This window comes from Myodes glareolus, chromosome 25, assembly GCF_982192425.1.
Source record: "Myodes glareolus chromosome 25, mMyoGla1.1, whole genome shotgun sequence".
In the NCBI taxonomy this organism is placed as follows: Eukaryota; Metazoa; Chordata; class Mammalia; order Rodentia; family Cricetidae; genus Myodes; species Myodes glareolus.
The window spans coordinates 32,414,695-32,486,398 of NC_142050.1; the positions used below are offsets into that span (position 1 = coordinate 32,414,695).

Here is a 71,704-nt window from a genome sequence, read left to right on the forward strand (position 1 = left end):
TTTTCTGCGTAACAGTCCTAGCTGTCCTGGAACTTGCTTCTGTAGACCAGGCTGGTCTCGAACTCACAGAGATCCAACTGCCTCTGCCTCCTGAGTGCTAGGATTAAAGGCATGCAGCACTACCGCCCAGTTAGTCCTCTCATGGGCTGTAAAGGAACTTGCACACATATGCATGGACACACACAAAAGTTAAAAAAATAAAATGATTTGTTATATTTACAAAGTTTGTTTTATGATGTTAATTTTTGTTCTTCTCTCATACATTACATCAAGACTGCTGTTTTTTCTCCTTTCATTTTTCCCAGCCATCCCTTCTACTTCTTCTCTCTCCAGGTCTACCCCTCCTTCTCTATTTCCCTTCAAAAAAAAAAGAGCAGGCCTCTGAGGCATATCAACCAAACACAGCCTAACAATTTACAATAAGCCTAGGCACAAACCCTCCTATCAAGGCTGGATGAGGCAACTCAGTAGGAAGAAAGGGGCACCAAGAACAGACAAAAGAGTCGGAGACACCCCCACTCCCACTGCTAGGAGTCCAATAAGAACACTAGCTACACAGCTGCATCTCCGCAGAGGGTCTGGCTCAGACTGATGCAAGCTCCATTATCCCCTATGAGTCTTACTTAGTTGATTCTGGGGGCTATGCTTTTATGGTGTCTTTGACCCCTTGGGCTCCTGCAATCCTCATATCGCTCAACCTCTCAGCCCTCGAATCTGTAGGATTCTCCTGGTTCTGTCTATTGTTTGGCTGTGAGTCTCTGCATCTGTTCCCATCAGGTGCTGGAGGAAGCCTCACTAATGGCGACTGGGCAAGGCACTGAACTCTGAGTATAGCAGAATAGCATTAGGAATCATTTCACAGACGTTTGTCCTAGTTGTATTTGGTTCTATCCTGGGTCTCTGGGTTGTTCAGTTTCTGGTGTCTGGCCATACAGGCAATGTCAGGCACGGGCTCCCTCTTGTGGTGTGGGCTTCAAGTTGGACAAGTCATGGGTTGGCCACTTCTACAAATTCTGTGCTACCATTACCTCAGCATAAATTGGAGGAAGGACAGATTGTAGGTCAAAGGTTTTCTGTCTGGTTTGAGGTTCCAGAACCTCGCCTGGTTAGAGAAGATGACCAGTTCAGGTCCCATACCCCCCATTATAGGAGTCGTTGCTAGGGTCACCCTCTGATATTTCTAAGATTTCAACTGCACTAGACTTCCACATCGACCCCCAAAGTCCACCAGTTTCACTCATCTCTCCCAGTACGCTCTCTTCCCATCACTTCCCACCCCAACAGGCCTGATCTCTCCTGTTCTCATCCACACCCACCCCCAGAACACCCACAAAATATATTCTATTTCTCCTTCCCAGGAAGAGCTATGTACCTCTCCTTGGGTCCTCCCTGTTACTTATCCTCTCTGGCCATGATTATCCCGTGCTTAGCAGCTAATGTCCACTTATAACTGAGTACATACCATGTTTGTCTTTCAGGGTCTGAGTTACCTCACTCAGGATGATTTTTTTTTCTAGTTCCATCCATTTGCCTGCAAATTTTATGTCATTCTTTTGAATAGCAAAGAAATAGCTCCTTGAGTAAATGTATCACAATTTCCTTATCCTCTCTTCAGTTGAGGCACACCTAGGTTGTTTCCAGTTTCTGGCTGTTATGAATCAAGCTGCAATGAACATAAGTGAGCAAGAGTCCTTGTGGTAGGATGGAGCATCCTTTGGATATATGCTGAATATGGTATAGATGGGTATTGAGGTACTTCATGCCCCAATTTTTGCTTACAGAAATTCTTGCTAAACAATCTAGCAGAATTACATGAATACAAATTAAATTACTGGAATTTGCAGATCCACAGCCTGGCACAAAGGCTCACCATGACCTCACATTTAAAAACGAAACAAAACAAAACAAAACAAAACTCCAGGAGGTCATATGCTAGTTTATCCCAGAATAGACCTCCCCCTTTTCGTCACTCTGTAGCAAACCACAGTTGTTTCAAAGCAGCTGCTGTAAGATGTCTCAGTTTGCCTTGACATTCTCCCGTGTCTCAGATGCTTGAACACCGACTCCGTTCATAGAGCCCTAGCCTCTCCCCTGGCAGTGTCTCTTCCCAAATAATCTTACCGATTCATCTTGGAGGACTTTCACCCATTTTATTTAGCTCATAAACCTCCCTGTACAGCAGGGAGACTTTACACTGTGCAGAGTTTAATCTTGTTCACCATAATCGGTTCTACAACAGATCGGAATGAACATCCTGTTGAGAGCCCCACCCCTTGGCTATGGCTGCCTTCCAAGGCAGTAAGAGCCCGCCCCCTTACCCAGGAAATAAAAACTTCACCAGACTCCTTTCAGAAGAAGCAGGCGTTCATCCGCTCTCAGAAAGTCTGTAGCAACCATGGCCACCTTCGTGGAGCTCAGTACCAAAGCCAAGATGCCCATCGTGGGCCTGGGCACCTGGAAGGTGAGTGTGCAATCTTGGGCCTCCTGCTTCCCTTGAGGGGGGACCTTGGCATTTTTCCTCCATTGTACAGCACCTGTGTTGGGTTTGGAAGCCCAGAGCTGTCCCCCAATGTCCTTTCATTTGGGGCTTTTTTGGGCTGCGGAAAACTAAGATGAGCCTTTCCCAGAAATGAGGAAAGTTTCCCTAGCAAGTTGGTACTATACTTCGGGAAGAAAACAGTTTTCAGTGTAGTTATTTTCTTAACAAGAGTCTCCTTGAGACTCAGAGGCTCTCCTTTGGTTGGTTACTGGCTGAGTGACACAGAGAGGAGAGAGTTCTGAAGGACCAGGCTCCCCTGCCTGCTCACGATGCAAAACTCCTTGCAGGCATCCAAGTGGCCTTGTAAGGCATGTAAGGCAAGGTCTCAGACCCCAGCCCAGGTTACGGAACTGGCACCTGCCCTTCACCAAGACTCCACGTGGTTTCCTGACAGTAAAGTAAACTCTGATGTCCCGAGGACTGCAGAGCCCGGACTGGAAGGCAGCTCAGACTCTGTCCTGCTGTGTTAATCTCTCCTGCCAAGTTGTTCCACGGTTCCACTGCGCTCCATGAAGCCAATTTCCCAGGCTCTCCTCAGACAAGTCTGAAATTATTCCATCTTGAATCTCTGCCATCTTTGCCTTTCCCCTCAGCGACAACATGACAATAGCCAGCTTGTTCACAGGAGCTGTTTTTAGTTTAGAGTTTGATTTCTTGAGACAGGGTCTCACTCTAAAACCTAAACTGGCATTGACCGAACTGGGAGCAGCCCTCCTGCCTCAGCTTCTTGAACGCTGACATTACAGTGTAGACCTTCATTTCTGGATCAGGAGCTGCTTTGGAACCCTTCTCTCCTGTCTGAGAGACTCCTCTCCAGGCTTCCTCCTCTGTTCCTTTGTTCCTCTTTGCACAGAGGGTCGGATCCCTCTTTGTGTGGGTGCTGCACTGAAATCTTTCTAGAACAACGAGACTTTAACCAAATTAGAAATTTCACATTCCATCAAGGTAACAAATAATCACAGATCTCCAGGGATAAATTTAGAAGAGATGCACACTCAGAATTTCAAAAGCAGTTGTAAATATTGTAAAGGAGTTGTTTTCAAGGTTAAGGAATGGTGCTGTGGAGCAATCCTTCTGTACCCTGTGAAGATGTGTTGCTCTCATGGTTAATAAAAAGCTGATTGGCTGATGGCTAGACAGGATCTTTGGGGGCAGAGAGAATGCTGGGAGGAAGAATAGAAATGGGTTAATTTAAGTTGTGAGAGCTGTCTGGAGATGAACCTAAGCTATCAGCTGAGAATTTATAATTGATTATAAGTTTTTGTGTGGTTCTTTGGGAGCAGCTGGTGGACAGAAACTTCTGCCTACACTTTGGGGCTGCTGTAGAGACTCTGCGCTTATCAGTGGGCATGCAGGAGGGTGGGGCTTTGGGTCTGGCCCCCGGTGCTTCTGAGTTTCTGGCAATTCCTTGTCCCCATAATGGTAAGGCTGCCCATCTCTGCTTTATGTGCAATCCTTTAGCAAGGCTTGATACTTAAAAAAGAACTTGTAGAATTTTATTGTTTGAGAGAGTCTCGTGTAGCCCAGATTGGCCTATGATTCCTTATATGGCTGAGACTGGCTTTGAATTCCTTATTCTCCTACAACTTCTCTCCCAAATGCTAAGGTTACAGATGCGGGCCTCCACATCTGGCAGGATTTTGTTTTCTCTTGAATGAGGTGGTAATGTGCTGCAGGCTGGCCTCAAAGTCACGACCCTCCTGCCTTGAGCCTTTGAGAGTGGGATTGGAGGTGTGCAGCTCTCTGCTCTGCAGGGAGATGACTGCAGAGTGTTATTTCCCTACACCAATGTCAGGCTCGGCTAGGTTAGATCAGAAGGTGATATTTCAAATGTTCTTTTCTCTTCGTTTGTTTTCTTTTGCTTATAGGCAGGGGAACAATCAGTTGCTACAGTTTCTTATTTATTCCTTTCCTGAAACCGTGATTAAATACTGGTTGCATCCACCCAGCCTTACTAAGTGCCAGGGAATGTGCTAAAACCTTCACAATATTGTGGCAAACAAGCAACACAAAGGCCTCATGAGGCAGGGCCCATTGCTGTTGCTATACTTCATTGTCAAGGTTTAGAGAAATTGGGGAATCCCTCAGCCTCATAAGGCACCATAGCAGAGCAGGTTAGATTGTTATGACCGTTTTGAGACCCTTCTTTCTGGAGTCTGAAAATTCCTCTCGGACATCTCAGAATCCAGTTTTCAGACTGGCCTTCAGCAAGTTGCAATGGGAGCCGTCTGTCACTCTCGGAACCTGGAGGCATTTCAGATCAACCTGGATCAGAGGACAACTGGTTACTGACTAGAACAGGGCATGGTTTGATGATCACTACAGTGACATGCGTTTTAAGATGCCATGATAAAACACATCAATTCTTCGACCTAAAATTTGAAGGAAATAAAAAAATATTAATCCGCATTATCTTTGAAAAGCTCCCCAATTATGTACTTACTACTGGAAGTAAGGCTTCAGCAAGACGAGGCTTTTGAGACTATGGTCTATGTGAAACCTTTAAGAGGGGCCTTGGGGGTGTCTAGCTGTCTTTCTGTTGCCTTTCAGTCTCCACCGGGCAAAGTCAAGGAAGCTGTGAAGGCCGCCATTGATGCTGGGTATCGCCACATTGACTGTGCCTATGCCTATCAGAATGAGAATGAAGTGGGGGAAGCCATCCAGGAGAAGATCAAGGAGAAGGCCGTGAAGCGGGAGGACCTCTTCATTGTCAGCAAGGTAGAGTGGCCCACTTGGTGGACGTGACTTCAGGCAGGTGGAAGTATCTGGGTATGCCTGGCTTCAAGAGCTTATCAGCTATCTCTATGTGCCTGCCTGTCTGCCAGCCCTTTTCCCCTGCCCCCATTTCATCTCTAGACAGATTTCTACACACAAAATCACCAAAGGTTGGAGTGACCACACCTATATGTACTCATAGTCATTCATCATGGACTTGATTGGCCTGGGGATAAGGAAGTGCTAAAAGGGCTGTTCCTAATGGCACCCTAATGTCTGAGCTTTAAGTACCACCACCGACTCCTGCCCTCTGAGAAATGAGAGCCAAAAATGAATAACATAGGAATATAAAAGTTTAATCAGCGACCAACTCTGTTAAATGACCAAAGAAACAAAGGAATACCAAGACCATAGAACACTTAGGAAATGACCTTGATCTGATGAGAGCTGATGTTATTACTTGTTAAGTGTCAAACCCTGGATAAACAGCCAAGGTGTTTGATATTAATATATAAAAGTGGACCTGGTGTCCAGATTCTCCCAGCATCTCACAGTCCTTACCTGTTACAGGGTATAGTTGGCAGACCCTGCCCTCTGCCCTGAACTCTCCAGCCCAGGGGCTGGGCTGCCCTTCCCCCAGAGGCTCTTCCCTACATTACCCAGACACTTTGGTTACCTGCCCCTTTGTACTTTTGCACCTCATTTCCCCCTCTTACTCACCCAATCCCATAGTCCACCTCAGTCCGGTCATGTCCATTCTGGACTCTCCCAGATGTCTCTGCCTCTGGACATGCTCTCCCTTTTGTCTGCAGTAAACTTTCTCCTCCACCATGCCTGGGAGCCTAAATGTCCTTTCCTCTCCTTTCCTTTTTCTTTGTTTCCATTCACTACTGGGCTGCATTTCTTAACTGTTTTATTATTATTATTATTATTATTATTATTATTATTATTATTATTATTATTATGAATGGCCTGGCCAGGTTTTATAAATCTCAAAGTCGGGAGGGTGGCTGTGGTATGGGCCTTCCTCTCCTTAGCCCTAAAGCCCTCATCTCACATCTGCAGCTGTGGCCCACCTTCTTCGAGAAAAGCCTGGTGAAGAAATGCTTTCAGAAAACCCTCTCGGATCTGAAGCTGGACTACCTGGACCTGTATCTGGTTCATTGGCCACAGGGATTCCAGGTTTGAGCTGCTCGTTGCCTGGTCTCTACTTTCTGTGAGATAGCCCAAAATGGTGACCATAGCAAGATGTGGCACTGGGGAGGAATGAAGCAGAAGGTCTGTTTTAATTTTCCTTTAATTCTTTGCATATGGGTGTTTCAGTTACATGTCTGTATGTGCACCATGTCCATGCTCAGTGTCTGTGACTATCAGAAGGGTGCATGGGATCCCTGGGACCTGGAGTCACGCATGGTTGTGAACAAACACATGGGTGGTGGGAACCAAACCCAGATCCTCTGCCAAGAGCAGTAAGTGCTCTTATCTGCTGAGCCATCTCTCTAGTCCCTAGAAGATCACATACAGTTTATATAAAACCGTATAAAAGAGCCTAGAGTGGAGTGGAAGTTGAGGCAACAGGTGGTACCTGGGGAGCCTCAGGCTTGGTTTGATGCAGCCATGTTTGAAAGAAACAGTCATTTCTGCCAGCTCAGATAAGCTGCCACTGGGCAGTCACTTTTCCTGTCACATCCAATCCGCAAGTGCCCTGGGTAGGACGTCTTGGGATGATCTTGCATAAGTCCCTATAAATCAAAGTATGCCAGGGAGTGACTTCCAAATATGGTCATATTGACAGCTAGCCAGTCCAACCTGAAGAGCTGCTCTGTGGTGTCTGGGGCTCTCTCTACTCCCAGGAACTGGCGGGATGTGAGTTCTCTTTCTGTTGCCCTCATGAACAGCGATGGTGACGGTGCCAACATTCAAGCCTTCTGAAGGTGGCAAAATCAGAAGCTGGCTCCTTCTTCCCCAGATAACCATCCTCTTTTGGTAGAGCCTTTGTCTAGTGACCTTGACATTAAAATTCCTCCAAGTCTGTATTGGTTAATTTCCAGGATGGTAATGATGGCTTCATTGATATACCGATGGATCTGGAGCCATTCGGCATTGCCGTGGCAGACTGATGCAGAAATGTGATCGAGAGCTACTGTTTTTATATGAACGCTCCAGAGTCTGACCAAATGCCGTGCAGGCATGGGCATTGCTTATTGCGCCATCCTGAGATATCTCCCCATAGGGACCAGGTATCTAAATGCAGATTCCAGTGACATTTTTTTTTATTTATTTACAGGCTGGGAATGAGATTTTCCCCACAGATAAAAATGGCAAACTTCTCATGAGTAAATCCACATTCTTGGATGCCTGGGAGGTAGGTTGAAACTTGTTTCAAGGGTGCTCAGAGTTAAAGCCTTGTGTCAGGCCCCCTTGAGGCTCCGCCCTGGTATGAAATGCTCTGTATATAACTTCAGGACTGTTCTTCTCCCTCTCCCCTTTAACGTGGTGTATATGGAGGTGCTTGTGAAGGTCAGAGGACGGAAGGAGATTAAATTCTTCTTCCAGGCAGCTTCCAGGGATAAAGTGAGATTGTCAAACTTGGCACAAAGGACCTTTCCCCAATGAGACATTTCCCTGGTCCCATAAAGCACCTGAAGGAGAAGAAAATATCTTGCTGCAACCCAGGCTCTCCTAGAATCCCTGAGTATGTCAATAATGTGACAATTCTCTGGGCCCACAACAAACCTAATCTAAACCTCAAGGAACAGAATTCGAAAGAGGGAAAGAGAAATGAGTGTAAGGAGGGCAAGATGGATCATATCGCCTACCCAAGATGGATCATCCGCCCCAGGACGCAGAACATTCACCGTATCTCACTGCCCACTGGACTTCCCCCCCCCCTTTTTAAGATTTATTTATTATGTATACAATGTTCTGCCCGCATATATGTCTGTATACCAGAAGAGGGTACCAGAACTCATTGTAGATGGTTGTGCGCCACCATGTGGGTGCTGGGAATTGAACTCAAGACCTCTGGAAGAGCAGCCAGTGCTCTTAACCTCTGAACCATCTCTCCAGCCCCTCATTGGACTTTCTTGTCTCATCAAAGCTCAGCTACTCTGCCTAGTAAAATCCGCCCTCATCCATGCTGTGGTTTTCAGCTTTGTATACTAAATCTCCAGAGCAGTTCAGAACATCCTGATGCCCATGTTGCATTCTAGAAAAATCCTCAGAAGCCAGGGTATGGAACCTAGACATCCATTTCTTTTAGCACTTTCAGAGTGTTCTAAGTTGTAGCCAAAGATGAGACACCATGTGTAAGCTGAACACACCCTGCTTGTCCCTGCCTCTAAGCCCTTGCTCCTCCTTCCCCCCAACCTGTTCATGATTTTACCACCTTTCTTTATGTTTTATTTTGTTTTCAGGCACAATTTAAACTCTCTCCCTAATGTCTTCCCTGGGATCAGATGATTTCTTCCTTATCTTCCTCATCCCTATGTTATTTGAATTGTCAAAATTCAAAGCACAAAGCACATACGTTGTATAGGTTTTCATTCTGGAAACAGACTAAAAACAGGAAATTAGAAAGAATGAATTACAAATTCGTGTCCAATGTATGGCTGCACATATCTGCTGGATAATCCTCTTTGGTACCTTTAGAACAAGCTCATTGTATTTAAGTTATAAATAAAGAAACCCAAGATCCTTAGGTTGATACAATTTGGGTTGGACAAAGGCTGATGAGACAGATGTCAGGCCACACAAATCTAGGCTGGGGGCCCTGCCAGAGCCCATCTATCTGTAAGACATTCCTACTGCACACTTACAATCACAACTATGTTAGAGGTTGAGGCAGGAAGATCAAATCCTGCCTGGACTGTAGAGTAAGTTCAAGGCCAACCTGTCTAACTTAAAGAGATGTTATCTCAGAACTGAAAACTAGAAAGGGGGTGGAAACTAGAGACATGGCTCAATGGGAGATTGCCTGTGTAGCAGAGGAGAAGCCATAGACACAATCCCTAATGCCATTAAAAAAAATGTCACTCTGTTTGGGGTACTCTGACCTAAGAGCAGACAGCAAATAAAACCTTCACTTTTCCTTCTTGGTTACAGCGGAACTGTGGAGGGGTAGAAGGGCTGGAACCAGCCATGCAGACACCACAGTCTAGCTGGAGATTCCCTTTAGTGCTTCACTTGACCTTGTCACACGGGAGCCATTCCTCCTATCTAAGAACGAGGCCACCCCAGCATCCCTGTATCTTCCTGCAGCCATCTAACTGGTGTTCTTCACTGTGACAGGGCATGGAGGAACTGGTGGATCAGGGGCTGGTGAAAGCCCTGGGCATCTCCAACTTCAACCACTTGCAGATTGAGAGGCTCCTGAACAAGCCTGGCCTGAAACATAAGCCAGTGACCAATCAGGTAAATTCTCTTCGGTGAAGGGCCCTGCTCTGGGACTGCTTCAACACTGGGAGGCAATTTCCACACTAGCTACCGAGTCTCATCTCTGAGGTCTGGGTTCAGGATGCTCACGGATCTGGGAGGCAGATCTCTGGGTTAGGTCTGGAGCACATCTATCAATGATTTGCATTTGGTCTTTGTTTGTGTGTCTGTTCTCATGTGGAGAAGTCTTTCTGAACCGCTCAGGAAGTGGCTAGTGGCCTAGTCCCCTAGTGATGGAGATGTTTTCTCTTGCAGATTGAGTGCCACCCATATCTGACCCAGGAGAAACTGATCCAGTACTGTCACTCCAAGGGCATTGGCATCACGGCCTACAGTCCCCTGGGCTCGCCAGACAGACCTCAGTAAGGCTTTAGAGTGGTGTCTCTTCTATTACTCTTACAGTTGGGATTCCATAATTTGTTAATATTAGTAGGTAATTTCCAAGGCACAAGGAGAAATGTATCAATGGCAATGTGCTTGACACCCCAACTGGGATTGCCAGGGTAAAATGTTTTTAAAATGGTAGCAAGTCTGATCCCATGAAATACCCCATTTTTGCCATCCAGTACTAGGACAGTTTTCTTAAATTGCTAAAGCATTGGACCTATATATGAACCCAGGGGAAAGACACAGAATTTTCAGATCACCCCACCTGCCTTGTAGAAGCAAAAGGCCCAATGCTCAGCCTTGACCCTGACCAGGGAGTGTTGCTCACTGGAACGTAGCCACAGTGGTTTTTCACGCCAGCCATCTCTCTTCCCCTAGTGCCAAGCCAGAAGACCCTGTAGTACTGGAGATTCCCGCGATTAAGGAGATTGCTGCAAAGCACAAGAAAACCCCAGCCCAGGTAAAATAGAGCGCTTTTTCCCTTTTCAGAAGCAATCCATTCTTATAGTCACGTATTTACCCGTATTGCTTTTTTTCTCTCTTAAATCTCTTGGAGAGTGACAAATGGAATTGTAAACCCATGGGATGTTTCAGAAAATTAAGCCGGTATCAGGGAAGGAAGGACTGCCTCTGTCCATCAGCTTCCTGCCACATCCGCAGGTTTTGGGTTCAGGTGCCAATTATATAGGGTCTCAGCCTTATGATCACAGGCTATCCTCCTCATTCCTGACTAGGAAGATTGTAGTGTTGTTTCCTGGAACAAGGGACCTAGCAAGGGAACTGGCGAGTGCCACTAATAGTGAAGTGCCTTCTTAATGTTAATTGTTGTTAAGCCATAGGGAACCACTTAGATATTCTCACAAGCAGGAGGAGTTCTTGTAGATAACCGGACACGTGCCTTCTCTTCGTGATCCACAGGTTCTGATTCGGTTCCATATCCAAAGGAATGTGGTGGTGATCCCCAAGTCTGTGACACCCTCCCGCATACGTGAGAACTTTCAGGTATGACGTGGTCGCTTATCTGATATTTTTCAGTGGGACAGTTGATGGGGAGGGAAGGAGGGTCCCTGTCCTTCAGCATCTCCTCCCATCCTTTTGCTGCCCGTGTGTTTTCCCTTGTTCTAAGCACTTTATCAACTCCTGGGCCAGAGAGCTGGCCCCCACAGAGCTGAATGATCACCAGTGGGTCCCAGATGGACTGGGGTGGGTCTCAGCAAAGCCCTGTCAGAACTGGTCATAGCTGTGCCTGACACTACCCAGCAGACCACTGCAAACCACCGAGCCGCTTAGCTCATCGGCCAGTCATTGTCCTGGCCAACTGTACACTGTCTTGGTCCACTCACCTGTGTTTGTAGATATAGGGACTGGATTTGAAAAACAGTCCTTCTGAGATGCCTCAGGAATCATAGGCATTGCGCATACTTAGCCCAACTACAGCCAAATCTCTTCCCATCTTAGAACACTAAACTCTATAAATAATTTACTCTTAACTTAGAAAATAATGTGTTTGCCATGGGCATATTCAGGGAAGCATCTGGAACCTCACATCCCATCAACACTTTCCTTGCTAAGGATGTTTTTGGAACTTTCTAGGTCTTTGACTTCCAGCTGAGTGATGAGGAGATGGCCACCATTCTCAGCTTCAACAGAAACTGGAGGGCCTGCGGCGTGTTTGCGTAAGTGGCACCAAGTTAAATAAGAGGTTAATCGGGCCTTTATCTAAGGTTGTAAAGGGTCGTAGGAAGGATCAGAAGGCATGAGTGATTGTGGGATGACATTCATCTTCAGATACTATTTTAAGGTTGTTTTGAAAAATTAATATTAATATTTGAGTCCTGGTGAATCCTTAGAAGGAGAGTCGTTATTTGATGCTCTTTCTTTTTTTAATTTTACACACAGAGCTAGGACATTTAAGAAAGGAATTGTTACTACTACGTGGGTGCCAGAGGTTCTCACTCCCTTCCTCATTCATTCAGTAACTTCTGCAATGTGCTATGGCTGGGAATGGTCTAGATAGTCCGGACATCATACTACAAACTGCCTGTTCTCAGTCTTATATTCTACAAAGGGAAAAGTGTGCTAACACCAAATATGTAAATATGTATGTCAGAGAGGAACACATGCTACAGAACAGTAAAATGGGGCAGAAAGCACAGACAGTAGTGAGCCCTGTGTGATCATACTTCAATACATGATTATCTCAGGAGGCTTCATTGATAAAATGACAGTTGAAGAGGGTGAAGGATGGATGGCCATCAGGAAATAGCATTCTTGACAGTCACAGCCACCACTGCAAATGCCCTGAGGCAAGAGGTTCAAAGCACTTAGGATGCTATTGAGAATATAGTGCATTGACAGGGTGTTATTGTAAGGAAAAAGGAAGTTGGAGACAGCTTTTGGTTAATACCATGTAGGTGCTATAGACCATGTACAGGGCTTAGAGTTTTAGGTCTGAAGGAGGGAGAAGCCATGAGGGAATTTTGAGCAGAGGCTTGCATGACCTGGCATGCCTTAAAAGATTCACCAAGACCTGTGCATCGAGAGACTATTATAGTAACCCATGGGAAAGGCGCGAGTCATTGGACTTGGAGCATGGTGTGGGGGAGGAAATGGGGACGATCGCAACCGAGATAAATGGGAACACACAGTCCATTAAATTTGCCAAAAACATTTAACAGTTGAATACAGTTTTTATTCCTCTGTTTTGTTTTGGCTTGAGCAGCTCATGTACAGAATTACCATTTTGGGAAAGTCAAGGTTTTGAGGTGTGTTTATTATGCCAGTAGGGTAGCAACTAAGCGTGTGTGTGGAACTAGAGGATTTGATGGATTCCAAAGCCAGCCTAGCTGGGTCCCAATCCAATCTCTACCACTTCCTCACCACAGATGAGGCCCCGGGGCAGTTTCGATGTCCAAAAGTCACTCTATCTACAAAGTGAGATGACGGTATTAATTACAACAAACAGTCGCTGAACACCAGCTGAAGTAGAGCAGACACTTTAAGCTCTTTGCTTATATTAATTTTATTTAATAGTCACACCTATGTGTCCATCTCAATAGTATTTCCTACTTCGCGACAATGTGAGAATTTGAGACAACAGTTCTGAGGCCCTTGGCTGTGTGCCAGCTTGCTTATGATCCCTCATTATGACAACGTACTGGTGATGAGATGGGATGGTTTGCAGGCCCTCCTTCCTTTAAAATAGTCCTCTCGTACTTTTTTTGGGGGGGGTCATGTTGTGTGTCTCTCCACCCCCACCATGTCCTGTGTCCACAGTCATGTTGGGGAAGAGATTGAGAAACACAGGGAAAGCTGAATATACCATAGAAGAATGCCTCCCATCATATTTTTGCTTCTGTGGACCATTTTCTCCTTCATGTTTGTTACTACAGTGCAATTAATGAAGAGGACTATCCTTTCCATGAGGAATACTGAAGTTGATTCACTTGATGAGACCGCCTGGTGAATCCCATCTTCATGGTGTGAAAGTCACTCCTGACGCCTGTCTCAGCCAAAGTGGGTCTAACGTCACCCTTGAAGCAGGCCCCGTCAGGCGATGCTAAATTCAAGTCCTTGTGTCCAACCAGACTGTCACAGGGAAACAAAGGACAATGGTTTTCATTAGCATGTTCTGACCAAATGTTTGTTAAATACCAGTAATTCTGGTAACACTGAGAATACAAAGACAAAACAATAAAAAGTAATAATAGTAAGTCTTGTAGACTGTTGTGGGACAATAGTCTTTTATCCTGTCACTTGATTTATTTTTAATAAAACGCTGATTGGTCAGTCGCCAGGCAGGAAGTATAAGCTGGGCAACCAGGCAGGAAGTAGAGGAGGGGCAATGAGAACAGGAGAATTCTGGAAAGAGGAAAGCTCTGTCTGCAGTCATGACCCAGATGCAGAAGAAGCCAAATGTGACTGCCTCACCGAGTAAGGTACTGAGCCATGTGGCTAGCACAGACAAGAATAGTGGGCTAATAAGTTATAGGAGTTAATAAGAAGTCTGAGCTACTAGGCCAATCAGTGTTATAATTAATGTAGACCTCTGTGTGTTTCTTTGGGATTTACTGACTGCGGGAACTCGTTCAGCAGTAGTGTGTTGTCTGTTGCCGTGACAACCACCAGGACGGAAAGCAACTGGTAGAGGAAAGGGCTTACATGTTTCAGCCACACTCCATCACGGAAGGAAGTCATGGCAGAAACAGAAACAGGAACTGGGAGGCAGGAACTGAAGCAAAGACCATGGAGGGATGCTGTTTACTGGCTTGCTTCATGGTTTATCCAGCTTGATTTCTCATAAGCCCAGCACCACCTGCCTAGGGGTGGCATTGCCCACAGAGGCCTGGACCTTCTTATGCCAATCAATCATTAATCAAGAACATCGTCAGCTATCTGGTGGAGGCAATTCTCCAACCGAGGTTCCCTCTTCCTCGGTGAGTTATGTTTGTGTCACGTTGACAAAACTAATCAGCAGTCACCAAGTGTCCAACACAGTTCAAAGTGCTCTTTAATGAGTGAATTCCCTGCCTCCAGAATCTCATAATTCACATTTTACAGAAGAGGAAATAGAGGCATGTGGGAGACCAGAACCTGATGAAGGCCCCAGGTAACAGGTGGCTAAGCCACGTTTCAAAGAAAGGTGTTCTCAGGGAGAGGTCAAGGCAATTTGATGCCCTCCTCCCCCCAAGCCTTCTCCTGGTCCCTTCCCTCCACTTTTGCCTATGACTTTCTCAGTTCTTTTCTCTTGCTGTTCTTGTCTGTAATGGTGCCATCATGCCAGGGTTGGAGATGCTGGCAGCAGTGCCTGGGAAATCCACTAAGGTGCCTCTGTTCATTTGAGAGAGAGAGAGCAAGTGGCACTCCTTGGCGTCTTTTGAACCTAACACAGCTCACATCTTGCAACATTTGGTCTAAGTGCTTTAAAAAGGAAGGGAAGGAAGAACATGGCTTAAGAAGAGTGGTAACCAGGATGAGCAGAAGGCCCTGGAAAGAGTCACAGCTTCAGCTGAACCTCTGCAAAGTCAAGTAAGAGACTTCAATTTCCATGATGTTAAGAAGGATCAGAATGTTAAAGGTCCAGAGCCAAATTATCTCGAGCCATTTTTAGTAGCCTAAAAATAGCCTTTTGTTACCTCCTTCTGTATGTGACCAGGGTATTCAAGACAAGCAGCACAAATGGAGGGAGGGAGGGCCCACATGCTTTTACAAAACACTAGGAAAGAAGAGTCCGTGAGATGACCAAGAGAGCGGTGGTTTTCTAGAACGGGGCAGAATTCCAGCAGCTCTGCTGAACCAGATGGGCCATACTTGAGAGAACCCAATAGCGCATCGTGAGAAACACACAGAACGCCCTCACACCCCGCTGACTGCAGAAAGCGCGCTTCCTATGTCCGATGTGGACAACCCGACCTACGTCTATGGCACACGCTCATTTAATGTATTCATGCTAAAATAGCAATTCCAAATGGATAAGACTTTTTTTTTTCCTGTGGTTCACTTCAGAGCTCATAAGCAAGTTTACAACAGAAACTGACAAGAGTTCCCGTGCCAGCGTGCACAGTGAGCGTGTCCTGGATTGTAAGACACCGACCAAGTCATTTGTTACAGCCGCGTGTAGACAGGCGTGTCTCCTGCATGAGGGCGTGACTAAGTAAACCACTTCCCAGGGTAGTCCCAATGTGAACAACTTTGCCCCACCCAAAGACCTCAGGTCATTGTGCCAAGCTTGCCCTACCTGTGGATGTAGTTCCTACGTTCTCCATTACCTCATGCATTCCCAATTGCCCAGCCCCAATCCAGAGATTCCTGTAAGGGAAAATCTCAAGTCACAGCGGGATATCCCCACAAGTGCCTTTAAAGTGGGTTTTCCTTAGTTCCCATAATACCTAACCTTCCTGTGTTCATCGGCCATCAGAAAATACAGGATCGCTTTTAGTTTCAAAATTGTTATTATCATGCATGTTATTTTCATACCCCACTCTGATCTGCCATGGCCTATTGTGATTTTAATTTGGTTGTGCTACGTGGAGGTTTGGGGGGAGTGTCCCCCCCCCGGGGGGGCCCTTTACATAGTCAGTGGGTAATATCTAGTAGCTGGGAATACAGATTCTCTGTGGAGCTCCTGACACCAAGTTAGAAGCAACACGGAGACAGGAAAGCACTCAGGTTCCCAAGCAAGCTGGTGCCTCCTAAGTGACTGTTCGGTTGGGGCCTTAACTCGAGTTCTATTGCTGGGGGGAAAATGCGGCTGGGATGCCATAGGCGCCTGCAGAGAGATGCTTGAGGCTGGGTTCAGCCTCTCTTTAAGGTCCTCTGCCGACCTCCAGCGGCCAAAGTGCTAAAGTCCAAGAAGCCACTCTCCCAGGTCCTGGTGGGTACATCTCCATCTGGGGCGACAGACCATCTTTCCGCAGCCCCATATCAGCTCCCTACCCCCACCCCACAGTCACGCTCAACTCGGAGCCCGAGCACGCCAAATCCACTGGGCCTGTTAGCGCACCCACCTTGCTGGTGCCCAGGCCCGGAGTCAGCATCTAGGAGCCGTGGGTGACCTCTCAAGTCTGAATCACAAACCCGAACCATCCCAGTAGCAGAAGCAAGAGCGCACATCTTGCAGTAAGGGCACCTGCGATTGGCCTACGGGTGAGGCAACGCGCCTTCTGATTGGTCAGGGTGCTGGGGTCCCAATCCTGCAACCCAACTGGTGGCAGAGGTGGAGCCAATTCCTCTCACGTGTCCTGAGAGAACTGACAGAGTTAACAGAACAGTTAAAACTTGGAAGGTAACACTCCTGGCTTTCACATGACACCTTGCTGCGGAAGAGAGTTCTAATCCATTCCGTTGTCAGTCCTGCGTGTGATCTGTTTTTCTCATTTAAGGTCGTTGATCCTGAATTAACTATAAAGTGTCTGAACAAAGGGGACCCGGAGCAACCATATTACCTACAAAAGAGAGCAACCCTCTGACGTTCAGAATCCCCAACAGAGAGATTCTTGTCACGGTTTGAATATAAATGTCCCCCCAAGAGGATCCTGTGATATAAATTTTAGAAGCTATTGCCCAGTTGTAGGAAATACGTAATTAGGATTACACCCTAAAAAACTATACCTTTAAAAGGTTTCTTTCCTATTTTGTTTTGTTTTTTATTTGTTTGTTTGTTTCCTGGTCTTTACGAAACAGCTTTCTACCCGTGCTGTTACAACCATGGTATTCTGTTTCATGGACGGAAAAAATCTGGAACTACGAGCCAAAATACGTGTTTTCTTCTGTATTTATTTATTGAGTTTTGAGTCATGGACTCAATGCAGAGATTTTGAGAGTAACAAGCTCTTGCGCACTGAGCATGCCCCAGATTTCTAAGATGTCTGATAGTCATCAACGGCATTCCATTTGTAACAGTGGCCCCCACATTTCTTCTCTTATGGCAATGAAAATTAAAGCTAGGAACTATCCTGGGAGGAAGCCGAGTGGAAGCAGACTTCATTACAGATTATTACAGGAGACTGGAGTGATGGCTTAGCAGTCAAGAGCACCTACTTTCCCAGAGGACCCAGGTTTGATTCCCTGTACCCACACAGCAGCTGCCATCTGTAATTCTAGCTCCAGGCAATCCAAAGCTCTCTTCTGTCTTCCTCAGGCACGGCACACACATGGTAAACAGACATACATGCAGGTGAACATTCACACACATAAAATAAATAAATCTCTTTAAAATTATGGAAAATTAGTATAACCGGGCAGTGACAGCACATGCCTTTAATCCTAGCGCTCAGGAGGCAGAGGCCAGCCTGGTCTACAGAGCTAGTTCCAGGACAGTTAGGGCTGTTACACAGAGAAACTGTGTCTCAAAAAAACAGAAAGGAAGGAAGGTGTTAGGAATATTTCTTAATATTAGTTCCCCGACGATGCAAAAATTCCCAATCAAGCCAAATCAAAACAAGCCAAATTAAGAAATATCCAGGTTTAATGGGAGATCTGCACTCTCCGGTGGCCCTGAGGGGGAAATCGGGAAGCCCGCAGAAATGCGACCCCCAGGAGGAAGAAAGGGAGACCATGTATTTCTCTTTTGGGGGGTCACTTAAGTACTCTGGGGAGTGGTCCTGACCCCACCCCCAGGGAGGGGTCAGGACCTGGCCTGCTGGGATTTGAAGTCGGGACCAGGTCTGGGGGCTGGGACCTACTTTCCCAACTTAACGGAAGGAAGGAAGGAAGGAAGGAAGGAAGGAGGGAGGGAGGGAGGGAGGGAGGGAAGGAGGGAGAGAGGGAGGGAGGGAGGGAGGAAGGAAGGAAGGAAGAGTTATTACAAACCAGCGAGGAATTAAGGAAAAGTGAAAATTAAGGAAAACCGAGAGAAACTGCTGAGAAAAGGACACAGATGTCTGTTGTTCGGGGATCCTATAGGCCCTACATAGTAACAGATGTGAGGCATGATCATTCTTCCATTTATCGTGTCCTCTACTGCAAATGATTGCAACAGACTTACATGTAAGGAAGCTGATCTCATACAAGAGAGCTGAAGTTGGACAAAGCCTGAGGTACTCTCTCCTGAGGTTGGTTAATTCTCTGGGCTATCAAGGGCAAAGTCAACGGAGGGTCTGTGTGCTGTAAGCATGGCATCCTTACCCCACCAGGGAGACAGTCATGCAACATTTATGTGCTGCTTGCCAAGTTAGGGTTGAAGCCTTCCTCCCACAATGCCCCCACCCATTCATTTCCGACTCTACTTTTAACCTTGACTGTCTATTGGCTGTTAATCACTTGGGCAGTTTCACTACACTCTGACTTGGCAGGTTCCTTGGGTGCCGCTGATCATACTGAGTTCTCTTGGTTCTCACTTTTCTGTGATTAACTTCTAGCTTTACTGTTGTAGGGTGTCATCTGCAACTCGGCCACCAAGGGGTACCTGCAGTCTTTCACTGTTACCTCAAGTTTAGCTCCTTGCCTCCCGGTTGGTCTGGGGACACTCCTAGATGACGCTTCTTGTCTGGGGCCATCTTTAATTATAACTAAGTAGGATACAAGTCGTTGCATTAGAAACGTGGATACATGGAGGGGTAACAGTGACTTCTAAGAACAGATCACACTCTCATTTCACATTTTTATCTGAATTCTTTATTCTCAATGTACTATCTAGTTCTAACAAAGTAAAGCTAATTATACATACTTACCTGGAGACAGAAAGTAAAATTTATTAAAAATGCAAGTCAAGCTTGAATTTATGAATTCCTGAGGCTATCATTGCTAGGTGTTAGAAAACACTAAGTAAAAGCAAGGCTCTCGTTGAACTTTGTGGGTTTTTTTTTTTTCACCATGGCTTTTTTTTTTTTTTTTTTTTTTTTTTTTTTTAGCAGTAACTCCCTCCCATCAAGAAGCAGGGTCTTTCTGCATCTCAGCTCCCCTGCTGGCCTCATGATTTGTTTACCTGGGATTATGGAACAGCACACACAGGTAAACCACCAGCAGAACCACTGGGAAGCTGCCCCTGGTGACCCTGTGAACAAGTTCAGTCAGGGTGAGCGTAGAGCTCTTCAGAAGAGGGGGGCCCAGCCTCCCCTGACATCTCAGTCCACCCAAAGATGACAGCAAGGCCAGATGCCACCGAGTGGAGCAGAGACAAACAGACCAGCCAGTTTCAGCTCCACAAAGTCACCAGCAAATGAATGTTTGCTGTGATACTAAGCTGACTTTTAAACAGGGAAATAGCTAACTAATTAACCCGTTTCCTGACAAAGGTCGCTACTGTCACCCTGTTTTCCTGGTTCCAGAATAAATGTGACTATCAGTAATAAATGCCCTTATCCTTATTCTACATACTACAAAGGATTTCTGGGTTTCACAATCCTTGCCTTATCACGTCACTCTGTAATGACTGAGTTCCTGTCTACATTAAGAAAATCTAGGTTTCCAAAGTCAGCTATGCTGAGTTTGCTGACTCATGGTGAAGCAGCAGAAAAGTGATAATCGTCATTCATGAGAGTCCACAAACACGGAATAAATGCCCGTCCCTTTCCTGCGGGGAATGGACAAGCAAGATGTGGCGCATGCAGACAATGGAATGGGAATTCCACAAAAGCAGAACGGTGTACATCGTCAAGTTGTGGATACCATTCCAGAAAGGCTTTTTTGTTTCCAGCTCTGGGGTACACTGGGGGAAAAAATTACAAAGACAGGAAATGGAGCCAGGTGGGGTGAAGTTGGAGGCAGGAGGAGCAGAGGATCAAGGCCAACTTTGGCTTCGTAGTGATTTCCAATAATGTCTTGGCTACAGCTTGAAATTAAAAAAAAAAAAAAACTGCACAGGTAAGGGCCTGGGAGTGTAGCTCAGTTGGTAGACTGTTTACCAAGTGTTGCCAGGGAACCTGGTGTTACCTTTTGAATTCTTAAGCTTATTAAGAAAGTATTTGTTGCTTTGTGTTTTTGTTGTTGTTTTGTTTTGTTTTTCAAGACAGAGTTTTCTATAGCTTTGAAGCCTGTTCTGGAAACTAGTTCTTCTAGACCAGGCTGGCCTCGAACTCACCTGTCTCTGCCTCTCGAGTGCTGGGATTAAAAGTGTGCGCCACTACTACCCCGCCCAGCTAATAAAGTTATTTTTAAATTGATTTGAAAGGAAACTCAAGAACAAGTTTATTAGAGTCGTAGAGAAAAAACAATCAGGACTGGCAAACTGTATGTACTGGCAGCTGCGGGAAGGTGAAGAAGGAGCGAGAAGGTCACACCTTTTAAACTGCTCATGGAGCCTATCCAGCTCCATGCTCATGGAACCTATCCAGCTCCAGCTCCAGTAGAAAGTATGGGGGTCAGGGCAAGGGTCGTCAGAGAAACACCGAGCATGTTCAGAGCTTCAGGATGGTCAGAAAGTTGAAGAAAAGGAAAAGAAAAAGTAAAAACACGCTTAGTGCAAGGGCACAAATCTGGTTTAAGAGGGCACCTGATTACAAGTTCTTGTGGCCCAGGACAAAGGACTCCACCAGGAACACATGATTAGAAACAGAAATAGAGACACTTTGTTAAGAAAGAATAGCCCAGAAGCAAATCCAGTTCTGGGAGCCAACCCAGTCCTGGGACACTGGCAGACCAGGATTGAGCCAACGACCTGATTCAGAGTCTGCGATCTGGATCAGACAAAAAATGAACAGAGAAAGAAGAGAAATAACAGATGTTATGACTCAAATGGACTTAACAGACATCTATAGGATATTTCACCCCAACAGAAAAGAATATACCTTCTTCTCAGCACCTCATGGAATCAAAATTGATCACATACTCGGTAACAAAACAAATTTCAACAAATACAAAAAAAATGGAATAACCCAATGTACCTTGTCAGATCACCATGGTTTAAAACTAGACGTCAACAGCAATACTAATTCCAGAAAACCCACAAACACATGGAAATTAAACAATGCTCACATGAATCATCAATGGGTCAAGGAAGAAATAAAGGGGGAAATAAAAGGCTTCCTAAAATTCAATGAAAATGACCACACAACATACCAAATTTATGGGCTTCAGTGAAAGCAGTGTTAAGAGGCAAGTTCATAGCACTAAATGCCTACATAAAGAAGCTGGAAAAAATCCAACTCTAGTGAATAAATAGAACATTTGAAAACTTTAGAACAAAAAGAATCAAACTCACCTAAGAGAACTAGACGCCAGAAAATAATCAAATTGAGAGCTGAAATCAACAAAATAGAAACAAAGAAAACAATGCAAAGAATCAATGAGACAAAGAGTTGGTTCTTTGAGAAAATCAACAAAATAGACAAACCTTTACCCAAACTAGCCAAAAGGCAAAGAGAATATCCAAATTAACAAAATCAGAAATGAAAAGGGGGACATAACAACAGACATGAAGGAAATACAGAGGATCATCACATCATATTTTGAAAACATGTACTTCACAAAATTGGAAAACTTAAAGGAAATGGACAACTTTCTGGATAAATATCACTTATCAAAATTAAATCAAGACCAGATAAGCAAATTAAACAGACCCATAACTGCTGAAGAAATAGAAACAGTCATTAAAAGTCTCCCAACCAATAAAAGATCAGGACCAGATGGTTTCAGCTCAGAATTCTACAAGACTTTCAAATAAGAACTAATACCAATACTCCTCAAATTATTCCACACAATAAAAACAGAGGGAACATTACCAAACTCTTTTTATGAAGCTACAATTACCCTGATACCCAAACTACAGAAAGACATTACTAAGAAAGAGAATTACAGACCAGTCTCACTCATGAACATTGATGCAAAAATACTAAATAAAATATTAGCAAATAGAATCCAAGAACACATCAGAACCATCATCCAACATGATCAAGTTGGCTTCATCCCACAGATGCAGGGATGATTCAACATATGAAAATCTGTCAATGTTATCCACCATATAAACAAGCTGAAACATAAAAACCACATGAACATCTCATTAGATGCCAAAAATTTTTGACAAAATACAACATCCCTTCATGATAAAGGTCTTGGAGAGAACAGGAATATAAGGAACATACCTAAACATAATTATGGCAATATACAGCAAGCCAACATCAAACTAAATGGAGAGAAACTCCCAGCGATTTCACTGAAATCAGTAACAAGGTTTTCCACTCCCTCCATATCGATTCAATATAGTTCTTGAGGTCCTAGCTAGAACAATAAGACACCCAAGGGAGATCAAGTGGATACAAATTGGAAAAGAAGTCAAACTCTCACTGTTTGCTAATGATATGATAGTTTACATAAGTGATCCCAAAAATTCTACCAAGGAACTTTTACAACTCATAAACACTTTCAGCAAAGTAGCAGGATACAAGACTAACTAAAAAAAAATCAGTAGCCCTCTTGTACACAGATGATAAAAGGGCTGGGGAAGAAATCAGAGAATCAACACTCTTCACAATAGCCACAAATAGCATAAAATATCTCAGAGTAACTCTAACCAAACAAGTGGAAGACTTGTATGACAAGAACTTTAAATCTTTCAAGAAAGAAATTGAAGAAGACACCAGAAAGTGGAAAGATATCCCATGCTCTTCAGTAGGCAGAATTAACATATTAAAAATGGCAATCTTACCAAAAAAAATCTATAGATTCAACACAATGCCCTGCAAAATTCTTCAAAAACCTGGAAAGAATGGTACTCAACTTCATATGGAAAAGCAAAAAATGCAGGATAGCTAAAACAATCCTGTACAATAAAAGAACGTCTGGAGGTATCACAATCCCTGATTTCAAACTCTACTACAGAGCTACAGTACTGAAAACAGGCTGGTATTGGCATAAGAACAGACAAGAGGGCCAATGGAACCAAATAGAAGGCCCGGATATCAATCCACACATCTTTGAACACTTGATCTTTAATAAAGAAGTAAAAAATATCAAATGGAAAAAAAAGCATATTTAACAAATGGTGCTGGCATAACTGAATACCAACATGTAGAAGAATGAAAATAGACCCATATCTATCACCACACACAAAACTCTAGTCCAAATGGATCAAAGACCTCAATATAAAGCCAGCCACACTGAACCTTATAGAAGAGAAAGTGGGAAGTATACTTGAATGCATTGGCACAGGGAACCACTTCCTAAATATAACCCCAGCAACATGGACACTGAGAGAAACAATTAATAAATGGGACTTCCTGAAACTAAAAAGCTTCTGTAAAATAAAGGACATGGTCAACAAGACAAAACTGCAGCCTACAGAATGGGAAAAGATCTTCACTAACCCCACATCAGACAGAGGACTGATCTCGAAAATACTCAAAAAATTGGACACCAAAAGGTTACATAATCCAATTAAAAAAATGGAATACAGACCTAAACAGAGAACTCTCAACAGAGGAATCTAAAATGACTGAAAGACACTTAAGTAAATGTTCAACATTCTTAGTCATCAGAGAAATGCAAATCAAAACAACTCTGAGATTCCATCTTACACCTGTAAGAATGGCCAAAATCAAAAACACTGATAACAACTTATGTTGGGGAGGTTGTGGGGAAAAAGGAACACTTCTGCATTGCTGGTGGGAATGCAAACTGGTACAATCCCTTTGGATGTCAGTGTGGTGATTTCTCAGAAAATTAGGAAGCAACCTTCCTTAAGATACAGCAATACCACTTTTAGGTATATATCCAAAAAATGCTCAACTGTGCCACAAGGACATGTGCTCAACTATGTTCATAGCAGCTTTGTTTGTCATAGCCAGAACCTGGAAACAACCTAAATGCCCCTCGACCAAAGAATGGATAAGGAGAATGTGGCACATTTACACAATGGAGTACTACACAGCAGAAAAAAATGACATCTTGAATTTTGCAGGAAAATGGATGGAGCTAGAAAACATTATTTTGAATGAGGTAACCCAGACTTAGAAAGACAATTATCACATGTACTCACTCATAGGTGGTTTATAAACATAAAGCAAAGAAAGCCAGTCTACAAGCCACAATCCCAGAGAACTTAGACAACAATGTGGACACTAAGAGAGACTCATGTAGATTTAATCTACATGGGAAGTAGAAAGTAGAAAAAGACAAGATCTCCTGAGTAAATTGGGAGCATGGGGACCTTGCAGAAGGATTGAAGGAGGGAGGGGAGAGGCAGGGAGGAGAGCAGAGAAAAATGTAGAGCTCAATAAATATCAATTAAAATATATAATAAAAAAGAAAAGAAAGATTAGCCCTTCCAGGAATGGGAGTAGGATAGTGAACAAAGAGGAAAAATAAAGTTTGGCCTCAGGGTGTCTGTTCCATTAAGAGAACATTTCTTTCATACCTGTTAGTATTCCCATTTCATTGTCTGCATGTACCACACCTCACTTGTCCAGATTTTGTTACTCTTTTTTAAAGATATGAGGGTTGAGGGAAGGCTAGTCCAACGAGGGGTGACCCGAGGCTTCAGTCATTTCCCCAGGCCTCAGGAACTCCCTGAGGCCTTGGTGGGTCCCCTTGGGTGGGTGAGAGAGGACAGATACATCATTCGAGTATAGAGTTTATTCAGTGGGCTATGGAAGGGAAAGGGAAGGTGGGGGAAGAGAGGGAGAGACAGAGAGAAGCAGGATGGGGAGGAGAGGAGAGGAGGCAACAGCGACCTCTTCAGGAGAGACAGGGTAGAGAGCGTGTGTGTAGACTGGAAGCAGAAGGAAGATCCTGTTCTGCTTGCCTGGGCAGAAGGGAAAATGGGTGGGACTTGTCTCTTAAAGGGACAGGACAGACCATTACATTCCCATCTCTTCAATGTTATTCTTTTTAAAAAATATGAGGGTGGTAGGCCGGTCCACGAGGTGCACTTTGCATTCCACAGTTGGATACAGTGATCCATAGTTGAAAGTGTGGTCTCTGTTCTTTTTCCAGTTCTTTGCTTGCCTGACTCTTTCTCTCCTGCCTGCTACAGCATCCTCCTACCACCTCCTACAGAGGCAGGACCCTCCATCTGCCTGGAAATGTTCCATTTCTCTCTCCTGTTCAAAATGTTTCTATCTATCTGTCTGTCTGTCTGTCTGTCTGCCTGCCTATCTATCTATCTATCTATCTATCCATCCATCCATCACATACAAACCACCACTACCACCAGGCCATCCAGCATGGAGGGCGAGTCCATTTTCCCTGCACCACTGTGGGCTAGCAGCCTATGCTGGGGAAGTTTCCAATCTACTTTATGTATGAAATAATGTGTGAATGGTGTGTGGTCGCATGAAAGTGATTCCGTTTTAAATGTATGTTTTATGCATCCTGCATGACTCTCTTGTTATTTGGATCTTTTTAAAATTCACGCGACTGCTCTAAAGGACACGTGGTTTTGCCATTCCTTGTACCATGTGACCACCACCATCTTGATTAAGGGCAAGGAGGGCAAGTCAGATGACCACTGCCATCTTTGCTTTGGGTGACCATGTGACTGCCACCTGCTACCTGTTAGCTCTCCCAGTGTGCAGAGACTCCACCCACCTGCAGTGAATCTGTTAGCTCCCACCTGCTAGGAATCTGCAACTGTGATCTTCCACTTCTTCTCTCTCTCTCTCTCTCTCTCTCTCTCTCTCTCTCTCTCTCTCTTAACTTTATATGCAAATGTAAGCTAGCTTTAATTCTGCATGTGTGTGTATATGTGTATGCTACTTAAATTCAACGGCATATATTTGTATATGTACTTACTGTTAAAAGTGTTTTAAACAGTCCTAATGAGCTCTGTTCATTATATCTCCTTCTAAACTAAGGAAGCAATAAGTCTCAAATATTTTAAATTGGTACGTACTTTTAAATGATGATGAACATATGGTTAAATCTGTTATAAAATACTGTATATGTGATTTAACTCTGCATTAAAATATATTCTATATGATGATAACAATTAAAGGTTATAAAGATCTATTTCAGATTAGCAAAGGCTAACCTAGAGATTTCTTGTAAGCTGTTCTTCACTATTGTCAGTTTTTACTGTTAAATTTAAACCAGTTACAGTCGAGCGGGAGGACTCTGGGTAAAACATTCCTCCATAGCCTCTCAGCATGGATCCAGCTCTTCAGGCAGACCCTATACTGTAGTCATAGGTACCCAAAAGACAGTACTCAGATGCTCAAAGATCTGGGGGATATGACATTTAAGTGTTTAATTATTAAAAGGCTTTTCATAACAGAGACAGGTTGGCTCCTGGCAGCAACCCCATTTCCTCCAAAAAAGATAGATGGGCACAGAAGGATGTTCATCCATAACTTGCTTCAAGTGAAAGCGCTAGCCACCGGGCAAAACTGCCTTTCATCTAAACTGCTGAAGATCCCCAGTCAGTGGGCAACAGGACACTGAGGAATCACCAGCCTGGTTGCCCAGGGCAAGGTAGGGGTCTTCCTATAGACTCCTAATCCACAAAATCTTCTGAAGCCTGGCAGGCCCTGCACTGCCAGCTGCAAGACAGATGTTGCCTTGCCCTCAATGACTGTGGAGGACCCTGGGGAGTGGATGTCTAGGGAGCCAATCAAGTCTCTGTCATTTTTCAATCAATAACTCAGGTTATCAGATTTCTCTCTCATGCTACCATCCATAGTCTTAACATTAATCAATAAAATTATGATAAGCTATTATCAGCTACAAGATCAAGATTTTAAATTCTCTTTGGTCATTTTCTAAATATAGACCTAAAAGATGGTTTTCATTGTGCAGAAAACATTTGTCACCGTCATTTCTGACGTGCGTGTACTGCCGTTTCTACAGAACAAATTTCAGTATAGATTATAAACAGTAAAAATGCTAATGTGTCTAAAATTTATGTTTTCACAGACTCAATGAATTCCTGTAAGTTCCAGGGAGCTGACTTGGAGGATTCACCTCAAACCAATCAGATGTATCCCTTTTTCAATTACCAGGCCCTAAGAACCCAAGTCTTCCCACCTTTCCCTGGTCCTGACACCCTCCCCTAAACTTAACCTTGTCCTCTGCTCTGCCAACACCTTGCCAGGTCCAAGAGACATGGAGAAGATGGACTTCACCTTTTCAGCTTCACACAAAGGTCTCTCTGGTCCTCTATGCATGGACATCCCTAATACACACCTGGCCTCAATGGCTTTCCTTAGTCTTGGAGGGAGATTCCATAACCCCTTTCTTCTATCCTTCTCACGAAAGCCAGAACCGCGTGGCTGAAGCTGCCAAGTGCCGCTGCTTGATGAGGCTGGAACATCGCCTCCTTGTTTAAATGTGGTTTTGCTAGCTTTCTGTTTTCAGTTGTTTCCTTTACTGCTAAAGTTTGGCAGGTTGGTCTCATACTCAGAGATCCACGTGACTCTGCTCGCTTCCCAAATGCTGGGATTAATGATGTGTGCCACCACATCTAGTCCTAATCTTTTCTTTAATTACCTTTCACAAGTTGGAAATTTAGCTGGGTGGCTCTTGCCTTGAGGTCACTACTCCCTAATTCCATTTAACATCAGGCTTTTCTTTAACCTTTTTAGCTCTTTGAGCACCAGACTTGACTCCATTAAGTCAAGTGCTCTTTTCCTCCTCAAACTTTACATTTTCTAATTTTTTCCTTGTTGAAATTGCTCCTCCATTTTATCAAGTATCCATTGATGGAGGAGGGTTATCTGTCTATTGTGTTATTTTCATTGGTCAATAAAGAGACTGCCTTGGCCCTTTGATAGGACAGAAAATTAGGTAGGCGGAGTAAACAGAACAGAATGCTGGGAAGAGGGCAATGAGGCAGACGCCATGGAGCCAGCCACCAGGCCAGACATGCTGAATCTTTTCCGGTAAGCCACTACCTCGTGGTGCTACCATGAGATTATTAGAAATGGGTTAATATCAAGATATGAGAGTTAGTCAGTAACTAACTCTCTAGAGATAATGGGCCAGGCAGTGTTTAAATGAATATAACTTGTGTGTTATTATTTCTGGGGCTAAGCTAGCTGTGCGGGAGCCGGGCAGGATGAAAAGCAGGCCTGCCCACACTCCTCGCTACAATCCATGAATAACCAAGCAACACAGTCAACAGTAGGTTGTTTGGAAATCTCCTTTGCCAAAGCTATTGCTCAATAACTTTTCAATTTGGCCTGAAGTAGATTTTTTTTTTTTTTGGACAAGAACAGAAAGCAGTCACATTCTTTGCCAAGATATCACAAGAATGGTCTCTAGACCACATACTAATAGTCTTCGCCTCTGCAACATCTTGAGCTGGGACCCCACAGTTGAAATCCCCTCAGCACCACTGTCTACCACGCCTCTACTAGTATAGCCCGTGAAGTCATGCTTAAAGCATTCAACTGTTATGGCATTCAAACTCTGGGAAAGACCAAAGCCTTAGACTCATTTTAAATTTAGATGGAATGAATTTATTCTTACAGCTAGCAAAAGGATGGGAGCTTTAGAGGTAAACATCATGCCCAGTCAAAGGGAGCTAAAGACATCTACATCTGGGCACGAAAATTGCCTTACCCCCCTCAGTTGCTCAGCGGTTTCTCTTCCCCATTGTACCTTCAGAATACCTGTCCTTCTACTGAGACAGTTGCAGCAGTCTGGGAGACATGTGCAATTGAAAGTTGGATGAGTGTCAGACTTGGGAAAGACCTGTATCTATCTACATGTAGACCATTACAAAGTTTATCATATGTGCTGTTAAAAAGCATATCAAAGCCAAGCAGTGGTGGCACATGCCTTTAATCCCAGCACTCGGGAGGCAGAGGCAGGCCGATCTCTGCGAGTTCGAGGCCAGCCTGGTCTACAAGAGCTAGTTCCAGGACAGGGTCCAGAGCTACAGAGAAACCTTGTCTTGAATACACAACAACAAAAGAGCGTATCAATAACTCCAGTAATAGCCAGGTGGTGGTACAAGTGGGGACGGTTCAGTATTTGAAAAGCCATAAATAGATTTCTTCTTCTTTTTTTATAACTGAAAATAGGTTTTTTTTTTTCATACAATATATTATGATTACAGTTTCTCCTCTCCTAACTTCTCTGGGTTCCTCCACATCTCCCATTCCATCCGGATCCACACTTTGCATCACTTATTAGAAAACCAACAGGCATCTCAGGAATAATAATAAAACAAAAATAGATAAAAAACCAAAATGTCAGAATAGGACTAAACAAGCAGAAGGGAAAAAGCCAGAGAAAAAGCACAAGAAACACATACAGACCCAGACACATGTTTGCACACAGGAATACACAAAACCACAAAACTGGAAGCCATCATATATATGGAAAGGACCTGTAAGGTGTAAAAATAATGCCCCGAAACAACATTATGAGACAAAGAACTACTTCCAAAGATGCCCTTGAGCTTGTTTTGTGTTGATCATCCTGTGCTGGGCATGCAGCTTACCTTTAAGAGTGGTTTGTTTCCCCAATGAGACTCCCTTGGAGAAACTATTTTTTTTATATGCAAATGGTTATCAATCGCAGCTAGCTTCTGGGTTATGGATGGGGACCCATGTCCACTCCTTCTCTCAGCTCTAGGACTCCATCTGATACAGACCTGTCCAGGCCCTGTGCATGCTGACTGTCCACAGTCTCTGTGAGTTCATACATGCATTGGTCTGCTATGTTTAGAAGGCCTTACCTTATTCCCTGGGTGTCCTCCATCCCATTGGCTTTTATACTTTTCCTGCCTCCTCTTCTGCAAGGTTAAAACAAAATCTCTAAGGCTAGGGATTTGATGATGGCATCCCATTTAGGGCTGAGTGTTCCAAGTTCTCTCACTCTCTGCACATTTTTGTAAGGCCCCATTACTGAAGATAGCTCCAACACAACTCACTGAACACATAGAAGCTGAGCGGGTGTGCCTACCTAGAGTCTTCACCCTTATGGACTAAAGTTCACGATACTAGGAGGTACCATGCACACTACCAAAGAGAAAGCTAAAACCAGCCCAGCTGCAAATCCTTTGATCTACAGTGGCGATCTGCCAGCAAGATGCGCTGGTGCAATAGTGGCCCAAAGTTTCACTGGCAGTAGTCAACCAAGATCTGATCTGGTTTAAGGCCCACTCTATGGGATGGAGCCTATAGCCAACACTGCTTGGTGACCAAGAACCTGAGATTAGACCGAGAAAAACCAAATACTGCTGTCCTGCAAGGAACAATAAAATACCCTTAACGACATTCTGCTATACTCATGGATCAGATCCTTGCTCATCCATCATCAGAGAAACTTCCCCCTGCAACAGATGGGATCAAATAATGTGGTATTTGCAAATTTGAAGATGAGGAGGCTGGGAGTAGAGGGATTAAAGGTATTCTTTACATGGGAATGGTAGACAGATGGCAGTTGGGCTACTGAAGGCTAGGGGAAAAAACCCAAAACAAAAAACAAACAAACAACAACAACAAAAAAAAAAACAAAGAAGGTTGGTACTCTTTAAGATGTGGGATTTCCAGGAAAGACACTCTGCTCTGGTTGGGTAAGGATAGAACAGGGTGGAAAGCAATCATCGTGCTTGTTCGTGCTTTGTGAGATGGGAGACCATTCCTGGCAGACAGACGGACAGACTGCCCATGTATTTTTTTTTTCCATCACTGGTAAGAATGGGGTCTCCTTTCTTAAATCTGTACCTGCCTCTCCTTTTTCCCTTTTTTGAGTAAATGAAGTATATTCTATCAGTCCCAAAGATAAAATAATGAGTGCTTTTGTGAGTTACAAAATTTTGTTAAAATCTTTATGCCCGTTCTTGTATAAAGTCCTCAGAATTAACAATAAGAACAAAGTCTCTTATTTCTAGATCCTGAATGGCGACAAAATCCATCATCACATCATTATTACCACCACTTCTATCAGGATCATCATCCCAATTTTGTTTAGTAGCTGATTTTTTTCATCAGTTTCAAAAAACTCACATATATGTGTATATGTGCATATGAAGTGATCCATAGTCTCATACTTACAACCATCTTCATTTTTCATCCTTTATTGAGTACATAACATCTTGTAATAACCAAAGATTTTTTTAAAGTAGGTATTAATATAATTTTAGTACTAAACAATCCTGGCCAAATGGTTAGCAGGCAATTTCCTGCTCTGTGAGAATCTTTACTAAAATTTTAGAGCAAGTACAAGTACAAATTAAATTATGGGCACTGCTGGAATCGTGGGCTAGGATGAAGGTTACCATAGCCTTACATAAATAGTCATTCTGCAAGGATATCTGTCCGACTGTCTGTTTGATCTCAGACAGCCCCTTTTTATCGATCCTTATGTCCCATGATAGTTGATTTCAAAATAATTTGAGTAGGCTTCCCCATCTGACCTTTGGAAGCTTGCTTTCTCAGTGCCTACACAGCTCCCTACAGCAAGCCTCCTCCTGTGACACCATCCCTTCCCAAATAGTCTAATCAGTTCATCCTGGAAAGAGCTCCCATTTTGTGTTATTTTGGTTTACAAACTTGTAAGTGGCACTCAAAAACCTAACCCATGCATTCTGGATCAGGAAGACTTGGCACTCGGTAGTGTTTAATCTTCATTCACGTTACTCAATCTGACAAAAGACCAAAATAAAGTTTCTGTTGTAGTGCCAGACCCTAGCCTTTGGCCGCCTGCCCACACTGTAAGAGCTGGCCTCCTGGTCCAGGACATAAAGCCACTGTTTGCCTCCTTAGCCAGGGCACAAGCCTGTATCTGCTCAGGAAGAACCATTTGTGGGGCAGCCATGGCCACCTTTGTGAAACTTAGTACCAAAGCCAAGATGCCCATCGTGGGCCTGGGTACCTGGCAGGTGAGTGGGCGATCTCGGGCCACCCGCTCTCCTCAAAAGCCACTTTGGCATTTCTTCTTCGTTGCACAGCATCTGCCCAGGGTTTTGAACTCCAGAGCCGGAACCCAAGTGACTTTCTTTTCTCAGAGATTCTCCAGGTTTTAAAGCTATGAGGGTGGATTTCTTAGAAATGATGTTAGTTCCTATAGCAAGCATTGAGTTGATGTTGAACGCAAAATGGTTTCTGGGCCATTACTCTCTTAACTAGCTTTGCCCTAGGACTCAGCAACTTCCTGCATGGTCTGTCTTTGCTGTTACTTTGTTTCTGGTTGAGTGATTGAAAGAGGGAATAAGAATTTCCAAACGACCCAGCTCGCCTTGCTGCCCACTGGACTCCATCTGCAGCATCTGGCCTGGGAGCCTGTGTGAAAGGCAGGCAGAGTCTCAGACCCCAGCCCAGGCTACTGAACTGCTATCTGCCCTTTACCAAGACTCTCCATGGTTCTGACATACAGTAAAGGCCGAGCACCGGAACCACAGAGAACCTGGGTTGGCGGCACCGGTTCTGCCTGGCTATGTTAATGTCTCCTGACAAAAAGTCCTGAGATCCATTCTAGCGTCCAGTGAAGCAGATTATTTCCCAGCCTCTCTTGGGACAAGCCTGACATTGTTCCATCTAATTCTGCCTTCTTTGCCTTCCCCTCAGCCACAGTGAAGCATTAGGCAGCTTGTTCCCAGGAGCTGACTTTGGTTTTGGGTCCTTGAAATAGAGTAACACTCTGTTACCTTCAACTTGGAGCAATCCTTCTGCCCCAGCCTCTCCAGTGCTAAGATTTCAGGCGAAGCCACCATGCTTGTCAGGAGCTGGATCTAAAACCCTTCTGTTCTCCTGTCCCTCACAGTTCATCTCCAGACTGCCCCCTGTTTCTCTTTCCCTTTTTATACACACTAGGACCTCTCTTTCTTTCAACACTGGGTTGAAATCTTAACCAGAATAGAAAGATTTGTTTCAAATCCCAATTTCACATCCATCAAAACAGTGAATGATCACTTGCAGATCTCCAGGGAATCTACTCACTCAGAAGAATGAGCCGAGGTGAACTTTTAGAATTCTCACAGCGATGTAGGTTCTGTACAGGAGTCGTTTTCCGGATGAAGAAAGGACAATGTGCCCTTCAGTATGTGTGCCGGAGGGTGGGGCTTGGGCCTGGACCCCAGTGCCTCTGAGTGGCTGGCAGAAATTCCTTGGCCCCAAGATGGTATAGTTGTTGATCTCTGTTGTATGATCTTCTGATGTTTAACAACTGCAGAAAGAAGTTCTAGATTTTGTGAGGGTTGGAATGCTTCTTATTTGTCTGAGCTTCTTCTGTTGCTTTGAGACAGGGTCTCAGGCTGATTTCCAAGTCATGGTGCGGCTGAGACTGGTCTTGAACTCCCAGTCTTCCTGCCTTCAAGGTGCTGATATCATTCATAACCATGAATCAACATGCATTGTGTGTGTGTGTTTTGTGTGTGTGTGCGTGGTATGTGTACTGTGTGTGTGTGGCGTGTGTGTGTGTGGTATGTGTATTGTGTGGTGTGTGTGTGTGTGTGTGTGTGTGTGTGTGTGATGTGCCGCACATAGGCAGGCCTCAGATTCATGCTTGTCCTGCCTCTGCCTCCCTTGTGCCTCACTATACTCTGCTGAGAGATGACTTGCAAGTTTTTATTTTCCCAAGCTACTATCTGGGTACTAGGTGAGGTCAGACCGTGGTATTTTAAATGACCTTTTTCTCTTGTTCTAGATTCTTCTTCTTCTTTTAAATCTGTGAAAAAGAACGTCCATATACCAGGCTTTCCGCTCTCTCTCTCTCTATGAAACAGTGATTATCCAGTGACCTGCACCTCCTGAATCTCGCTGTCAGGTGATGAGATACAATTTTTACAGCAAGCAAGCAACAGAAGGCACAAATTGTAACACTCTTATTTGTCAGTCAAGGTTTAGAGAGATTGAGAAATCTGTTCAGCCTCATATTAATACACAGTAGACTTTAGATTTAACTTGTAACGATCATGTTTGAGGTGCTTATAACTGTCTGGTGTCTGAAAATTCCTCTTTGTCACTTCAGAGTTCCGGGAATTACAATGTTGGAGCCATCTGCCACTCCCAGAAACTAGAGACCCTTCAAAATCAGCTTACAAAAGGGAAAAATTAATAATTTATGACTAGAATGGGACATGGGATGATTATCATTACAATGTCATATGTAGTAAGATGCCATGATGAAAGTCATCCCTTCATAAGCTAACCTAAAGAAGTTAATAAAACAAAAAAATATTGCTTTTTCATTAATCACTTTTTCTTTGAAAAGTTTTCTAGCATATATTTTTTTCTTCCCCAGTATACTTTTGGAAATAGAACCCCAGTAAGGCTGTGGTTTTGAGAATCTGGCCCATATGAAGCCTATAAGAGGGGGCCTCAGGAGCATCTGATGGTCCTTTCTCTTGCTTTTCAGTCTCGTCCAGGCAAAGTCAAGGAAGCTGTGAAGGCGGCCATTGATGCTGGGTATCGCCACATTGACTGTGCCTATCTGTATGAGAACGAGAGTGAGGTAGGCGAAGGGATCCGAGAGAAGCTCCAGGAGAAGGCTGTGAAGCGGGAGGACCTCTTCGTTGTCAGCAAGGTACAGTGGCCCACTTGCTGAATGTGGTGGCTTCAAGGCAAGGGGAAGATCTGGACCACATTAAGAGCCTTGACCATCTTTCTAATGTGCCTGTTTTCCTTCTAATCCCCTTCTTCCTTGATTTTTGATATGCCTGGACAAAAATATTCACACTCCAAGTCAGTACTGGAAGAAGACGCTGCTGGCCCCCAACCCTTGCTGTTTTCCTGTGGTGGGAATGGCTCCAATGAGCCACCTGGTACACTTGGCCTCTCTGTCTTCTCTTAATAGGATCCCCCTGCGAGGTGGTAGGCAGAGGCTAGCGGTGCATTCAGGGTACATTTCAAAACACACCGTCTCATGCTGTTCTTTTTTTGTTGTTGTTGTTTTTTGTTTTTTGAGACAGGGTTTCTCTGTAGTTTTTGGTGCCTGTCCTGGAACTAGCTCTTGTAGACCAGGCTGGCCTCGAACTCACAGGGATTCGCCTGCCTCTGCCTCCCGAGTGCTGGGCTTAAAGGCGTGCGCCACCACCGCCCGGCTTCATGCTGTTCTTAACAGTCTGGCCCTGAAGGTTTTGTTTGTTTGTTTGTTTTTCCTTTTTCTTTTTTTTCAGACATGGGTATTTTGGAAATGGTAGGAGCATTACTTATTGTTAAACAGGAATCTATTTCAGTTCAGTAAAAAGTGAACTGTAAAATATTACTAAAAAGAAGGGACTTGGTGTGTGAGGGGTCCTAGGCCCTGTATTGGACATAACTCTCTAAAACAGTCTAGCTCCAGGTACCTGGAAACTGTGTCTGGTGTAATACATAGACCCACTGTGGGGAGTGACCTCATCTAGATAAATTTATATTTCAGCCCTTGAGCCTGACAGGCTTCAGGTTGTGGAAGTACAGTAAGGACAGCTGCTCTCAGTAGCATCAGGATGTCTGAAATGTAAGGGTTAGTCACAATGCCTGCTGCTGGGGAGCTGGTAGCAAAGGAAAGGAGTGAACATATCTAACCAGAGGTCAAGTGTGCTAAATGATTTAGGAAACAGAATACCAAGCGCATGGAAGAACACATAGGCACGACCTTGGCTGGCTGACCTACTGTGCTGAACACATAGGCACGGCCTTGACTGGCTGACCTACTGTGTTGAACACATAGGCACGACCTTGGCTGGCTGACCTACTGTGCTGAACACATAGGCATGGCCTTGACTGGCTGACCTACTGTGTTGCCTTTCTATTTTTAACTTTATTATAAAGTTTCAATGGTTTGTCCTGGGATTAGATCAGCTGCAAATCTCAAAGGAGGGAGGGTGGCTGTGGAGTAGCCCTTTCTTTACCCCATTCTAAAGCCCCCATGTCACACCCTGCAGCTGTGGCCCACCTTCTTCGAGAAAAGCCTGGTGAAGAAAGCCTTTCAGAAAACCCTCACGGATCTGAAGCTGGACTACCTGGACCTGTATCTGGTTCACTGGCCACAGGGATTCCAGGTTTGAGCTGCTCTTTGCCCCATCTGTAGCTGCTGAGCAAATGCCAGAGCAGCAGCTGTGCCTGAGCTGGGGGCAGGAAAGAGAGCGGAGGCAGGAGCCCTTGCACAGAACAGGACTGTGACCCCGAAGGGTTCTGGATCAGCATTCGATGCTTGGGGATGGCACATGCTTAGGTTTTGCTTTAATTCTGTTTTAGAGGAACTGTGATTCTTGCCAGCCCAAATACATATGACTGTCCTGTCACCTTCCCGTTGACTCCGCGCCCAGCGGTCCTCTCCTAGGGAACCTCATAGGACAGTCTGGAATAGTATTCAGAACACTCCTGCTCACCCAAGTGCACTCATGCGCTGTCAGCCTGTTGATGCTGGGAGGCAGTCAACCTACCCTGAAAAATCGTCACTTAATGCCAACGGCCTCCTCCTGCCTGCTCACAAGAGCTTGGAGGAAATGGAATTCTTAGCCTTTCCCCTCCAAGACCGGCCACAGTGATGGTGGCATGCCACTCCAAATCCAATCTTTCATCAGGTTATGACCATAGATGCTGGCCGCTGCTACACCCTTCCTATTGAATGTTTGCCTAATTGCCTTGAAGTTAAAATTTTCTCCAAGTGTATATGGGTCTTGGTATGCTGGGTTAATTTTCATGGTGATAATGATGGCTTCTGCAATATACTAGCAGCAGATTGTAAAGCCAAGCCAGCAGTATCAGAAATAGAGGACTTACATATTGTGGTAGACTGAGCAGAGATGGCCCCGAGACTCTTTTGATGTGTGTTCTCCAGAGCCTGAACAGATGCTGTGCAGGTGTGGGGTGTTCTTACTGTCCTGTCCTGAGACCTCTCTCCACAGGAATGGAATCTACGATCTGATTCCAATGGGTGTATTGTTTTGCATTACAGCCTGGGAAGGAGTTTTTCCCCACAGATGAAAAAGGCGATATTATCACCAGTAAATACACATTCTTGGATGCTTGGGAGGTAGGTTCTAGTTTCTTTAAAATGTACTCAAAGAGATAAGTTTGTCAGATACCCATTGACTCCACCCTGGCATAACAGCCCATGTGCCTTGTATGGGATCTCATCATTGAATTCTCTAATTCTCTCAGTACATTTTACTTACCACCAGATGGATTGGGGTTCCCTTTGACCCTATTTACACTGAGATCTAAGTGAGGCAGGAAACACAAATTGCATCACAATTTGATATAAACACGCCATCCTGGAAGCAGAGGGATGCCCTGGGGGCTCATAATAATTGGGCAACTTGAAGTAAAAATTTAACTCCCATAAGCCTCACTGTCCTTGTCATTAAAAAACATAATATATAATAATAATGCATAGCGTTAGGGTGTGACAGGATTAAAATAGCTAAAATATAGAAATTTAATCAAAGAGCCCATTGGTCATTAGCTTCTCCATGTATGGAATACAAAATCCTCACCTACAAGACTTGTAAGTCATCAGGTCATATAGAAAACTTGTGACACAGTCAGGGCTGGATCCAGATCTGTGTGACTCAACAGTTACCGAGGCTTTGAGTGTCCTGCTTGGCAGTAAATACACATGGACATCAGAGAACACAAGTGTTGTGCTTTTTAGGTCAGTTGAGGCCTTGACTTGCATAATCATGCAAAAATGAATTAAAGTTTGACTGTCTCTAATAACTTTTACCGCGGTATGTGTTAGGGTTATTACTGCTGCGATGAAACACCAACACGGGGAAGAAAGGGGTGTATTCATCTTACACTTCCACATCACTGTTCATCAGCAAAAGAAGTCAAGACAAGAACTCAAACAGGGCAGAAACCTAGAGTCAGGACCTGATTCAAAAGTCATGGAAGCGTACTGCTTACTGGCTTACTCCTCATGGCTTGCTCAGTTTGTTTTCTTATAGAGATCAGAACCACCAGCCCAGGGATGGCCCCACCCACAGTGGGCTGGACCCTCCCCTACCAATCACTAATTAAGAAAATACCCTACAGTCTTGCCTACAGCCTGATCTTATGGAGGCATTTTCTCAAGTGAGGTTCCCTCCTCTCTGATGACTTTAACTCGCACCAGCATAAGTATCCTCTTGCAAATGCTAAAAGGTGGGACAAAGTGAAAGAACAAGTCATAAATGATTAGAAAAGACAGACTCCAAGAATTAGCATATTGTTTGTCGGGCTGTCCCGAATTGCACTGCGTTTCAGACTCTAGGAAACTTGCCTTCTCTGGAGAGAATGAAATTGATGAAATGTTACTTTCCCATGGTTTGTCCCAAAGTGTTTATTTACTAACACACTGCTCTTGCCACTTTGAGCTTTAGCTGGTCATGGTAAGAAAATGTAGAGCGCAAAACCCATTTGACAACTGAGTGACAGCTGAGGGTGAAGGCAGCAAAGCAAGGCAGCCTTTGGAAACCCTGGTGCTGAAGAATGCTGTCCTGGGGGCATGGCCTGCCCACTGTTGGTTTTGAAGTTAGAGAGGCTGTGATTATCTTCACAGGATGCTCACACACTGCTGAGGAATGTCGTTTCTTTGTGGGTGTGGTCACTCCTAAGTTAGCCCAATTAAACTCACTGTTTCAAGAACTAGACTTGGGTAGAATTCTTCTTCAGTCTGCTTGCTGTGGGTACCCCATCTGGCGTGAACAGAGGTTTGTTCATTTATTTCGTCTCCCCAGGAAACCTGGAAATGTATTTAAAGGAATTATCCTTGGCAATTGAATCATTAAATTTGCCCACTAGTAGCAGAAGATTTGTTACAAGGAATTTGGAAGGATGAGAGAGTGGAGGCTGGGGATTTAGCTCTGGCAGAATGCTTGTAGAGCAAGCACAAGGCCTGGTTTAACCAAACAGAAACAGTCTTTTACAACTAGGGTACATATGGTTGGGTTTTTAAGACTGGATGAGGCTTCTGGCAGTAGATGTGAAAGGAAAAATATTAACTCCCAAAACTACAACAATAAGGAGACTCTATGGTATGATCCCACTTGATTGATGCTTAACAAACAACAGAACGGCTTGTGCGCACAGAATCAGCGATGTTGCAGTGTGTGTACCAAGACTCACAGACAGCCTGGTTTTGTTGTTCATTTTGCAGTGAGTTGAGGGTACTAATTAGATAAGATGGCGACTGTACATATTACTAGATTAAAATCTAGCCTCTTAAATGTCTTCATAATATTTTACTGTGTGATGTAAATACTAGTGTGTCTAAAGTTTGTTCCATAGCATTTTTGCCATAGCTCTTAAAATGATATCATATTAAGAAGACAATTCTGCCACAGTATCTTACACTGGGGCTGATTTGCTGTCTCATGAGTAAATCCAAGAATGATTCCTAAATAAAAGGTTTACAGATGTAAAAAGATATCATACTGCTCTGATTTGATCTTGGCAGGGTGAAATATGTCTGGGTAGGGTAGTTTTATGGATCTACAACCAATCCAAAAGAAAGTCCATCGGCCACAATCTATAATAGGGGAAGAGAGTTGAATGTAAAGAAGGACATATAGACCATACACCCAGAGCAAACCTGACCTAGGTCACAGTGTAGCATTTGGTTTCCTCCCCATTGGAAAGATGCTGGGACCTTCAGATCTCATCAGTGTTAAACTGTCTTGCCTAGTAAAGTCTTCTTCACTTCCCACTCACCCAAGTGCTTCTCATCCTGGTACATTAAAATCGGCAGAGGGCCTTTTGAACATCCTAATATCCAAGCTGCATCCCAAAGGAAACCAGTAAGAAGTCCTGGGAGTGGAGTCTAGACACCTGTTTCTTGTATAGCCTTCAGAGGGTCCGAGATGCCGCCAAGATTGAGAAAGAGTAGACAGTGTCAGCTGAACACACCCTGCTCACCCCTACCTCTAAGCCCTTGCTCCTCCTTCTCCATAATCTGTTCAGGAGTTCATTGCCTTTCCTCATGGCATTTTTCGATGCCCAGTTTGAACTCTACGTCTAATGTCTCCTCTGGGACCCAGTGGATTCTTTTCTCCCATCCTTGATTCTTGAGGCTGTGTCAACTGTCAGTGAAGCTGAGGTAGCCTCGGCACTAAGGCAGCTGACTCATTGAGGGGCTCCCTAGAACTTTAGTTAAACTGTTAGAATCTCAAGCTGGCTGGGTGTGGTGGCACACTCCTTTAAACCCAGGACTCAGAAGGTGGAATTCTATAAATTCAAAGCCAACCTGATCTACATACTGAGCCTCTGGGGGGAAAAAGACTCTCAAGTAGAAAATACATAGTTTATATTTTTACATTCCAAAAACTCCCAACCGGAATGTGCAATAAACAAAACATAAATGTGTCTGATTTGTGGTTGCCACAAGCTCTTTATAGGCAAAAATATAAATACATAAAAAAATAAAATAAACCCTAGGTCTTTGAGGTTGAAGGATGTTTGCAGAACAAGCAGTCAATGGGACACATTTCAGGCCAGGTTCTCCTACCAGGGCCAGGATATCTGAATGGCCTTCCCCACTACATGCCAACCTGTGGTTGTAAAGGAAGAAAGATCTTAGACCCTAGAATCACAGCTGGTCCTGATGATTCAGGACTATAACCCTAGCCAAGCTGGAGACAGAGGCAGGAGGACCACAAGTTCAAATCCTGGCTGAACCGCAGAGTAAGTTTGCTTACGGTTTCGGTTGTTGGGATGAAGGAGTGATGAACGTTTACATCTCTTATTCTACTGTGGAGGGAAGTCAGGGCAGGAACCTGGAGGCAGGAACTGAAATACAGGCTATGGAGTAGCACTCTTACTAGCCTGCTCAACCTGCCTTCTTATGCGCCCTAGGACTACCTGCCCAGGTCTCACAACACCAACAATGGATTGGGCCCTCCCACATCAATCACTAGTTAAGAAAATGCCCTAAAGACTTGCCCATAAGCAAATCTTATGGAGGCAATTTTTAAAATTCAGTCTATTTTCCCAAATAACCCTAGCTTGTGTCAAGTTGACATAAAACTAGTTATCACAAAGATCAAGGTTAGTTTGGGTAGAGAAATACCAGCCCTGAAAGGAGAAGTGTTGGCTCAGGAACCCCCAAACCAAGTTCTCAGACCAAGTTATCAGCACAAAGGAGATTTATTTGCCCCAGAGGGACAAAGGGCAGAAAATAAGAGAAAAAGACAGGAGATAGAGGTTGAGGGAAAAGGGGAAGGGATTAAGAGAAAGGGGTAGGGGTGTTGTCAGGAGAGGAAGGAAGGATGTATATGTGTGTGTGTGCACACTCAAGGACTGCCCCTGCATAGAGAGGAGACAGATGTGTGTGCACACACAAGGACTGCCTCTGCATAGAGAGGAGATAGATGTGTGTGCACACACAAGGACTGCTCTGCGTAGAGAGAAGATAGATGCAGTATACAGGAAAATGGCAGTTTATAAAGGTACAAGGAGAAACCCAATGTTGGGATGAGGTGTTTAATTTTAACTGGGCATGCTAATGAGCCAAAGGGGACTTTTGATTGCTGGACTTCAATACTTTGATAGCTGGACCTTGGTAGTCAGCCTCAGGAGGAGGAAGTGGCCAAATAAGGGAGACAGACCTTGGTGGCTAGCTTCAGGATTGTAATCTAATGACTTTTAGCAAGACAGAGAGATAAAGGGGGAGAAAGGTAGGGTTTTCCAGAGCTCTGTCACGCTTAAACTGGTCAGGGTCTCTACAATCACAAATTTTAAAAATGGGCCATAATGAAGCTCAGTGGTAGAGTGTCTATTTAGTATATGAGAGGCCCTAGGTTTAATAATCCTCAATAGCAGAAAACAACTAATTTTAAAAGACGTCCCACAGAAGTGATGTCATTCCACAGACTAGAGCCTCCTTGGTGGATGACCCACGTTTGGATGAATAGAGAGAAGAAAGAGTACAAACCCTTCACATATTTCTCATTTCACATTATTTGATCTTGGGTAACGGGGCTTGAAACAGCCAGAGGGCACCACGGTCTGGACTGAGACTTGCTTTTAGTACTTCAGCTAAACTTGTAATGGTGGATTCATTGCAAATTTACTAGTATTCTGTATCATTGTAAAGCTGAGCCAGCATCCCTGTATCCTCCCGCAGCCAACTAAACTGCATTCCTTCCTGTAATAGGCCATGGAGGAACTGGTGGACCAGGGGCTGGTGAAAGCCCTGGGCATCTCCAACTTTAACCACTTGCAGATTGAGAGGCTCCTGAGCAAGCCTGGACTGAAACATAAGCCAGTGACCAACCAGGTAAATTCCCTTTGGCGAAAGAATCTTGCTTTGTGACTGCTTCTACATTTGCAGACCAATGGACCAAGTCGTCTCTCAGGGATCAGTGTTCAGGATGCTTAGGGAGGTGGGAGACAGATCTCTGGGTCTGGTCTATAGGACATCTATCAGTGGGTTGTATTTGGCCTTTGTGTTGTCTCTTCTTGTGCCCAGAGTTCCATCTGAGCCACTCAGGCAGGTCTACTTCCCTAGTGATGGAGATGTGTTCTCTTGCAGGTCGAGTGCCACCCATACCTCACTCAGGAAAAACTAATTCAGTTCTGTCATTCCAAGGGTATCAGCGTCACAGCCTACAGCCCCTTGGGCTCTCCAGAGAGACCTTGGTAAGGTTTCTGAGTGTTACTTACTTTATCATTCAAAATTCATGTTTCATAATTGGCTAATATTGCTATGAATTTCTGAGGCACCTGAAAAAATGTGTCTATAGCAATGCATTTGGCCACAGTACTGGCACATAGTTTGTGTGGCAAGGGTTGGGGGAAGAAGAGAGAGAGAGGAAGAGAGGGAGAGGAAGAGAGAGAGAGAGAGAGAGAGAGAGAGAGAGAGAGAGAGAGAGCATATTTGATTCTGGAAATGCTCCATTTCTGCCAACCAGTGCCAGGGCAGACTTCTCAAACTGGTAAAGCTCCATGGGAAAGATACAAATTTTCAGGTCCTCTGGTTGCCTTTCAAATGGGAAAGGCTGTGATGTTCTTCTTTGACACCATCCTGGTAGTAATATCCACAATGATGATGTCACTCCAGCTACCTTTCTGCATTTAGGGCCAAGCCAGAGGACCCTTCACTGCTAGAGGATCCCAAAATTAAGGAGATTGCTGCAAAGCACAAGAAAACCCCAGCCCAGGTAAAATACTGTTGGGTTTTTTTTCTCCTATTCTCCAGCAATCCTTTGTACCATCCTTGTTTTATTGTGTTGCCTGCTTTTAATCCCTTGAAGAAGAAGAAATGAGAAATGTGAGTCTGTTGGGATGCCCAGGAAGTATATCTGGTACTGGTGAAATCAGGACTGCCTCTGTCCATTAGCTTCTTGCCAAGCTCTCAGGCCATACCACGGGAGGATGTCTTTGAGGTTGGGTTTGTACAGTTGGTGCCAACTGTGCAGGGTCTTGGTCCTTTGAACACCAGTCTTCACATTCTTACCTAGGGAAATCATGGTATTGTTTCCAAGAGTACAAGGGTAGGGCTGCCAGGAGTTCCGAATGGTGAAATCCTTAGTTAATTTCTAACTGCCATAGCTAAAGCTGTCCTAGTCACAAATGTATTTCCCTTACACTAGGAGAGGCTTTTATAAGTGGGTATTAAGTGGGTACCTGTTATCCCCGCCATGTTCACAGGTTCTGATCCGCTTTCACATCCAGAGAAATGTGGCCGTCATCCCCAAGTCTGTGACGCTCACCCACATGCAGGAGAACATTCAGGTAAGATCTAAAATGATCATCTGCTATTCCTTGGTCAAGCAGAAGAGAGGGGACCCTGTCTTTAAGCGTCTCAATCCATCCCTGTTTTGCTGGTGTGTCCTTTCTTCTACTGTCCTCCTTATGAGCGCTTGTCCCAGGGAGCTTGCCTCAACAGATGTGATGACTGTTCTTGTTTGTCAGCTTGACTACATCAGAGTCAACAACAATCCAGAGATGGAGGGCACACCTATGAGAGATTATTTTTGCTTGGTTTGACGTGAGTGGATCCACTTCTAGTCTGGAACTTTGAGGCAGGAAGACACATGCCTTTCATTTGGGTCTGGAGATGGGAAGACACTAGTTTGGGCCACCCCTTCTCCTGGAAGCCTATATAAGGACATAGAAGAAGGAAGCATTTTCTCTTTGCCTGCTTGCCCTCTCATTACTAGCTCTCATTCATTTCTTAACTGGCATTGGACTCCTCTTCTTTGGGATTCCAGCACACACTGAAGACCAGCTGAGACATCCAACCTCGTGGACTAAGCAACTATTGGATTCTTGGACTTTTTGTTCACAACCAGTCACAATTAAATGTTTCCTTATTAAGAGTAGCCATGGTCATGGTGTTCCTTCACAGCAATAGAGCACTGGCTAAGACAACAGAATTGAGATGAATCACCATTGGGCAAAGATAAGCAGGGGCCAGGAAGTAGCAACTGTACCCTTTAGCACTGCAAATAGCCCTGCTTACCACTGAGCACTTAGATCATGGGCCATAGACTGCCCTACCCATGAACAGAGTGTTCTGGCCTACAAAACCCCCCTGCTTGCAGGAGAAGAGGAATGGAATACATTTGAAGAAATGTCTCCTGGAAGATTAACTGTGCAGTTATCCTTAAGAGATCACAGTCTCTGTTCACTAAGCATAGCTGCAAACCCGGTCTCCTTCCTTTTGAAATACTAAGCCCTATAAACAACACAGTCTTGATTTAGAGACTAGTTTATATTCAGTGTGGACCTAATAGGAGAAACACTAGGACCTTGGGTCTCACCAGCATTTTTCTTGCTAACGATGTTTTTGGAACTCTGGCTTTTCCAGGTCTTTGACTTCAAGTTGAGTGATGAAGAGATGGCTGCCATACTCAGCTTCAACAGAAACTGGAGGGTCTGTTCCTTGCCAATGTGAGTGGTTCTGGGTTTAGGAGGATGACCAGGAGTTTTCTTGAGGTTTTACAGGGTTAGCTCAAGAGATAATAAGGCACATGGGATGACTTTTGTCTTCAAATACTGTTTTGGGGCAGTTGTGAAAAATTAAAACTTGAGGGAAGATATTGTCCGTTGTTACCTGTTACTCAAACTATGCGAATAGAGAAAAGGCATGCTGTTCCACTGTAGGAGACGGGGATAGCTGAAGTGACGTCACATACATATGTCAGAGAGTAACAAGTGATACAGAGAAAAATAAAGTAGGGCAAACTGCATAAAGAATGAATGAGAACTGGTATTTTCTTGATAGGTAATAACCCGGGGACAGTTTCATGGGACATAGAATAGAATTCTTGATGCTGATATCCGCAGGTGCAGACACACCAGGTGTGTACGGGGTGAGGGATAGAACACTTGAGTATGGAGGTCAGTGAAGCCAGGACCTAATAGGCAAAGGGTATTAGAGAAAGAAATAAGGTTAGAGATAGCTTTGGGCTAAGGGCACACAGGTGGTATAGAGCATGGAGGAACTTTGAGTTTAGCTCTGCAGGAGCTGAGAAACCAGGAGACGGTTTTGTGTAGAAGTTTGCATATCTCATAGGGTGGAATGCTAAAAACTGATTTTTGCACTTAGAAATTACAGAGAGACTGGGAGAATAGTCTAGGGGAGAGATTACAGTCATTGGACTTACCTCATAATGTGATAGAAGAAATTAGGAAGATTGGATTCCAGACAAATGGGAAATCAGAGCAGACTGAATTTACTAACAAAACAACAACAACAAACAATCAAGTGTGGGTTTTGTTGGCTTGACTTTATTTTTGCTGGAGCAACTCAAGAGCAGAATTGTCATTTAGGAGTAGCCTGGGTTTGAGAAATGCTTATGATACCTATTGGGCATTGCATAGGGAAAGTCAGATGGAGTGGGATCTATGAGTGCCAGGCAGGGGTTGGCAATAAACCTCACCTTGCTGGCTTCCGGTCCAAGCCCTGACACTCACTCATTGTCCGTGAAGCATCAGGTAGATTTAGTAACCTCACCAAATCGATTTCTGTTATTTACAAAGTAGTGATGATAGTACAAGCAACAGAAAACATACATCGAGTATTTAGGCTCCTCAACTCTATGCTTATATGAGTATTTTATTTAATACAACAACCAATATGTTCATCTCACCATGATTCCCCATTTTACAATGATGTGGGAATGAACCAAAACAGGATTTGTAAGGCCGTTGGCTGTGTGCCAGGTATCTATCTAATGAGCCTTCCTTACGCCATTATTCTAAAGACCACTGATTATTCTCTTGCCCTCTTTTCTCAAGTACTCATTTGAGGGCAGGTCATAGTATGGGCCCTCTTCTGTGTTCCCATGGCCTTGTGGGGGAGGAGCCCAAGAGTGCAGAAAGGTTGTTGAGCACATTGTATAATAATGCCGATGAGATCGTCTTTGTGGCTCTTGTGGAACATTGTCTTCTGTGTGCCTGTTGCTGCAGGACAGTTAATGCGGAGGACTACCCTTTCCATGTGAACTACTGAGGCGGCATCGCCTGATGAGAGCGGCTCATAGAGTCTTTCTTTGCTGATGTGCAAATAATTCCTCCTGAGATGGATTTAAGCCAAGGCTGTTTGACATCGTACCATCAAGCGGTCAAATCAAGGCAATACTGTATTCAAATCCTCATTGTTCAACCAGGAGCAGATTTGTTTTGGAGAAATGTGACTCAAAGAGCAAACGGTGCTCTCCTGCATATGATTGGATGCACTTGTCAAACAGCAGGAGCTATGGCAAGGCTGAAGGCACTAAGAAGAAAAAATAAAAGCAATAATAGTAACCAGCATGTCCAACACAGTGTGGTGTGTTCTTTGAAAGAGCACACTTGGTGAATCTATTCACATTTTACTTGGCCAATAATAGAGGCATGGGGAGGCCAACCACTTGCTCATAGTCCCCCAGGTCATATGTGGCTAAACCAAATATCACAGGCCGGTGCTCTCAGGGGGAGCTCAAGCTGATACGTTGCTCTCTTCTTCCCAAGTCCTCTCCTGTTTCTCTCCTTTGCCATTTCCCTGTGACCTTATCAACTACTATTGCCGTCCCACCTTGCCCTTAATGTGCCAGTATGCCAAAGAGCCAATGCTGGTGGTGACCAAGCCTATGAAACCCCCACAGATGCCATTGTTCATTGAGAGGCATTGTAGCAACCCTGGGAACACAGTGGAAAACAGAAGTAAGTCTGGACATGAAAATACCATTGACTTGGGGTTTCTATTGCTGTGAAGAGATAGCATGGCCACAGCAACTCTTATAATTGGGGCTGGCTTACAGTTTCAGAGGGTTAGTCCATTATCATAATGAGAGAAGCATGGCAGTGCACAGGCAGACATGGTGTTGGGGATGGAGTCAAGATTTCTACATCCAAATCAGCAGGCAGTAGGAAGAGAGTCAGTAGGCCTGGCTTGAGCTTCTGAGACCTCAAAGTCTGCCCCTCCTTTAACAAACGGACACACTTCCTCCAACAAAGCCACACCCACTCCTACAAGGCCACAGCTCCTAATGGTGCCACTGTCATTGGGGCTAGGGGACCATTTTTATTCAAACCACCACACCACCAATCTGGGACATGCCTTTTTTTTTCTATAGTATTTCTTCTTGGGAAGTATTCCAGTCATTCAGAAATGTATAGAGAGGAACATGGTGGGCATCCAGTAATCCATATTACAAATTTTACCATGTTATTATTTTGCAATGCTTGCTCCAAATGCTTTTAAAAAGAAACTGATTAAAGGACTCAGTGGTCGCCCAGTGCTGTCAAGTACCACTTGGTGCCTTTCCCCATCCCTGTTCCCCAAAGGCAATGCCTGTGCTCAGAGAGCCGAGTCATCCTCTGATGCTCACAGATTTCCTGCCCTGCATTTCCCGTGGTGTGTATGACAACTGGGGGCAGGTGGTCACCTACATTTCCAGGCCTCCTAGTCAGATGGCTTCCTCTGGGATTGCTCAGCGGGGTCCTCTGTTAGGAGGTTGAAGGTCTGCAAAAAGAGAAAGGCAGCTGTTTTCTTGAGTAGTATTTCAGTAGAAGCAACATTTTCCGCTGTGATTCTGACTCCTACCAGTTGACAGGGCTTCTGGGACTAAGGCATCCGCCTTCCTCCTGTACCCTCTCGTCTCTAGGAGTGGTGGTCTCTTCTGGCTGTTGCTAACCTTGGAATTACCTCCTGCTCTTTTGTTTGCTATTCCAGCTTTTTCATCAAGGTTGCACAGGGGTGGAGCTCGCTTTTGAGGCTTTGGTGTTTTCTTCCTTGACTCTCCCTGACATCTGATGATGGCTGGAATCCCCATGGTTCTTTGCTTTGTAGGTGCTGGACTCACTTCTCCCTCTGCCTACCTGTGTTATTCTTAGAGGGACACCAGTCATTGGATTTGTGACGCACCTTCACCCAGCATGCCCTAACTCTAGTTGCAAGGATCCTTTCTTTGAATATATCTCATTCTGAGGTCTGGGCAGGGATAGATTTTTGGTAACATTATTCATACATTTCTGAAGTATTGTAATGCCCTTATTCGGGTGCTCCATGCTTCTAAAAATTATATTTGTGTGCCTTTTTAAAAATAAGCTTTTCTTTTTACATTCATTGGTTACTCACTCAGAGTGAGGTGAGATTCCCCTGGAACTGGACTTACAGCCAGTTGGAAGCCATCATGTAGATGCTGGGTATTGAACTGGAGTCCTCTAGAAGGACAACCAAGACTCTTAACCACTGAGCCATCTCTCTAGCCCCTTACCTCCTTTGAATTTCGGTACATCCCAGTATACTGCAACTCAATCAGCAATACAAAAGTAGAACATTTTTAGCAGAGTAAGGGTATACCTAGAATTGAGATGAAAACATGTGCTAACTTTGCTTGGTGTTTCCATTGTTCCAGGAAAGCAAAACCCATTTGTGGGTATGAGCTTCAAAATGTGCAAGTATGCATATGAGTCAAATGCTTATTATATTTGCATATTTAATATAATTGTTGCATAATAATAGAGGCATACCAAAATTAAATATTATTATATAATAGATGGTCTGACCAATGACTGACAGTTGATGGCTACTGGGGGGGATGTGACTCCTGTCCCGGGAACCCAGTGGATGGTCCCACGCTCATGTGCAGGGAGGCAGCATTAGCTGGATTCAGCAGGTTGAATAAAGACAATAATAGAAGATGAAGTTGGGAGAGAGACACATCCCGGGGTATCCCAGTAAAATTTGGAGAGGGAAGTGGGGTGAGTATTGATCATAATATATCGTATATATCTATCATACATATCAATGACATTCTGAAAGAATAAATAAACAATAAAAAAGAACTATAAACATAGAGGGAAGTGGGATGAATATTTTTCATAATATATCATACACATCTATCATATATATCAGTGGCATTCTCAAAGAATAAGTAAACAATAAAAAATATAAACATAAATAGCTGTGCACCTGTGATATAGCCCAGATATTTCCATTAAAAGAAATTAAAATGTTGGGAGGCTGGGGCAGGAGAATTTCTGTGAGTTTGAGGCAAGCTTGAGCTCTACAGTGAGTCCTGAGCCAACTGGGGTCATATGGTGAGAACCTGCGTCAAAGGGGAGGAAAAGAAGAGGGAGGAGGAGGAGCAGGAGCAAAGAAACTAGAACTACATGGAAAAAATAGCTGTTCTAGAGTTGAAACAGAGAAAGATAACCCTGAATAGCCTCACCCAGGAAATAGGGGGTGGGGCCGGAACAGACGATGGGACCCACTAAAGGGTGCAAAACTGACTCAAACAGAGCGGGCAGATTAATAGCACAAGTGAATAATAATTCCTGAATAACATGGGATCCATAAAACCCACTAAAAGGGAAAACATGAGACTAGAAAACGCTTCCCTGACTATCACCTGACCTGTGCGGAAGAGACAGCAGTTAGGAAAGCCCCATTCGGATAGCCATATTGCAATCAATCCACTCAACAGCAGCCGGTGTTTAAGCTAGTAAGCAAATGTTTGGTGAGCAAGTGAAGGTTTGCCTGTCGGTTATTAGTTGTTTATACTTCTTCCTTAAGTACTAAGGGAGAACAGTAGAGAAATCTGATAGAGATCACATACATATTTAATTATCAGAAACTTGATAGCTTGAAACAACATGTACTAATGGTACTAATGGTACATGTCTAAATCAGACATGAGTCCCATTTAGCTGTGTTTTCTCCCAGCCAAGCTGGATTCTTACCTGGAGTGTTTTGAGTAAGGAATTCCACCTTGTAATCTCACTCAAGTTACTGGCAGAGTTTGGTTCTTTCCATATGTAGGACCTTGGACCCCAGCTCCGTGTGGACCATCATCCAAAAACATGCACCATCCCTGGCGGTAACTGTTCTCTGCTCTGGTAATTACTGAGACAAACTTTGGAGTTGAAGTCCAACCACACTTTAAATCTTGTTATTCCTTCTGCAATTGGCCAGACCAAATGCTCTTGGTTTTACAGAGGAGATTTGTTTACAACAGGTCTTCCTGGATAACCATCCCTTTCCCATGCAACCACGGAAGGGAGGCCACAGGGCCATCTTCCAGTTCTGCTCCTAACGCTACTTTAGTCAATCGGACAATCAGCTTAACATTGCCGATGACAGGACGGATTGAAATCACGTGTGACGCTGCAGGAAGAAGAACTGACTTTAGGTTTGTGCTCTGTCTACTAAAGCTGAAAACTTAAACACAAGGACTCGCCAGATGGTGAGAGACACCCCACTCACTTGCCATCTGTGGTCTCCAAAACAGTCAGGACCAGGAAAGACAGACGAGGTCTTTGGAACCATCACAAATCCAAGCAGCACAAAAAAAAAAAAAATAGATGTGTGATTCTAGCTGGGTCTCTTGACTATGAAGGGCATTATTGCAGCAACTGGTAAGTCCTCAATGGGTCTGAATGAAAGGACGGTAAGGACAAGAGCAGTACCCTCGTTGTAATACTTGTGGTGTAATGATAAGTAAGAATTATGTACTAAAGTAATAGCAAATCACTCACTAAAAAGTAATATAGCTATTGTCTTTCAAGGATTATTTCTGAAATTATCTTTCAAGGGAGCAAAAGGAATCATTGGTAGTCAAAGTAAACAGAAAAGGCAAAGTACATTTCGGCTGCATTGAGATGGCTAAGGAGAGAACTTCACTTTTAAAAAAATCCAATTTTGGGAACTAAGGCTGTAGCTTGCCTTTGCACGTGAAGCTCTGGATTCAACCCACAACACAGCAAAACACAGAACAATAACAAATTCCATTTTGCTCTGTGTTGAATATTCTTAAAAAATCTCTAATCCCAGCATTGGGGAGTCAGAGGCAGGTGGATCTCTATGAGTTTGAGGCCAGCCTGGTCTACAGGGCGAGTTCCAGAACAGGCTCCAAAGATGCACAGAGAGACCCTGTCTTGAAACAAACAAACAAAATTCACTGAGACCTTTCTCCTGCGGAAAATGTGAACAAAATGTACTGTCTTTTCTATCGGAAGGTTAACTCCACTGTGTCTTTGCCCAGTTACAGAAACAAAAATCTATTGCATCCTGTGTGGATCCCAGGACTTGCCCTGACTGGTGCCACAAGAGAATGAAGAAATGACAAACACTTGGATAAATGGACACAGAAGGCTGGGACTGGGTTTCTGGGCTCTCTGATGGAGAAACTGCAGCACCCAGGAAGCTTAGCATGTTCGTTATATACAGTTTTATATATAGCTTGCCTTGAACAGCAAGGCAGGGCTATTGCACACAGTTTTAAAAGGAGGTGGATTATTGCACACAGATCAACAAGGAGGCAGGGTTTACAGTAAATAGCTGGATCAAGGAGAAAGTTCTACCTAACCGCAGTAGGAGCAGTCTCTGTAGGGGTGCACTCTTCAGGCTGCAAAAATCCAAGGGAAGAAAGCTATGGTGGACATTTTCTGTACACACCAACAGCATTAGCAAATCAGACTCCCAAAGAAGGTTTTGTCACTTTCCCGTGGGTCTGAGGCTGTGGTCCTTCATGTGGCTGGCTCATGTCAACAACACACACTTGGTGTGGGAGAATTGTATGTATTCTGTCAATCATGTTTTAAATAAACACTGATTGGGTAGGCAGGAAGTATAGGTGGGTCAACCAGACAGGAAGTAGAGTCAGGGAAATGAGAACAGGAGTATTCTGGGAAGCAGGAAGCTCCCTTGGCAGTTCTGCCCAGACTACCGAAGAAGCAAGATGTAGGTACCGAGCCATGTGGCTAACATAAATAAGAATAATGGGTTAATATATGCTACAAGAGCAAATAAGTAGCCTGAGTTAATGGGCCAATCAGTTTTATAACTTATGGAGAACTCTGTGTGATTTTCTTTGGGGCTTTCCAGCTGTGGGGAACTGGGCAGGACATAAACCCCAACAAGCAGACCCCTTCATGTTACATACACTCAGGACTTTACATACATAGGGCTTCTTCCAGTACCACAAAACTTCATTTAAAAACTTTGTAAAGCATTTTAAATTCTTCCAGGGTCAGCACTTCTCCCAGGAAAAAGATATGTTCATGCTTAATTTCTCCCCAGAAACTGTACCATTCTGATTTAGCCTAACCTCCAGGGTTAGGAAGCTCAAAGACAGGCTCTTTTGGACCTTATGCCCTCTATTGTCTGACAAACTACAGCGGTTCCTAAAGGCCTTGGGTCTCTCCAGTGACCATTTCCTTCACTTTTGCCTGAGTTCTGACAGGGAAAAGTGACCTCGAGAAGGCCAACCTTTCTGCTTCATCTCCCCCAATTCCTTCACCAAGGGGCAGCATCTCTCTTAGCTTGACTTCATCTGTTTATGAATGAACAACCCTGAAAAGCCAGTATCTCTGTGGCAGCTCTCAGGCTCCAGAGTCTTGTAACTTCACATTGTTTTCCCAGGAACCTGGGAGCCAAGTTCTGGGACAAGCGTGCAAACACTGGCTGCATCCCGATTATCAGCTGGCAACATCACAGTTGTGCTAGTGCTTGCTAGTGTCCCAACACCACTAGTGACCAGGAACTCCTTTCCACAGCAGGATGTAATGCTGCTACAAAGGTCTTTTCTTTCCTTCAGCACATCTCAGTTCTGTGTGCTGTGACAGCACAGAACTTCTCCCAGGCCTCAGGAAGGCTCTATAGACCTTCAAATACCAACTCTAGCTTGGCATACAGACAGACTGTGGTGTGTCCTCTGGGAACTTGTAGGGGAGATTTTTCTTTTTACGATCTTATGCCTATTTATCTATTGTTTGGAAGACATACAATGAAAACTGGAAACCCCATGAGTCATGGGAAAGGACATTTTCATGAGCAAAGGCTTACATAACCCAAGTCTGTTGACCAAAACAAAAACCCAGCAGTTCTATGCTCCCTTGGTAACCAAACTCCTTCTTCTCTTGTGAATGGTACATTTAAAAAAGAATATCACCACCTAGCCAGAGATGGTAGTACATGCCTATAATTTTAGGACTCAGAAGGCTGATGCAGGCTGATTTTGAGTTGGCTATACAGCAACTTCTAGGACAGTCTCAGTTATGTACAGATTGACTAAAGGCTAAAACAAATTCTAGTTGATGGGTAGAGTCGAAATTCATCTAATTAGTTCAACTTATTGATTTATTAGTAGACTTTATTATTACTAAACTAATTAATATTAAAATGACCAAAGACAGTGAAAAATAAGCCATACAACTGGAAATGACTATGCCTTTACATTAATATTGAGAGCTTTAAGAGAAACAGAAAGCTCAGGTCGAATCTTGCAAGACGCTACATTGGTAGGATTCTTCTGAGGCTGAAGTCCCAGTGTACTGTTTCAATATTTTAAATTTTCATTTTTGAAAATTCACTTTGTCAGTCACCTGAGAAATGATCTCGGAGATAATCTATTTTAATCTAGTTCATGAAAAAAAACTGATAAATACGATCAAATTCTAATTTATATTACTGTCTAGAGAGATATGCTCCTTAAGTAAACGGAAAGTTAAATTTATTTGCCGTTTATGCTGTTTATACTTCATCGTTGAAGTAGATTAAAAAAAAAAACTTCTGAAACTATTTGAAGGCTAGATCCATGTTTATAAATTTAAAAAAATTAAGCCTGAATCAACTGCTTCCTGAACTGACTCAAGTAGCGTAGCACATAGGCCCATGTCTGCTGACCAATGAATAACTGCTTTCTTAAGAGTATGGGAGAAGATTCTGGAAAAGTCTGGTTGCATTGTTGCTTTCAATATTTGTTCCTAGCCATAAAACAACCTCCTTCTAATTCAGTTCTGCACTTGGTGGTGTGAAGAGGATGTCCAGACGAATGAGCAGCTCTTGTGCTGGTTGAAATAGCAGGGTTTTAGAAGAAGGCAGAGCAGAAGACCCATCCCTGTAGGGAGGGCAGAATGTACGTCACCTGTTATGGATGCTCTGATGTATGGTAAGGGGTTTCCAGAGCGTAGAAAACATGCTAAACCATTGCTATGAGTAGCATCTAAGGAGCTTCCAAAAACAAGGACAATCGTGCAACCTTGGCATCACTGGTGAGGACAGAATTCAGGAGGTTAGAGTTAGGTTAATATATAGGCTTTTGTTACCTCTCTGTAGAAGCACCTGGCTGCCCAGTATAAAGATACTGTTGACTCAAAGCCCTGGGGATTAACCATGCCGCTGGGAGCAAAGGGCTGCTGGATGCCGTTGGTGTCAAGAAAGTGGTTCTTAAGTAGAAAAATCCTTGAGGATCATCTGGCAGGAAGCAGGTCAAAGCAGAGACAAGACCACTTCCATGGAGAGGTGTGATTGGTTGCCAACCATGAACTGAGAACACCTGTCATCATCTGCCATTGCTTGGATGTAGCTACTGGTTCACACTTGTGTGGAAATCAAGTTCTTCTTGGTCTCGGCCAACTGGTCTATCTCCTTGTAGTCTCCAGTTCTTGTTTGTTTGGTTGGTTTTGATCTTGCATTCTCAAACTTTTGTTGTATGTGATTTGTTTTTGTTTCTCTGGGGTTTCCCGAGGCAAACCAAGTTGATCTCAAATTCCCGGATGTATATGATCTTCCTGCCTCAGGCTCTGGAACGCTGGGACTAAAGGCATGCTCAGTTTTTAAGTTTAATTAAACTATTGCCCCTTCAAACTTTGTGCTCTCCTAAAAATACTAATGGCCTTACCCGACTAGATGCCCAGGGACAGACAGCTTAGTTAGGAATCTGCTGCCACCTAGTGGTCCTTAGCCACCTCACATATCCATGCATCCATGGTATCCAGGCTAAGAAGTCGTCAAAGGGCACCAAGACAGATCCAGATTTGAATATTAGCATCCAAAATGTCTGGAATTTACCATAAGGGAAAGAAAGGCTATTAGGGGCAGGAAATACAAAATGTAAGATTTTAGGGGCTAAAAGAAATTCTGAGTTAGCACTCTTGACAACAGAGGAATATTAATACGGGATAGTATCAAAGGTGTGACTACGGTTACACACAGACAAAAAAGGACCGAAGAAGGTCTTTAAAGGTGAAGGCTGAAAAAGTTATAACAGTCACTCACATGCCTCACTCAGGTGTGTTTGTTTTTATGATCCATGATTCTGTGCTATTGTTTAAATCTACACTGCCCGTTCTATTGTCTATAACAGTTGATCGAGCTAACTTGAATATCTGGAATTAGTGGTGGCTGTAAGGATGCCGCCAAGACAGCTTTGAACTAGGCAGCTTAACTTTTAAATGGGACAGTTTCAAATGCTTGGTTTTCTCGAGTCAAGCAGCTATTTTCAGCTTTTCCAAGGCTGTCCCCACGTGTCATCTCCACTGGACAGTCTCCTGCACCGGGTACCTCAGCAGCCTGTGTATGTTTGCAGGGCAGGAAAACACTGGGATGTTGCTGTGTGCTTGCTGCCTAAAATGGACACATCCACTTAGCAATGTCCCTTTCACCTTCCCAACTCTTTAGTCTCCCTGAGAACTTACTCCAAGCAAGATTTCCTTTCAAGAATCCTGAATCCAGGATTCACACACTCCAGACTTTTAAAAATGCTGCAAGATCGGGCGGGCGGGAAATGCTAGCGGGTCCCCGGTGCCGGACCCCAGAGCCTCGGCGGGGGTGGGCGGACAGGAGACAGAGACATGGATAGACACAACATGTTGAATATTTATTCAGGGGGTTACAGAGGGGAAAGGGAGAAGGGGGTCAGAGAGAGGGAGAGAGAAGAGGAGAAAGAGAAGGAAAAGCAGGAGAGAAGGGGGGGGGGCGCGCACCAGGAGGAGACAGAGAGAGGGGAGAAGGGGGGAGGAAGGGGAGAACCCGTGTGCTGCAAGTGGCGACAGTAAGAGAGAGAACCAAGATGGCGGGGAGAGGTCAGGGGTTGCCTGGGAGTGGGCGTGGCTTGCCCCTTAAAGGGCCAAAAGCATAACACAGACCTTGGAAGATTCCCTGGAATCATAGGAAGAAATTTGTTAACTCTTTCACCCACTTAAAAAAGAGAAAAGGAAAAGCAAATTGTGTGACATTAGTATAGAACCCTACTTTGGGCAATAGGACTTCCTTTGATCTCAGCCAAATGCCTGTGCCTTCCCAGCACCCCTGTCCCTTCTGAACTCATAACTTACTGAGAGCTGTTCTTCCCTAGACTTCTCTTAAATTTGGAATTGATAAATATTTGCTTCCTGGCTGCCTTGTTCTTAGCGCTGTAAGTCTTTGTTCAGCCTGGAGAAATTCCTTTCTTTACTTCCCAAAGGCAAGACGATTCCTAGAGACCTCATTCATGCCTCGGACTATATTTCTGCCAACCGTGAGTGTCAGTGGGCGTGAGAAACACAGCGCTGTGGTGTTGCCTAGCAGCCCAAGGAGATCTTCCAGAGACTTCTATTCAGATGAAGCTGCCCAACTTTAAAGTCTACCCTTTGATACTGTTCCCGCTTAATACGCCTCCGCTGTCAAGACCTCTAAGTCCAAAATTCTCTCAGCTCCCACATCTGTATTTCTTGCACCTAGTAATCCCACCTCCCGGTTCCTGTTGACTTGGCTGCAGAAAAGAATTTCAGGGCGAATCAGTAGAAAACAGAGTCGGACTTTGTTGGAAATTTGGGACTGGAGATGTAGCTCAGTTGGTAGATTGTTTGTTTAGTGCCATGGCCTTGCCTGGCTCCAGGGGCAGACCTAAGGTGGGGGCGGGGCAGCTAGGGACTGATGAAAGGACAACATACAGACACACAGAAAAGTACAGACACACAGACAAGCTGGGTTGCAGGTGACCTGGGCTCTCTGCTGGAGACGTCGCAGCACCCCCCAGAGTGTTTGTTATGCATGTAACTGAACAAGGAGGTGGCAGTATTGCAGACAGGTAAACAAGGAGGCGGGGTGGGGGTGGGGTTACACATCTGGATCAAAGAGGCGGGTTTGGCTAATCTCAGTAGGAACAGTCTTTGCAGGGGAGCAGAATTCAGGCTGTAAATACCTGGGAGGCACGGGAGGATAAAGCTGCTCTGGACATTTTCTGCTGCACGCTGTCAGCATCCACACCTGAAACAAAAAAGAAGGCTTTTCCATTTCCCTGTGAGCCCCATTCCAGGCTGGGGATGTGGGACCTTCACCCCTTATTCTCAAAGGGGCAAGAAGAAATTTCGTAGCACAATGTTTTTCCAGGAAGATAGTGGCCTTCCCCTCTTCCACCCAGGATATTCTGAGCACAAGGTCACTTAGCTCAGCCCAGCCAGCCACCTGTTACAGTCTGATAAAGATGGCCTCACTCAAGAACAGTGGTCTTGCTCTAAAAACAAGGGAAAAGCTGACTTAACAGAATGTGAGGGAGCAAAAGTCCTTGTACCCATGCCAAAGCATCTTCAAAGATGCTTTCTAGTTATGCCTTTAAAAGCTTACCCCACAGAGGAGATACAACTCCTCTCTACCTTGCTGTAACGGGGATGGAGATGAGTTCCAAACATGTTTGTATTATGCTGATTAAATCTTGCTTATTACAGTCTGGGCCTCCTGGTGGTCTCTCTCTGGGGGGGGGGTCATAATCTGGGCACAACAGGGAGAAGGGTGAAGCTTTGCTGGGTTTGAGGCTCTGGTCCTTGGTCTGACTGTACGCATGTCAACAGCACACATTCACTCAGGTCTAGTTCACTTCCACATTCACATTCACTCCCAACAGCCTAGAACGCATGCACGACGGCTCGGATTTGATCCCCAGTACTGCGTACACTGGGTACGCGGAACACGCCTACAACCCCAGAGTTCAGGAAGTGGAGGTAGAAATGTCAAAAGTTCAAGGTCGTTTTCGGCTACGCAGCTGGTGTACCTTGTGCCAGCTTGGGATAAAGAAAGCAAAAGAAGAGTTGTGACAACATAGATTTAAGCAAAGGCCTTAATAAAGAGGAGTTTAGGGAAAGGGCAATATACACTCTAAATGTGGATGTGGGTTTCCTCACATTTGACGGGTATGTGTCTTTACGATTTTATATATATATATATATATATATATATATATATATATATATGTGTGTGTGTGTGTGTGTGTGTGTGTGTGTATTACACACACACAATTTTGTGGTTTTTGAAGTTAAATTTCAAGTGGTTGTTAAACTTTTTCTTTTTCAGTAAATTCATGGCTCACAAGGTTAAAGGAATCCTTACCCTATTAAACCAAAAGAAAGCTGCAAAACAGGATTTTTCTGCTAACAGGGTATATGGTCTTGTTTGTGAGACTCTCAGAAAACTGCAGGTTTGCAGACAGGAAAACAGTAAGGTGTTATATATTCAGACTTTGGGCATGGGCCACTGATATGTTAACTTTCTTAGTGAACTATCTCTACATAAAATGTCTTTATGTAGGGCAACTTTCAGAGTACACTTTAATTCTGGGAGCAGGACGACCAGCATGTACCACCCCCAGCTTTGTGCAATCCTGGGGCGCCAACCCAGGGTCTCCTGCATCTAAAAAAGAGCTCCATTTACTGGCTACATCCCCACACCTGCAGCTCTGCTTTCCCAGGCTAAATTTCTTTGGAGTTCTGTTTCCCTTGGTCTGGTTTGGGTTAGCAGCCACAGCTAGCTACTGACTCATTCCCATCCTCAAGCCAAAGGAAATTCTAAGTGGTTTTTTTTCATGTGTTTTTTTTAAATAAACCAAAATAAAGAACTTTTTCATAATCATTAAATTCCAGCTTGTTGGATTCATTGTTTCCATGGTAGACTTTAACACATTACTACCTGCCCCATGATTACACCATGTATATTCTTCCAATTAGATCTATTTTCCAATTATGGCCTTTATTGACTATATTGCTAAAATGTTAAATAGGACAGGCAGTAACATAGACCTCTGTGATTTGACACAAGAATATTGAAAGAAATTAATTTACCATTCTTGGGTATGGTTATTTAATTGGTATGAACTGGTATAGATTTGATTCACCTATTCTACATTTTAGGGCCTATTATTATGTCTCCATCATAGAAAGGAAGAATATTTCCAAATGCCTACCCAAGTTCACACTTGGGTAAACTAAAGTTTATGCTACCTTTACTTCATCTTCCAGGTCATATTCATATATATATATATATGTGTGTGTGTATATATGTATATATATACACACACACATATATATGTATATATATACACATATATATCAAAAATGAAAAGAAGTCTACTTGTATTTATTACCTTTGTGAATACCATATTCATTAACATCTGAGATACAAGGCACCCCCACCCACATTAGGAGAACAAAGAAGTATACCATGGTTTTCAAAAATTCTCTGCTGGGGCATTATCAATGCAGCTGGTGACTGGGAAAGAGGGGCTTCTGGGAGACGGAGGAGACAGGAGGAGAAAGCCAAGATTAAGAAAGAGGAAAGAGTGGAAAATAATGACCAGAAGGCACCAAAGGTTCATTTGAGGTCAGTGGTCCTAAGTTTAAAGGAAAAGTAGTTGCCTTGGCTTTTTCTTTTGCCAGCTCTGTGCAGTTGCTTAGGTTCAGGCTCAAAATGCAGGTGAATCCAATTTGTCCTACATTGTATATACTTTACCCAACAGCTTCCAACATGTAACTTTGCTCTAGGATGACGTACAGAATTTGCTAAGAAATATTTTCTTAGGAATGTAATCTCAAATTCCAAGTCTTAAGAACAGCTCTGAATGTAAACTTATTTGGGAAGAAGGTCATTGCAGGGAACTAAATTAAAAAATTTGGGGATTCGATGATCCTAGATTAAGGGCAGGTCCTGAATCCAATGGTGGGTCTTTGTAAGAGGATGGGGAGGATTTGTAGCACCAGAAGGAGGATAGAGGCAGGGATTAGAGTTCTGTGTCTACAAGGGCCATGTTTGCTAGACACCCCCGGAAGTTAGGAGAAGGCATAGGGCAGTTCTCCATTATCCGCCAGCCAATAAACAGCCCTGCTGACAGTTTGATTTCAGATTCTGTCTTATTCAACTGAGACTAGACTTCTGTTATTGTGAGCCATTGGTTTGTAGGAATTTGTTATGGTGGCCCCAGAAGCTGAGACAGGGAAGGAACTCATATTTCAGAGAAGTTTAAAGAAGGTGATGGGGGACAGACAAGGATGCTTTCTTGAAGCCAATAAAGGATACTGGCGCCATCTGAAGTTCCTAAAACCTTATGACATTTCCAGTAGGATCCTTCTAGAACGCCATGACTCTTCCAGAACCCCCTCCCCCCAACACACACACAGACAGCTTGGAAACCCTGCGGTTATTTTGAATCTATTGTCCTATTTCCAATTTGCAAATATTTGGTTCTCCAGGAAGTCTTATCCCTACGGCTTACTCATCCTGGTTCTGTTGTCCTAAAACAGCTTACAGTTAAGTCTGTGCTAGGTCTGTCCTGGAGGGAGGCAACCTCCCACACATCTGGATGTCTCTGGGTCTTGACTTATCTCATGGATGAAGAGAAGAGTCTACAAACATTTTGTTACTTCTCGTCATGGATGCCTTACTTGAATCTAGGTTCTGCCCTCGGTGCCCTCAGCCGCCTCAGCGAGTCCCTGCTTATCCCTAAAGACTTGTCTCAAGATCATCTTCTTTATCTAAGAAAGTGAGACATTAATTATGGCTTCTTTCATTCCCACAGAATTGTGTATTTCTATTAAGGACTTACTAAATTCTATTATGGCTTATCTCTTTCGTTTTTGCCTACCTGAAACACTGGAAGAGCTATCCTGACTTAGAAATCACTGGCCTTTAGCCTAGAACCAGTTCAGCCCTTTTTAGTATAAGCCAAGGAAAGTTATGTCAAGAATCTACAACCACCACCTTTGAAGTTTATAGAAAACGTGCAACTGCTGTGATTGGGTTTCTTTTATTTACCTGAGTTTTCAGTATTTGACAAAGAAACAAAGAGACATAGAGACTATTGTGTTCTACATCAAAGATGTCGGCAGAGAATGCCAAGGAGTTAAATGCTTTTCCTCTGTGGTGAAAGGAGTTTCTTCCCTACAGATGGGAACGGCAATATCATCCTCAGGGTCACCAGCTCCTTGCACACATTGAAGGTGGGTTCTTCTATTTGAACTCAGCTCAGCAGAAGCTTCCCAGAACTCATCACTACAGAAGCCCACTGAGCCACCTTTCCCCCTATCTGGTCAATGGTGAAAGCTGAGGCTTCGCCAAGAGATGGAGGTCTGCCTGATGCTACATTCTGTGCTTGATCCAAATGCTCCCTTTCATTGTGTTTCATTTGGGGTCACATCTGGAGTATTTTGCATTTGGAAACATTTAAAACGAATCCGTAGCTGTATTCAAATAAAACGAGCTGGTGCTCCACGTACCTAAGCATCTATGTGAGTATGCTCTGTGGGAAACGTATAACCATTCCAGTAAACGGGAGCTCAGGGCAGAAACATTGAAAGAAGTTTGGAGGAGGTGAGCGGTGTGTTCCCGTGGGACTGAAACCGTGGGAAAAGGCTACAGCCTCCTCTCATGATTCAGACTAAACTCAGATTTACAAAGAACTAAGAAAATAAATGAGTCACCCCCATAACCGTTGCTCTCTCTAAACCAAAAGCTGGACAAGAGTCACAATGAGAGCCAGACCACTGTACACCTACAGATGTTTGCTCTAGATGCTCCTCCCAGCAAGGCTTTGCACCAGTGTCCAACACCCAACACTTAAGATTCCTCAGTTTATTAAAACTCTCATAATCCGATACAAGAATCTCTCTCGCCGAATTGCTGACCATCTTCCCATTTGGATGAACGTGAGGTTCTGTCATATCTCATAGGCAGGGAACTTGTTCATCTATGACCCCCAACACACAAACCTCCTAGAATGAACCCTTCCAGAGAGCAAAGCCTAAAGAAATAGAGCTACAGGCATGGCTAGTGAGTACGGTCACATTGAATATGAACTGGGCCCACAGTTCTTCCAGACACGCACTGTATCCAGAAATAGCCTTGGGACTTTTCACACAATGGCCCCAGACTGAAGTTAAAAACAAAACGAAACAAAACAAAACCAAACAAAAACCCATGTGTCTTTCAGTCTCGTTGGGTGACAGGAACCAACTTTGGACTCAGTTCCTGTGGCATAGCATTCTCCCTTCCCTATCCCCTCACAAGGGACCTTAAAAGAACATATGCTGTTCTCTCTGAATAGGTTTGTAAAAAAGCATAAAGTATATACTTTCTTTCCATACAGGATCCTTGCGTGCTCCTCCTTAACCCCCAGGTACTAACCCCAAGGCAGGCTATACACACGGCCTGAGAAAACAAGCTCCCCCTCTGAGAAGACACGAGGGATAGGCCAGAGAAGCTCTGTAGAGCACACTCAGCAGAGAATGCACTGCTTTTCTTACCAATGAGAACTTTATGCCTATATTGCAAGGAAATTCTTTTCTTATGCTATAAATTTTAACCGTATTTCTTTACAGCTAGAGAGTCACAAGAGTATCCTTCTAAAGAGAAATGCTGAGGCCAACATTCTGTGTTTACCATCCTTCTCTTTAGATTCTATGGATGCACCAATCTCGGCTCAAAGGCCAATCACTTTAAATTATTTGTGTGTGTGTGTGTGTGCGCATGCACACACGCACGTGCATGCACACACTTGTGTGCTTGTACATGGACATGCACACATGCAAAAGTGAGGTTGTCACAATACATGTGCAGATGCCAGAGGACCATCTTCAGGGACTGGTTCTCTTCCCACTGTGGCTTCTGGGGGTGGAACTCAGCTCACCAGCCCTGAACTGCAAGTGCTTTTTATCCATTTCTCCAGCCCTCAAAGGCCACTCTTACCGGGATTAACACATTACTTCAAAGAAAAGATCTTTATGTGTGGGGCTAGAGAAATGGCTCAGCAGTTAAGAGCGTCTGCTACTCTTGCATGGGATCCAAGTTTGGTTCCCCACACCCATGCCGGATAGCTCAAGCTACCTGTAACTTCAGTTCCAGATTTGACACCCCCTTCTAGTCTCTGCAGGCACCCAGGCACACATGGGCATACACATATACTCACATAAATAAAAATAAATCCTTAAAGTATCTCTATGTGTCTGATGTTGTTGATTATCAACAAATGTAACTATCTAGTTAAATCATAAAAATGTATTAAGGCTGTTATTGAGGGAGTGATAGTAGAAAATTTCTGAAAGCCTGATTGGATAACATGCCTGAAGATATTGATAGCTCTTCCTTTAAATGAGCCAGAGACATGTGTTCACACACATGAGAGCTGTGCACCCATGTATACCTCATGTATCATTTCTCCTTTACTGCAATCTGACAAACCGAGACAATGAATGATTAGAAGTCTTAATGAGTGAAGCGCCAGTAAATTCACTCCCTGGATTTACCTTTTTTTTCACTAACTGAGAAGAAAGACAAGCCATATTGCAAAAGCAATGTGCTTTATTTCTCAGCTTGGTCTGTTTAGTTATGTCTTTATGTCCATCCTGTGCACTGAGCACCTTGTACTTCCTTCAGCTTCTGTCAACGTGAGTGACAGCGTGCACTGATGCCAGAGTCACTCTTTCCAGAGTCCTCCAAATACATAATTCCCCTTAAGTCTTATTTTATTGCATTATTTTGTGTGTGGAAAAAAATCTGAGTCTGAAGAGACTGTAACTTGTGTCTGAACTGTCAATTTTCCAGCTCTATATTACGCCATATCCATTACAACAGCTAAAATTTAAGAGTGAGGATCTCAGTTATTGGTAAGAGGTGGAATAGAGTTCAGTTGTGTTGCTGACAGGAATATAAAATGATATATGTAACCAGAGTGGCAAGTTCTTGAAAGTTGAATGCACACTTAACCTTCAGATCAGGAAGTATGGTTGGCCCTAGGTATTCATCTAAGATAACTTAAGATTACAAAAAGATTTATTCAAGAATTCACCGTAGCTTTATTCACAAGGGTACACAGTCAAAAGCCATGCAACTGCCCACCAACAAGAGAATGGGCAAACATGCTATGGTACAGCATCGCTGAGCAACCCACAGAATGAATTGCTGTGCCAATTCACCGAGTGATGTGAACAAACAGTAAGAAGAGAAGCCGGAAACTAAAGGATGCACATCGTAAATTCCACTTATATTAAGTTATAGAATAGGTAATAAAAAGAATAATGTAAGGTGAAAAAAATTGGTGCTTGCCTTTGGGGTTAGGCAATGGACCTCAAGGGAATATTCTTTCTCATGAGATAGAGATGTAATATGTACTATATACTCATATTCAACTGTCAAAATAATTAAGGCTTATATATTCCAGCGTAAATAAACTTTTCCTTACAAATCATATTGTCAATAATTGGAGCATTTGAAGACTGGGAGGCATAGAAGAAACAAGAATGGCTGAGCATCAGCCATAGTGGAAGCTGAATGATGAGTAAATGGGGCTCATTGTATTATCTTAATTATGTTTGAAATTTTCCACAGAGAAGACAAGCGACAATGATCAAAAGGCTTCCAGACATCTGAAAATAGCCCAGCATGACTGGGGCAGAGCCTCTCACAGTCTTTGATCTCATAGGAATTTTCCGAGATTGCAGTGAGCTGAAAACACCAAACCTCTTAGTCACATCTCATTCTGGAGCATGGATGGTCACAATGACTAACTAACAGAAACAAAAAATGTTGTTGGAAAACAGACTTTTTTTTTTCAAATGTAAACATAAATCAAACATTGTTCCTTGAGTTACCTGGCAGCAACACGAACCATGGAATATGGACATGTCTAATGGTACAGGTTCAGACCAGTATAATCCTTTTTTCTTAACTTGGGAAGGCTCCTGATGCTGCAGTAACCAAACTGCACCACACCCAACCAACACATAATGGAAAAATGATGAATGTCTTCTTTTTGATTTTCCGTTTATTTCCATTTCTGAACATTTGTAAGTAGGCAGGCTCACCAACTCACCCCACTCATCACTATGTCAGTACTGTAGATTGTTTAATGAGACTGCAATTTCCTTCATCTTTTAACACAATGCCCTGGAGAGAGCAAGAGTGAGCGCAAGAACGATCGCGACTCTCTCTCTGTAGGTCTAAAATGAATACGGAATTTTTTCAGAAGAGAACTTATAAATCTCTGTATTTTTTCAATGAAAGGTCTGACTCCAAGGGAAACAAAATGTTTTCTTCAGGGTAACAGTGAGTTAGACCACAGGTCACGTCTTCTGATTTCTTCAGATTGAGGCAGACTTCACTACAGTGTGTGGGAATCTTAAACAAATTCATGATGAACAACTCAATGTGATTTTATCTTGATAATTAACGGTAGAAATATTCTTTTGGGCTCATAGGTTTTACAATTTTGGAGCAGGATGATATTTTCGAAATATCAGAAGAATCAGAAACTACAGCAAATACACCATTTGCTTACATACGAATAGATTTTGAACTAAGACCCCTTTGTCTTTCCTCTATCTTCTCATTTTGCTTGCTCTTCCATGTTTGTCCTAACACATGCTTAACATCTGTGCATTCCAAGCTGCTGGTTACAATCTCTCGGTGGAGCATCAAGCCAGTTTAGTAACAGCTACAATCAGCATATTAAAGAATGAAGCATTGGCTTCGAGAGCATCAGGAACTGTGAGAAAAGAGGAAAGAAGAAAGCGTCACATACTTGGCTTCATGTGTTTCAAATTCTCTCCTTCCACCGAATGGGTTCTTGAGATGTAGACCAAAGAAAAGATTACTTATGCACTAACTACTTGGTTAATATTTTCAGGAAATGACAAGCTTCTTGAGAATAAAGCAATTCATTTTGTGAGATCCTGTTTGTCAACCGTTGGCCCTAGTTCCTGGGCAAATGGAGTCTTATTCAGAAAGCCCTTCCCTGAACCTGTATCTTGTAGGGTGTTGCCTTGCAATGGTGGATTTGGCATTTCAGGCATCTAATTGGTGCCATTGATCCATTTGCAGTTAATTTTTGGGCAGGCTGGCAAATCTGAGCCTAATTTTACTCTTCTGTATGAGGACATCCAGTTTCCTAGTACCCCTTGTAGAGGATGCTGTCTTTCCTCCAATGTATGTGTTTGGCTTTTTGTCAAATATCAGAAGGTTATACTTACATCATGTGCTCATGTTTGCATTGTCTGTTTTGCTCTACTGGTCTACATGTCTGTTTTTGCACCAATACAATACTGTTTTTATTACTATAGCTCTATAATATATCCTAAAATGTGGAATGGTAATCCCACCTATATTGTTCTTTTTGCTCAGGATTGCTTGGCTATCCAGCATCTTTTACGGTTCCATATGTGTCTGGGATTTTTAAAAATTATTTTTGTGAAAAAATGTTGTGTGTGTGTTGGTTGGAATTGCATTGTATCTGTAAGCTTGATTTTGGTTGGGTAGTATTTCACGATGTTAATTTTACCAATTCATGAACATGGGAGGTCTTTCCATTTTCTGATATCTTCCTCAATCGCTTTCTTCAGAGATTTGAAGCTTTCATTGTAGAGATCCTTCACTCCCTTGGTTAGGTTTATACCAAGGTATTATGGATGGGAACGCAAACCGGAGCAGCCATTCTAGAAATCAGTATGGAGACTCCTAAAAAAAGCTAAAAATAAATCTCTGACATGACTCTGCTGGTACTCATACTTTATGGCTTGTTCCCAAAGCACTCAGCATCCTACTTCTTGCTCAACAGTGTTCTTTTTTGCTTTATTCACCATAGCTGGGAAACAACTTAAATGTCCTTCAACAGATAAATGAATAATAAAAATGAGAGATACATACCTAATGGAATACAGTAAAGAAAAAAATAAAATTATGATATTTGAAAATAAATGGGTAGATATTGCATTGAGTGTGGTAATCCAGATCAAGAAATATAAATGCTGCACATCCTTTTTCATCTGTGGTTCCTAGAGCCAAATCTTCAGATGAGACTATATAACTCGGAATAACCACAGGAACCAGGAAAACATAAAGGGACTATGGTCGGTGGCGGGGGTGGCAGGAAAGGAATACCGTGATGCAGGTGATCCATGGGGGAGAGTGGAGAGGAAGAGCTTCCACTGGGAAGGGGAGAGGAGGTCAACACAGAAGTGAAAAGGAGGGATGAAGGACAAGAAGCACTAAGGTTGTTTGATAAAATCTCAAAGAATCATATTTTATATTTGTTTAAAATACAAATATATATTTGTATACGTGTGTGTGTGTGTATGTGTGTGTGTGTGTGTGTGTGTGTGTGTGTGTGTGTGTGTGTGTAAAATGAAGTCACGCCACATGGGCTGACATTGCTACCCACAAGACCCATAGGCTAATAAGACTTCTAGTCCCTGGCATGAGAAATCTCCATCGTTGCAGTTGGTCAGGGTGGTCTAAGTCACTTCTACATAATGTAGGCTATTGCTATTGCTCTTGGTGGACTTTCAGAGGTTAAGGGCAGTACCCTATTGCTGAGGACACTGCTCACCTTGGACACAGGACTTGGAATGTTAGAGCTAGATGTAATCTGAAAGCTCTTGGGATCTCGCTTTCATAGTACTAGCAGGTACTGTGTGCAAGCTGCAGACGGAGAAAAGCAATCAATAGTCCCATGAAGCTGTGGTGCCTATGAACCACAGCGACGACCATGGCAAGGTATTCCTAAAGATGCAAGAGTGGTACTCACGTCTGGGTGGTAGCCAACAGTTGTCTATTTGGACTTGAGGCCCAAAACTCAACAGGAGGGAAATCATATATAGTACTAGAAACGTAGCCACTACCTGGGGCTGGTGAGATCATGGATCTCAGACAAGAACTTTACTAGCAGGTTAATTCCTAACCGTGTTACAAAACATAACCTTATGACCACAGATAAGTGTAGATCTCACCCTGCACCAAAGAAACACTTTGTAGCAAGTGGATTATTATAGAAAACCACAAGTGGTTAAAATGCAGAGATCACCTGATCCTAGGGAGCCCAGCCCCAACAGAGACGTGGAGAGCATAACTTCTGCATCTAGGGCTCAGGAAACCTCAGGGAAGTGTTTGTGGAGAAACTATAAGAGCCAGAGAACCAAGAAGTCTGCTGTGAGATTGTCTCCTAGAAATGACAGAGAAGCTACACTCATGATATTTCAATAGTATCATTCCTAAACGTGACCAGAACAATGACAATACCAATAGACATGCTAACAAGGAAGGGGGAAATCCCGCAGGGCCCCACCCTGCTAGACAAAGAACAGCAGGCAAACAATGACTCTCACCTGGAAGAGAAGAAGAGAAGAACTTGGGGCATAAATTTTATGTTCTTTATATATTTTAAAACATGGGATAGGGCTATCACTTACAGTTTGCCTAACTGTGATCCCCAGTACTACATAAAACCCAGTATGATGGTGCATGCCTGTAATTCCAGCACTTAGGAGATAGAGGTAGGAGGATCAGAAGTTCAAGGCTACCTTCAGCTGTATGAGTTTGAGGCCTGCCTGTCTAACACATAAACGACCATTCCCTTTTAAAAGATTTGTTGTTATTTGAGTATGTGTGAGCCGTGTGTGTGAGTGCCTGCAGAGGCCAGAAGGGGGTGCCAGATGCCCTAGAACGGAACTCGCAGGCAGTTGTGAGCTGCCCACATGGGATGGGCACTGGGAACTGGACTCAGCTCTTCTGGAAGAGCAGCAGGCACTCTTAACTGCTGAGCTATCTCACTTGCTCCCACTATTGCCGAAGTTCTAGCACACAGGTATAAATATTTCACTCTATTCTCAAAGTGGCAGTGTGAGGACATGGGAGGGAGCCATCGTTTCTCCTCAGTTGGTGTGTGAGATACCAAGGCCCTGAGACATTCAGTAACTCAGCGAAAACCACACAGATCCCTGTATCAGGATCTAAGCCACCACCCAGATCTTAAGACATCATGTACTGGAGTGATCTTTCGTCCTGTGACCCATGTTCTTTCACCCCCCTTTCCTTTGTTTGCTTTCCTTTCCCCTTCGCTTCTTCCCCTCTTCATCTTCTCCTTCCTAATTACGTATTTTTTGTATATATTTGTAAGTAAGATGAACCGGCAATACCTCAGCATTCGGCTAAGGAATAAGATACTGTCAATACCTCTGAAACCCGGGGACTGCATTTTATCTCCAGCATGTCATCACTACACTGGACTTCGTAGTCACTGTTCCCTTTCTTTCTTGTCACTCATGCACCCTTACAAACATATAGTACTTTATGGCCGACCCTCCTTTTAGTGGAACCATTTTTCTTCCTTTTTATTAAGAATTACATGTCTGGCATTGATCCGTGTTGATTTGCAGATACACATCGCATCTGTTTGGGCTGAGTTAGAACAGTCTATTTCAGAACAATGGCGTGTTTTCTTACTGATGGGCATCAACATTCTTTTCGGCTTTGTGCTATTGAAGTTATGTGATTCCAATTGCACAGAAGCAGAAAGTTTCTCCAAGACATTCATGTCACACTGGTTAAAACGACGAACTCGTAGAACGCGTGCACCTACATCTGCACTGGCTAATGTCAAATTCTCTTCCAGATCTTGGTTTCCATCTTGGTTCCTAGGGACTGTTTTGCAATCAAAAGAACATGTGTTCCTTGAAGAAATATTTGATTACAGGGCCAGCACAAAGAATATACAAGAAACAGGCTGTGATGCCAAGAAATAAGAAAATGCTCCCCCCAAAAGGAAAACCAAACAAAAACACACTCCAATATGAAGGAGCACTCGAAAAATGAGAGCAGCAAAATAAATAAATTCAGTCATAAGTCATAAGGTATAATAAACACCCAAACCTAGAAAATTTCCCCGAGTTTGTCTGATAAACAACTGATTTTAAAAAGAAGCAGGTGGGGCTGTACAGCACTTTATGTGTGGTGCTGGGCTGAGATGTAGGGAGGAACAAAGGTCACATCATTTTTAATATAATTGAGAAGATGTTTATTAATTTTAAAGAGAAAAGCAATGACTTTTAAAGGAAAGAAACTTGGCCAAGGCAGGACAAACAAGTGAACGCCGGTCGAATAAGATGGCAGTTAGCGTCACACACTGCATGCGGCATGCGGTGTGGACGGACACACAGACTGCGTGCTGCGATGCCGTGTGGACGGACACCGTTTCATAGCGTTCTCGGCCAGCATGCAGAGCTTTGATGACAAGAAAACATCAAATTTGAAGCTGAGAGATGCCCGACAAAATAATGTATACACTTCAAATATATCCAAGTTGTGAAAAACAAGAAGACAGGAGAAACAAGCACAGACCGCAGGGGACCAAGGACAACTAGCCAACTAAATGCCAATGAGATCCTGGATAAGATCAGGGAACACAGAAGAACCGCAGTGGGAAGTCAGCGGCAAGACTTAGATGAAGTTTTCGGTTAATTTTAATTTCCTGACTCTGACTACTAGGATATTGCTATGTAAGGTGTTCAAGTTAGGAGAAGCTAGGTGAAGAACACACGTAAATTTCTTCATATTTGGGCTATTCTTGGAGAGTTCAGATTCAGTTCAAATCGCCCAGATGGCTTTTGCTATTCCGAAGCTGTACGATGATAGTTGCTAGGTCATGAGGTTAGCAATCAGAACATCAGCTCTACTCCCGATGAGGACATAGGATGACGGGGCCCAGGATGAGGTACTGATAAACTTCTTAATGCCGCCCTCAGCTCAGTGCACACAGTAGAGGCTACCCTGCAAAGGAGAAGGAATCCTGCTAATACCACTCATGAATATTCAGTTCCCAAGGAGAGGCTGGGGACCAGATCCTCCTGAGGTTTGCTCCAGTCTCCAAAACCTAACGAGGGGTGGGGGAGGGGGGCGGGAGGTGGGGGGCAGAAAGCATCTAATTAAGTTCTATTATCAGATCTCTTTCTACAAGGAAAAGCGAGCCTTGGGAGTAGGGTTCCCTTCCACCATCCGAACCAGAAAAGTTTCCTTTGTATTATTAATTTTTAGGAACAATTTTATACTATGGGCTTCATCGCTTTATTGATTATAGAACTAGTTATATTTCCTTCTTGAGTCAGCTTTAATAAATCACTGTTA

At 43.7% G+C, this 71,704-nt stretch overlaps 2 protein-coding genes across 3 annotated transcripts; both read left to right on the plus strand.

Annotated features, from left to right (window-relative positions):
- The first annotated feature begins 2,155 nt into the window (after positions 1-2,155).
- LOC146889475 (aldo-keto reductase family 1 member B7-like) lies at positions 2,156-13,796 on the plus strand. The gene is made up of 10 exons (XM_087901810.1): positions 2,156-2,461; positions 5,090-5,257; positions 6,320-6,436; positions 7,542-7,619; positions 9,545-9,667; positions 9,944-10,050; positions 10,454-10,535; positions 10,994-11,077; positions 11,669-11,751; positions 13,468-13,796. Exons 1-10 carry the CDS (start codon positions 2,396-2,398, stop codon positions 13,508-13,510), a joined length of 951 nt encoding a protein of 316 aa, XP_087757936.1. The 5' UTR covers positions 2,156-2,395; the 3' UTR covers positions 13,511-13,796.
- An 18,319-nt stretch (positions 13,797-32,115) lies between these two features.
- On the plus strand, positions 32,116-47,068 carry LOC146889474 (aldose reductase-related protein 2). Of its 2 annotated transcripts, none has more exons than XM_085683634.2 (10): positions 32,116-32,276; positions 34,751-34,918; positions 36,261-36,377; positions 37,277-37,354; positions 42,455-42,577; positions 42,833-42,939; positions 43,361-43,460; positions 43,951-44,034; positions 45,113-45,195; positions 46,717-47,068. In XM_085683634.2, exons 1-10 carry the CDS (start codon positions 32,211-32,213, stop codon positions 46,757-46,759), a joined length of 969 nt encoding a protein of 322 aa, XP_085539760.2. In that variant the 5' UTR covers positions 32,116-32,210; the 3' UTR covers positions 46,760-47,068. The 2 variants fall into 2 exon arrangements, with proteins under 2 accessions (XP_085539760.2, XP_085539762.2); XM_085683636.2 differs by having other exon boundaries at positions 43,379-43,460.
- The last annotated feature ends 24,636 nt before the right edge of the window (positions 47,069-71,704 follow it).

Bases quoted from the DNA above. Each gene is read 5' to 3' on its own strand.
- LOC146889475 (XM_087901810.1), top strand. From the start codon at position 2,396: ATGGCCACCTTCGTGGAGCTCAGTACCAAAGCCAAGATGCCCATCGTG. The intron at 2,462-5,089 runs GTGAGTGTGCAA...GTTGCCTTTCAG, and splicing joins TGGGCCTGGGCACCTGGAAG to TCTCCACCGGGCAAAGTCAA. The intron at 11,078-11,668 runs GTATGACGTGGT...GGAACTTTCTAG, and splicing joins GCATACGTGAGAACTTTCAG to GTCTTTGACTTCCAGCTGAG.
- LOC146889474 (XM_085683634.2), top strand. From the start codon at position 32,211: ATGGCCACCTTTGTGAAACTTAGTACCAAAGCCAAGATGCCCATCGTG. The intron at 37,355-42,454 runs GTAGGTTCTAGT...TTCCTGTAATAG, and splicing joins CATTCTTGGATGCTTGGGAG to GCCATGGAGGAACTGGTGGA. The intron at 45,196-46,716 runs GTGAGTGGTTCT...CTGTTGCTGCAG, and splicing joins AGGGTCTGTTCCTTGCCAAT to GACAGTTAATGCGGAGGACT.